The 72,089-nt window shown below is 40.3% G+C and overlaps 1 protein-coding gene across 4 annotated transcripts; it reads right to left on the bottom strand.

The window, feature by feature from the left end:
* Window positions 1-21,579: 21,579 nt before the first annotated feature.
* RNF145 (ring finger protein 145) lies at window positions 21,580-70,563 on the bottom strand. Of its 4 annotated transcripts, XM_070414502.1 has the most exons (12): window positions 70,120-70,405; window positions 68,787-68,943; window positions 62,250-62,452; window positions 55,861-55,969; window positions 48,963-49,054; window positions 41,026-41,261; window positions 37,645-37,820; window positions 33,840-33,980; window positions 28,906-29,088; window positions 27,003-27,150; window positions 25,794-26,150; window positions 21,580-23,371 (listed from the first exon to the last, which is right to left on the bottom strand). In XM_070414502.1, the coding sequence occupies exons 3-12, from the start codon at window positions 62,431-62,433 to the stop codon at window positions 22,871-22,873; spliced, it is 2,127 nt and encodes a 708-aa protein (XP_070270603.1). In that variant the 5' UTR covers window positions 62,434-62,452; window positions 68,787-68,943; window positions 70,120-70,405; the 3' UTR covers window positions 21,580-22,870. The 4 variants fall into 4 exon arrangements, with proteins under 4 accessions (XP_070270603.1, XP_070270605.1, XP_070270602.1 ...); XM_070414504.1 differs by lacking the exons at window positions 68,787-68,943; window positions 70,120-70,405 and adding an exon at window positions 70,545-70,563; XM_070414501.1 differs by lacking the exon at window positions 68,787-68,943.
* Between the last annotated feature and the right edge of the window lie 1,526 nt (window positions 70,564-72,089).

Genomic DNA, 72,089 nt, shown 5'->3' with positions numbered 1-72,089 from the left:
CAAAGATTTGAAGTTCGAAGAAGCAAAAAACACCCAACCGGAAAAGCAAAATGAAAAAAGAATCCGAAAATACGAAGATAGTGTAAAGAGCCTCTGGGACAGCTTCAAGCGCACCAATATCAGAATTATTGGGGTGCCAGAAGATGAGAGACAGCAAGATATTGAAAACCTATTTCAAGAAATAATGGCAGAAAACTTCCCCCATCTGGTGAAAGAAATGGACTTACAGGTCCAAGAAGCGAAGAGAACCCCAAACAAAAGGAATCCAAAGAGGACCACACCAAGACACATCATCATTAAAATGCCAAGAGCAAAAGACAAAGAGAGAATCTTAAAAGCAGCAAGAGAAAGAGACTCAATTACCTACAAGGGAATACCCATACGACTGTCAGCTGATTTCTCAACAGAAACTTTGCAGGCCAGAAGGGAATGGCAAGAAATATTCAAAGTGATGAATACCAAGAACCTACAACCAAGATTACTTTATCCAGCAAAGCTATCATTCAGAATTGAAGGTCAGATAAAGAGCTTCACAGATAAGGAAAAGCTAAAGGAGTTCATCACCACTAAACCAGTATTATACAAAATGCTGAACGGTATCCTTTAAGAAGAGGAAGAAGAAAAAGGTAAAGATACAAATTGTGAACAACAAACATGCATCTATCAATAAGTGAATCTAAGAATCAAGTGAATAAATAATCTGATGTACAGAATGAACTGGTGATTATAATGAATCAGGGACATAGAAAGGGAATGGACTGACTATTCTTGGGGGGGAAAGGGGAGTGGGAGATGCGGGAAGAGACTGGACAAAAATTGTGCACCTATGGATGAGGACAGTGGGTGAGGAGTGAGCGGAGGGTGGGGCGGGAACTGGGAGGAGGGGAGTTATGGGGGGGGGAAGAGGAACAAATGTAATCTGAACAATAAATATTTAATAATAAATAAATAAATAAATAAATAAAAATTGTGATGAAATATACACAACATAAGTATGTACAGTTCAGTTGTGTTAAATATATCCGTATTATTGTTGCAACCGATCTTTCATCTCCTAAAATGGAAACTCTCTGCCTATTAAAAGACAACAGTTAGTGGTATGCTTTTGGTAAATTTCCAGAGCACTGATATGGTTGTTTTTGATGTTTTGACCAACTTAAAGATAATATTTTTCAACCTTCTCACTCCATCATGCCAGAGTTAGAAGTCTAAACACATAACCTTGAGCAAAATAATCAAGGTGCAAAGGAGTCATCCAGTATCATTCCGTCTATATCTAGTTCTAAGTTCGGGCCAGACCAAAATACCTGGTCTAGGGATGAGTAATACATGAAGAAACACAAGTAAATGATCATCACATGAGAATAGTAGTTACCTCGTTGCGGAGAAAGGGGTTGTGGTTGGAAATGGATAAAATACAGGGATGATTTCTGGGGTGCCAATACTGTGCTATTTCTTCACCTGGGTGGTGGTTAACAAAAGTTCACTTTATAACCACTTCTTAAACAATCCATTATATGTGTGTGTTTATATAGGTGCATATATGTATATATACAATACAGATATATGTAGTCCCCCCCCCAAAAAAATGTGTACACACTTTGAGAAATTATTAGTTCCAATGGGTTAAATATGAAAAGAAAAAAACATCAATTGAGCTATCAGAAAAAAGTCTGTATACATTTTTGGAGGACACCCTGTATATATATGGTATCTATTATAGATATGGTTTCACAGGTACATATGTATTCAAAACTTGTCACATACTACACTTTAAATATATACAATTTATTACATATAAATTATACCATAATAAAGCTTTCTAAAATGGCTCAAGATTAAAAAAAACTATCCCACTCTCTTTTGAAAATAGGTTTGGCAGCCCTCCATTAACTCTACCATTGGTTCAAGTACCTCATCAAGAGCTACTTGAGGAGTCTGCATGGCCCGTGCCACCATAAGTGATTGTCACTCTAATCTTAGCAAGTTCAGTGAACGTGTGTTTTCTGGTCATTCCTCCTTTCTTGAAGAAGAGCCTCCTACCTTCCTCGTAGGAAATTATCTCTCCCCTATTGTGGCAGCCTTGACGTCACAATAACCCTGGACCAAGAGTGGTCACATCATGACTCAGAGCGAGCCAAGTGGGCTTCCTCCCTTGGAGCCCTCTTCTCCACAGCGGTTCCAGGATGGAGCCCGGGGAAATGCAAACCTAATGCCCCCTCGTGGTTGTTTCAGTAGCAGTCTTGTTATTTCTGTGTAGAAGGGAGAGAGAGGACTGGCTGGGATTCCATAGCAAAGCATTTTGAAAAAGGATAAGAAATCTCAACTGCCTGGACTAAGAATTGGGGTTTGTGGGGAGTTAAAAGCTCCCCCAAATATCCCCTTGAAGTCACCACTGGGTAACTCCTAAAGACGTTGCCCATTAGGGACTATTACCTAAAACCCAGTCGATGTGGTTTCTGACCCTGCAGAGCCTGGTTCTTGGGCTGTTTTTTTGTTTGTTTGTTTGTTTTCTTGTTCTATGCCATGAGCCACCCTTTATTAATAAAATAAATACTCTTTTTGGTTTAACTTGCCCAGCGTTGGTTTTTGTGACTTGCACCACAGGAGGCTGATTCAGTGGGGACTCGAGCACCAGATGGGAAGAGAGATCTTTAAGGCCTCTTTCGATGCTGTAGTCCTAAGATAAGCACAAATATAATTAGGCCTCCCTCTTAGGAATCAATAGTTATAGATGTGCTGGGAAGACAATACTTGGCTCAGTATCTCAAACAGACATGTTGGCTCTACACACTTTGAAACAATGAAATAAAGTATAATTTGCAGCCCTGGGGACATACTTGGGATATAGTTCCAGAAATGGGCTCACTGACTGGTGAGATTCAGCAAACCTTGGACGGAGGCTCTGCCAAACAACCATCCTTCATTAAGACCAATGTCAACACATAATAAAACAATTGAGTGAATGTTGGGGGCCTGGAATCTATAGACATAAAGTGAATAATGAAATCATAAACACTAAGCACCAGCAAAATAGGGCTAAAGGGAACCCAAAGAATTCTCTAGCAAACCTCAAATATGTCTCTCACACACACAAAAAAAAAAATTCCCGCAAAACAATCATGCTTTGTATTAGATTTTTATTACTGTATTTAGTGGATCTCATAAAATCTTTTATCTATTCACCCTGGTTTGAATCTCAGCATATTTATAGTGATGAACATTGAGAAAAGAAAACAAACAAACAAAGAAAGCAGGTGTTCTTACTCTGAATTGGGGTGGGTGAGTGGCAAGAGTATAGTTTTACAGAATTTGGTGTAGAGAAAAAAAGTTTCTTAGCTCAGTGGATAGAGCGTCGGCCTACAGACTGAAGGGTCATGAGTTTGATTCTGGTCACGAGCACCTACCTCAGTTGCAGGTTCCTCCTTGGCTTGGGCCTTGGTTGGGGCTTGTATAGGAGGCAACCAATCGATGTGTTTCTCTCACATCGACACTTCTTTCTGTCTTTCCCTCTCCCACTCTGTCTAAAAAAAAATCAATGGTGAGGGCATGAGTGGGGGTAGAGGGGGTAATGTGGGGATAAGGACACATATGTAATAACTTAATCAATAAAAAATTTTAAAAAATCAATGGAAAAATATCCTCAGGTGAGGATTAAAAAAAAGTTTCCATTGATTCATTATCAACCATGTCATGAAAATTTCTTTTGAAATCACTTTAGGTAGTTTTCTTGCAGATAGGAGCAGGGCGCCATGCAAAATGAAAAGCATTCTGTTTTGTTGACCAGTGAAACTGACCTCCCAGGTTTGGGGCTCCTAATGGCATATTAAATCCGTCTTACGGAGAAAAGGAAACTATAGAAAGAATAACTATAATGTAGAAAATAATTGGCATATTGATCTTTACACATTTCCTGATTTCCTTGCCTTGTAATGGTTGACCTAAATTGCAACACAGTCAGTAAGAAAACAAAACATGCTTGATGGAAATTCTTGGCCTTCCCCTTTTCAAATGATTTCGTAATATCGGGTCGCCAGTGTCTCGGCTCCTATAAAATCCCCTATGCTAATTGTGGCCAGCAAATTAGTAATTATAAAAAATTATACAAAGCAGGAAAAAGCTACACTAACATGAGGGAGTAAAGCCTGCAATTAGATGGCTCAGCCTCCGATGTCTTCACTCTGAATCTCTGTGAAGAATGAAGAAAAAAACCCCTCTGCACCAAAATTGAAGGGGACCAGTTTTCTGATTGTGTCCTGGGGGATTTGGATAAAGCTCAAGCAATTTGAAGCATCCCCTCAGGTTGTACTCAGCAGAATTCCTGACCTCTGCCACATCCTATCTATCACAAGCCTTTATCAGGAGAAGATGCCAAATCACAAGTCATTTGGTGGCATATAATTGCTTCGACGTTGACAGCACAGGGATATCTATCATCTCCTCTGTTTAAAAGGGAGTGAGCGGTTTAAATGGAAGAAGACTGAATATAAAAGCAGATTTAAATGAACACGAAAGGGACTTAAACCGACACTAAACTGAAAGGGATAGCAAAATAAAACGAAAGCTTACCTATAGTTTGAAGAAAAAGATTAATATGGTATGATTTCTACATTATTTCTGGTCTGTTAGGAATAGTGAAGAAGCAAGAGTTAGAAAACAGAAAAGAATGAAAGGAAGAAAGGGAGGGGGAGAGGGAATAATACAACTTAGAACAGCTTTTGAAAGCAGGGACTGGTTAGATGGTATACAAAGTATTGTGGTAGGTTTTTTGGATACAGATTTAAATATACTGAACCACACAGACAGAAAGGTCTTCTGCTCTCAGTCTCAATTCTTTTGCTTACATCAGGGGAAAAGTGGCAGAGTTAGTCTGTCTTCGACTTCTCTTTAACACTTCTCTTTAAACATAAAATAAAAAGTCAGGCCACGGGCTCTGAGCCTTTGGCAGACACTAGTATCTCGCTCCAATTTAATTATATTATGTTGTTTTTGTTACGTTTATTTTTGCGGTTACCTTCCATTTATGGCAAGTGGAACTGGTTTCCATTTGTTATCCACCTATAAATTTGTTTCTTTATTTCCTTTTTTTAAAAAACAGAGTTAACTTAAAGATAAACACTAGATAAATTAGAGTACTGGGTGAAAAAGCAAAAAAAAAAACAATAGTGGTTGGGCAAAAATCTTATAAAGGGCACTGAAATGATTTTAGTTAAGAAATATTATCAGCTTAAATCACAGATGGTCAAAGCGCAACTTGTAAAACCACAGTGACGTCTAGTGGTATTCCTCAATACTGCAACTTTTGATGCAACCCTTGATTTGAGCAAGTTTGTCATTTAAAAAGCAGGCACTGTCCCTCAGTTTGAATTTGTCTATTTCCTCATAAATATATTTATTGATTTATTGTGTGCTTGTTTGTTTGTTTGTTTTAATGCTCACCCCAGGATATTTTCCTATTGATTGTTTAGAAAGAGGGAGGGAGGGAAGGGGATAGGGAAGTTGGAGCGGGAGACACACACACACACACACACACACACACACACACACACACACACGGATTGGTTGCCTCCCGAATGTGGCCCGACTGAGGCAGGGATGAAACCTACAACCCAGGTACGAGCCCTTAACTGGGAGTCTAACTCCCCAACCCTTCAGTGTGGGAGCTGACACTCTAACCACTGAGAACACCGGCCAGGGCAATAGATTTATATTTTAAAATATATTTTTATTGAATTCAGAGTGGAAGGGAGAAGGAGAGAGAGATAGAAACATCAAGGATGAGAGAGAATCATTGATCGGCTGCCTTCTGTATGCCCCGCACTGGGGAACAAGTCTGCAACCGGGCATGTGCCCTTGACTGGAGTCAAACCTGGGATCCTTCATTCCACACGCTGATGCTCTATCCACTGAGCCAAACCATCTAGGGCAATAGATTTATTTTTTAACAGGAATTCCACCTAAGTGAAGTTGTGCATCATATCAAGAAGCAGGTGATAATGGCTTGTCGCATTATTGGTGTGTTAACTTTAACTATTTGGTTAACATGGTACCTGCCTGGTTTGCACTCTGTAAAGTTATTGTCCTTGCCTTTCTAATTCATCACATATTTGTGGGGCAATATTTTGAAGCTATATAAACCTCTTTTTCCTTTTAAACTTTTATTTGCTAATTTTACTATCCATTAATAACTCTTGCCTGGGGGGACATTTTGTAAAGTATAAGATTGTCTAATCATGAAGCTGTACACCTGAAACTATTTTGTATTTATAATACAAAGTAATATTTAAAAATTATAAACTGGAAAAATAATTCTTGACTGAATCAATTATTACTATAATGTTTGGAAAATTGTAATTCTCTAACTATGTTTATTTTTTTCTACATTTTTATCAGTTATCATTTTACTGAAAGAAGAGCTTTCCCTATTTCTTACTTGTGTTTGTATTTATTAATATGAACTCATGAATTCTTATATCATCTATAGCATACTATACATAATTATATTATTCATAATCCATAATCTTTTGCTATTTATTTCTCTTCAAAAATATATGCCATGAAAGTAAAAAAAGGAGAATCGAAGATGGCGGCATAGGTAAACACCGGAGATTGCCGCCGTAAACAACCACTTCAAAAATACAACTAAAAGTCGGAACGGACATCAACCAGAACCACAGGAAGGCTGGCTGAGGAGAGACTCTTCAACTAGAAGCAAAAACAACAGCATTCCGACGCTCAGAGGAGGCGTAGTGTGGAAAATTTAAAGGTACGGTGGTGCGGTGGTGCTCTCGCAAAGCGGGCTGGCGGCTGAGGGCGCGGTTGTCGTTTTCAATCAGGAGTGAGTCTCAGACTCTGGGCTACAGATCCGGGCGAGTCTCTAGGGACCCAGACTCAAACGGGAGAAGTGGGACTGTCTGGCTACGGCCCCTCCGAGGTGTGCAGCGGTTGCTGGGACAGAGAGGTGGAGCCCCTGGGGACGGACTGAGAGGGGCCATAGCGGCTCCCTCCCCCCGCCCTGTTGAGCCCGCCCCGCCCAGGCCCTGCGCAGAGCCATTTGCCGATCGCCTTAGGCAAAGGCTGGATTAGCGCCTCCCCAGAAGACAGACGTTTTCCGCTCAGCTAATTCCTACAGCCAGTCGGCCTGGTGGTCAAATCCCTCTAGTGTTAACTACAACAATTAAGGCTTGGCTAGAACAAGACTGCGCACAGAGACCACAAGGGGGTGCACCAAGAAAGCATAAAAGATGCGGAGACAAAAAAACATGACAGAAATGGAGGATATGGAGCTAAGAATCGCAATTTTGAGGGCTTGCCATAAATTTGTGCAGAGCCTCACGAAAACTAATGAGACCCTCGATGCTACGATAAAGAAATTAGAAAGTAAGCATACACGGACTGAAATAAAGAATATTATACCCAATAGCAGACCAGAGGAGCTCAAGAATCAAACCAAAGATCCGACAAAAAACACCCAATTGGAAAAGCAAAATGAAAAAAGAATCCGAAAATGTGAAGATAGTGTAAGGAGCCTCTGGGACAGCTTTAAGCGGACTAATATCAGAATTATTGGAGTGCCAGAAGATGAGAGACAGCAAGATATTGAAAACCTATTTCAAGAAATAATGGCAGAAAACTTCCCCCACCTGGAGAAAGAAATGGACTTACAGGTTCAAGAAGCGCAGAGAACCCCAAACAAAAGGAATCCAAAGAGGACCACACCAAGACACATCATCATTAAAATGCCAAGAGCAAAAGACAAAGAGAAAATCTTAAAAGCAGCAAGAGAAAGAGGCTCAATTACCTACAAGGGAATACCCATACGACTGTCAGCTGATTTCTCAACAGAAACTTTGCAGGCCAGAAGGGAATGGCAAGAAGTATTCAAAGTGCTGAATACCAAGAACCTACAACCAAGATTACTTTATCCAGCAAAGCTATCATTCAGAATTGAAGGTCAGATAAAGAGCTTCACAGATAAGGAAAAGCTAAAGGAGTTCACCAACGCCAAACCAGTATTATATGAAATGCTGAAAGGTATCCTTTAAGAAGAGGAAGAAGAAGAAAAAGGTAAAGATACAAATTATGAACAACAAATATGCATCTATCAACAAATGAATCTAAGAATCAAGTGAATAAATAACCTGATGTACAGAATGAACTGGTGATTATAATAGAATCAGGGACATAGAAAGGGAATGGACTGACTATTCTTGGGGGGAAAAGGGGTGTGGGAGACGCGGGAAGTGACTGGACAAAAATCATGCACCTATGGATGAACCCAGTGGGTGGGGAGTGAGGGTGGAGGGTGGGGTGGGAGCTGGAAGGAGGGGAGTTATGGGGGGAAAAAAGAGGAACAAATGTAATAATCTGAACAATAAAGATTTAAAAAAATATATATATATATATGCCATGAAAGTAAAAAAAAAAGAAAAGAAAAGAAATGAGGAATTGTTCCAGATTAAGGAGACTGAAGAGATTAACAACTCAATGTTATGCATCCTGGATTCGATTCTGCTTGGGATGTGGTGGAAGGAGTTGTAAACAACTAAAAAGGACATTATTGGGGTAATTGGTAAAATCTGAGTAATCTTTTGAATTAGATATTGTGGATTAAATAATGATACTGTCCCAGTATTAAATTTTCTGTTTTGATCAATTTATTGTATTATGTAAACTAAAAATATTCGCCCAGCTGGTGTGGCTGAGCGGTTAAGCATCGACCTATGAACCAGGAGGTCACAGTTCCACTTCTGGTCAGGTTACATGCCCAGGGCTCGATCCCCAGTAGGGGGCGAGCAGGAGCCAGCTAATCAAGGATTCCCCCTCATCATTGATGTTTCTCTCTCCCTCTCCCTTCCTCTCTGAAGTCAATAAAAATATTTTTTAAAGTATTAGAAAATACACACTAAAATATTTAGGGGTAAAGCAGCATTATGTCTGCAGCTTATTCTCAAGCTGTTCAAAAAGTGTGTGCATATCTGTGCATGCATGTGTGCATATGTGTGTGCATGTGTGTGTGTGTGTGTGTGTGTGTGTGTGTTGAAAGAAAATAAGCAAGTGTGGCAAATGTTAACAATTGGTGAGTCTAGGTAAAGTGTACACAGTGGTTCTTTGCAACTTTTCTGTAAATTTGAAATTATATCAAAATAGAAGTTACCAAAAAAGCAAAAATAAGGTTTTAAGCAATTTTTTAAAGTTTGATTTATTTTGAAAAACAAATGAAAAAAATGAGAAAAACAAACAGGTAAACTTACACCTAGAGGCTTGAGACTACTGAGCCTCAGAAAAGTCTCTTTTCACTGCTACACACAGTTTGCGATAAAGCCCCACTCTTTTCATTAGGAAATTACCATGCTAGTCAAGAAAATCTATTATAAATTACTAGTTTAAATTCCCCTGATGTCTGAAGAATCCCTCAAAGGCACACATATTTTCATAAAAGCTCACACATTTACTATCACATACAAAAGACTTTTATCTAGGTCGGGTTCTGGCATTGAACTCAACCAACCAGCTGTGATTATCCTTAATTTGGAATAGAATAAGCTGGCTCTGAGAGGGAAAAAAAGGCTCTAAAATATAATTCTCTTCATCTTATGGGGAACGGAACACAGAGTGCGGGTGAGATTGCAGTCAGAGGGAGTGACTGGCTGGGTGTGGGGGAAGTTGATGTGAGAAAAAACTGAAATAAAAGCCGAGCTCAGGTTTTGGAACTAATAGCCGAGGATTAGAAGCATCGTTCCGGAACTAACTGGCTGTGTGGTCTGTGAGGCTGGTGTATGTGACCACCATGGACCTCCGTGTCCTCGCCCGAGGAATCAGGCCTGCTTTGAGTGGGTGATCCTATGTCCCCACTGCAAGTGGTGACCGTACGCTTGTCCTGAGCCGAGTATGGTGGATGGTGGAGGACAGACAATGTGTAGCTGTTCGGTCATCTTCATCTCTCTCTTTTTTAAAAATTGAAGAGAGAAGAAGAAGAAGAAGAAGAAGAAGAAGAAGAAGAGGAGGAGGAGGAGGAGGAGGAGGAGGAGGAGGAGGAGGAGGAGGAGAGAGGAGGAGAGGGGAGGAGAGGAGGTCAGAAGAGAGGAGAGGAGAGGAGAGGAGAGGAGAGGAGAGGAGAGAGGAGAGGAGAGAGAGGAACATGGATTTGTTGTTCCTCTTATTTATGCATACATTGCTGATTCTCCTATGTGCCCTGACCAGATCAAACCCACAACCTTCATGTATTGGGATGACGCTCTCACCAACTGAGCTACCCGGCCAGGGCCACATCTTCACCCCTTACCCGGACGGGCACACCTCTTATCAGGTCCCTAGCCTCCACTCTGGTTCTCCTTCCAATGGCCGATGCGTTTTCCACACAGCACAGCAGCACAAGCTTCCTAAATGACAAACCTTTAGCTCCAAGTCCAAACTTCCCAATGTGCTGCACTGGCCCCTTTGGGACCTTGCAGCCTGGCCCCGAGTCTCTCTGTAGCCCCTCTCACGAGGCCCCATCCCCAGCTTTACTGCCCACACTCCCTGAGCTCTAGTACTTTCCAATAGACTTGTGCAAGAATGAACATGCTCAATACCTCCAAGGTCCCATATGCTAGTGACGAGCCATGCATGGCTATTGAGCACTTGAACTGTGGCTAATGTGACTGAGAAACTGAATGTTTAATGTTTGAAGTTTTATTTACATTTAATAGCCCTATGTGGCTAGTGGCTACTATTTGGACAGAGCAGACACATCAGATCTCTTTAGGTCCCCAGCCAACTGTGTCCTCTCTGGTCTTGGGGACCTTCCCTTGTTGCTCCTTCTCCTTTGAAGACCTTTTCTTCATCCATGATGTCTCAGGCTACACGACCCTTGTTATATGCTTTCCTAGGATAGGAGGTACATAAACTCTACCACTGATGAACTTTCTTTTTAAGTTTTTTTATTTACTTTAGAGACAGAGGAAGGGAACGAGAGAAATAAAAACATCAATGAGAAAAACATCACATGGATCAGCTGCCTCCTACATGCCCCCTACTGGGGATCGAGCCTGCAACCCCAGCATGTGCCCTGACCAGGAATGTAACTGTGACCTCTTGGTGCATGGGACGATGCTCAACCAACCCGAGCCACACTGGACCCACACTCACCTTTATCGGCAAGACTCAGCTAGACTTGTTTTGAGAGGGTGGTCACTAGCCACATGTGGCTATTTGAACTTAAAGTAATAAAAATTAAGTGAAATTTAAAATGTAGTTCCTCCATCTCAGCAGCCACACTTCACATGCTCACTAGCCACGAGTGGCTCGTGGTTCGTGGCTGCCATGTTGGACATAGCAGTGGGCTCCCTTGTCATCGTAGTGTCCTACAGCACCACCCTCTGGAGGGAAGCTGGGAGAGCTGCCTTCTGCAGATGCGAGTGCTCCTCAGGCTTTGTGCTCCCCAGGCAGCCCACTCCTGCCCTTGATATTACTGACCTGACCCCTGTAGGCATTTGAACTTGAGAACCTGGTCTGCCAAATACTTTTGGGTTTCTACTTAATTTTGCAATATTTTGAAAAACACCACTAATCCTATCCCATCAGGAAAGTGTGAAAGGAGAAGTGGACGTGATCTGAAAAGTGAATAAGAAAGTAGGGATCATGAACCTGGAAAGTGTGTGTGTGTGTGTGTGTGTGTGTGCATGAATTGTGCAAGCAGGAAGCAACCCATGGCTGGAAAAGTGCTATCTGTATGTGATCAATATTCAGCAAAAGGTGAGTAAATACAACTGTCACGTGACCTGCAGGGGTCATAGGTAACAAGAATGACGGAGTCTGGGTAGGGCCTGGTGCACTAAGTGGTTGGAGGTGGGGTAGATGCCAGTTTGAGGGGCAGGAGCCCCCGTTGAAGAACACAGTGAGAATGGGCTTAGAGCTCTGATTTTTTCAGAAAACTCAGAGTCCAGATTTTTAATATGAAATCTCTCCCTTTTAGCTCAAATGTTTTAGAAACACTGTCCAAGCAAAATAAAACCAGTTTGCCAGTTTATCAAGTCTGAGCCCATATCGACAGCAGAGATCAACTTGCCTGAAGCTGACTCAAGAGAAGATTGGGAGCTGGGAATATGAAGACTCAGGACGGGGAAACTGCTACAACTCAGGGACCCTGGTTGCCAAGGTCCCAGGCCCATCCGTTCTACCTACAGAGCATCAAAGTGACAGGGCTGAAGAGAGCAGATCCCTGGACACTCCGGTTCCCAGACTCTGGTCCATTCAGGAACCCCTTAGGGAGTTTTTCAAAATCCTGATGCGCAGGTTTCACCCAGCCCAGGGGATTCCAATGTGCAGCAAGTTAGACCACCATATGCTTCAGCCAGGGAACTCCTCTGATCTGAGACCCTGTCTCTGCATTGTTGATAAAGCTGGTTTGGGGTGGAAGCAATATGCCTCATAGAAAGCAAGAAGAGTTCTTCAATTTTAAATATGGAATGTGTTCTCATATTGGACAGAAAATTAATCCAGGGGTGACAAGCTTAAACCCCTTCTTACTCTCTTCGGACTTATGAACAATGGACTTCACAAAAGCACAGGTAGAGAAGTTGGGCTCCCTATCCTCACTCTTTATTCTTATTTTTTTTAAGTGGACATACTCTATTTTAAAATGTGTTTTTTTTAAAAAATATATTTTATTGATTTTTTTACAGAGAGGAAGGGAGAGGGATAGAGAGCTAGAAACATCAAATGAGAGAGAAACATCGATCCGCTGCCTCCTGCACACCCCCCACTGGGGATGTGCCTGCAACCCAGGTACATGCCCTTGACCGGAATCGAACCTGGGACCTTTCAGTCCGCAGGCCGACGCTCTATCCACTGAGCCAAACCGGTTTCGGCTAAAATGTGTTTTTATTGATTTTTAGAGAGAGAGGAAGGGAAAGGGATAGAGAGATAGAAACATTCATGAGAGAGAATCATCATCCATCAGCTGCCTCCTGCACACCCCCTACTGGGGATGGAGCCTGAAACCCAGGCAGGTGCCCTGATCAGGAATCAAATCAGTGACCTCTTGGCTCCTGGGTCAATGCTCAACCACTGAACCACACTGGCTGGGACACATGTTGGTCTTATTTAGTGTTGTGTCTTCTGAATGCTTGATGAGGGCTCTATGAGGGCAGGGGCTGTGCCTAACATGGAGCCCATGTCTGGTGTCTTAGAAGTAACTTCCAACATGTGTCTATTAGAGACCATGAGGACATAGGAAAGGCAGGCTAGCTGGGACAGGGAGGAGAAGGGATGGGACACTGGTCGAAGCTGTTTCTGTAACACTTGGCATAGAAAGGAGAAAACATCAGTTGTCCATGTCAGAGAATAGAGTTGGGGTCTGACAGAAATCATCTTTGGTGGCTACTGAATGAATGAAACCTGCCAAGTACCCAGCACATAGATGCCTACAGGAAGTAGTCCCTAAACTGTCTTTCCTACCACCTCCACAAATTTTAAGTATAAGAATAAAAAATTCTGAAAAACATGTGTCTGAGAATAGTTACACACTATAATGTGAAGATTGATTAAGTAGACTCTGAAGCCAAATTTCCTGGGTTCAAATACCACTCTGGACTTTGAGCAAGTCAGTGAGTGACTCTCTGCCTCAGTTGCCTCATCTGGAAAATGGAGGTGGTAATACATGAACAGGTTGAGTGTAGGGAGTTATTTTGTGTAAAGGGATTAAAAGAGTACCTGGCATAAGGCAAGTGTCCGCTAATATTTTGTTGAAGAATATTAGGGAAAAAGGATGTGATGCTACTTGTCGGGCGCATGAAAAACGTGGACCATGAACCCTGTTACCTTGGGATCAGACTGAAGGGAAAGGGAAGGCAGCTCCCCAGTTCTGACTCTGTTTAGCTTTTTAAATACATGGTGGTCGTCACTATAAGTACTGGGTGACACAGTGAGAACGATTATGCACACACTGACCCTTGACCCCCATGCCAGGGGTGGGGACCCTCAAAGTCCACATCTTACAATGGTGTGTTATTAATTGTGCCTTCATATTGGATTCTAAATGCATCACACTGCTAGATCTCCGAAGGCTGGTTTATTTCCAAAATCCTCTGGTTCTTTCATTCTGTATGTTTTGGGGGGGGCGGGGGGGAGGCACTGACAATGTTTTACTTTCAACTATAAATAGTTTCAGACATTTCTGGGTGGTTAATCAACCAAAATGTTTGGTCAACGAGGCCAGATCTCACGCGTGCACCTGCGCTGACGTGCCCGCCAGGCTTTGGTGCTTCACTGCAGAAGCCCTGTAAGCTGTGAGGTCTGCTGCCATCCTTAACCACAGACCTTCCTCAGAGGCAACCGTCTTCATGTGTATCTCCTCTCTAAGAATCTTCTTCCGTAAAAGCAGAAGTTCCCCAAATCAGGACCCTCCCCCACACCAAAAGAGCAAGAATATGTACTCTAGATCAAAGGTTCCCACGTTTCCACGGGATCAGGATCATCTGCAAAATGATGCGCAGTCTCCACCCCAAACCTGCCCCATCAGAACCGGTGAGGCTCGGCCCTGGCCTCTGTATGGTTGACAAGCTTCCCACCTGCTACCAACACCCATTAAAGGAGGAGAAACACTGGCCTAAGGTCTTGCCACAATTTGGCAACATCAGCGTGCAAAACTCAAACATAGACTCAAATTGAAAATAGATTCAAATGAAAGACTAGCTCACTTAGTATTTTTTTTAAAAACTGAACTACTGTAATGAGAGAACAATGAAAATATACAGACTCTATACTTTCCCACTGAACATTGGACTTATCCACGTTGCTTCTGGTTCTTTTTACATCTTTCTGGATCAGTACAGAATATTTGCATTACACAATTTCATTAAATGAGAAGCCAAACTCGCCCAGTAATCACAGCAACTCTTATGGGAACAGAAGAGTTTGATGATAACCATCTAATTTTCAAGAGCAGGTCGTGTTGGGGAGGGATCCAGGGCGAATTAGAAACTAGCCCACTCAACCCACCTCGCCTCCTGCCAACGGTTGCCAGGCAGGCATGAGTAACCTCATGCAGCCAGCTCTTCCAATTTTCTGAGAAGCTGGAAAATTCAAGTTTGTACTTATAGGCTTGCAATTTTTAAGTGGTTGGCAACTGATTCTAATGTTTTTGAACACGTCATTTTGACATGCATGACTGAGGCCAAACCATAGAACAAAGCAAAATTCATCAGCCCAGATTTCACCTGGATGCCCCAGATCAAAAACCACTCACAGAAATGACCTCATCCCGCTGGCACACAGTGTTATGCGCTCTGCCTCTAGAACTAGCAAAAGTCTCTGCCTTTTTTTAACTATAGGGTTTATACAAGGAGCCATAGACTCGGTTCATTTGTTCACTCAGCAGATACTCAGAGAGCTCCTGCCCTGTGTCAGGCACTGGGAACATAGAGTGAACCCAACCTTAGTTAAGTTTAATATTTGCATAGTACATACAAATATATGAGGTTCAACAAATATATAAGGCTCATCAGAGGTAAAAATTAATACAGGTGAGCAAAATCTTGAGCAGAATAAGACCTCAGAGATCATTTTTTTCAGATGAGACTGAAGCCCAGAAAAACAAAGGCTGGCCAAGGATCACATAACATGAAAGGGAGTAAAAAGTACAGCCCAGAGGTCCTGCCTTTAGTCAAGTCTCCTCCTTCCACCATCTAGTTCCCTAAACCCAAGGGGGGCTGATAAAGACTTGTCAAAGGAAACTTAGCAGGCCTAATGCCCCTCAGAGAAATCAGTTTGGCAAGTTCTCACCTGGAAAGCAATAGAATATTCCATCTAAAATTGGCTCAAGATTTCTTCTACATACATGGAGAATATTTCCTGCAAGTCAGAAGCCATACGTTAGAATCCTATATAATAAAAGCCTAATATGCATATTGTCCCCTTGACCAGTTCAACTGCTCACGATGACGTGTGCTGACCACCAGGGGGCAACGCAGAACATGGCAGGTGTCAGCGATGAGGCACTGGCAGCAGGCAGCAGTGGAGGTGCTGCTGGCCCCAATGGCCCCGAGGAGAGTAGGACCGCAGTGGGATGGTGGAGCAGTTGAGTAGGTGGCACCAAGCCAAGGCGAGTGCGAGTGGGGGCCTGATCACCCCGCCAATCGCCCTGCAGATGGTGGCCAGTGGTGGTAGCAGGGGCAGGATTACCATCCAGCTCCCAGGCGCTGAGGGAGCAGGGGGCGCGGGGGAGGGAAGGGGCCAGCTCCAATCAATCACCCCACAGATGGGGACCAGCGGCCAGCAGGCCCTGATCGCCCGATCTGGGCCAGGCCCCAGGATGGGATGGGGAACTGGGGGTGGGTGGCGGCAACCAACCTCCTGCAGCACACGGGCAGGGGGCTGTGACCCCGCTGGCTACCTGGGGACGGGGGTGACAGGGACGAAGGTGCAGTGGGAATGCGGGGTGTCCGCCGAGCTCTCTCTCACTCCCCCGGGATGCCAGGTCTTGTGCACCACGGGAGCCCCTGTGCTCAGGCGGCAGGTGCCCATGAGGAGCCTGCCCCACAGCCGCACAGCCTCTTCCCAGTGAGCCGAGCTGCAGCCGCCAGGACTGCAGGGGCCGGTCAGGCTCCCCATGGGTTTGCGCAGGAGCTGGTCTGTGAGGCCGGTCGTGAGAGAGCACTCTGCCTGCCCAGCTTCCGTGGAGCACCACTGGGCAGCCCAGAGGCCCATGCTGCACCCTGACCTGTGGTGTCAGGTCGCACTCACTGCATCTCTGAATGGGGACTCAGGTGCTATGACTCAGGTGGAGGGGGGCACGTGGGGGCCCAGGGGCCCAGGTGCTGCCCAGGGCCCAGAGGTCAGCTGGGACCTGCCCTTCAACACCAAATGCTCACGCTTGGATCCTCAGCCAGGCCTAGGGACCACACCCCTGCACAAATTTCATGCACCAGGCCTCTAGTATATAATAACAATAGGAAAGCAAAGGGTTGCTTATATCTATTAAGAATATATATATAAAAAAAATTAAGGGTCAAATAGTCAAAATTCATTTAAAAAAAGATTAGGAAAAGAACCCCAACATCAGAGTAGGTAAGAGCAAGGACAATAAAGAGGATGCCAGAAGCATAGCCAATAGCAAGGTTTTCTGTCTTCACTGTGAATGTCTTACCTTAACTCTCGATCTGTCAACACACTGCATGTGACTGCAGAATCCACTGGAGAAAAAGGAAGCATGTTTCTGAGTGGCCACAAAAATGACTAGCTCTGTAAGTGACTCCTAGTATTTTTTTTATTATTTTCTAAGCAAGTACTACCTATAAGATGTAACCCTATTTTTTAAAGTCATAGCATTCTCTGTCTGCAAAGGTGGGAGAAACAGGTGTGCCTCAACTGATGAATTGCTATATTGTTTGGAATGTATTTGAATTTCAGAAACCAAAAGATAGACAGTCAACTTTAAAAAGAGAAGTGGAAATGACTCTCTGAGGGTTATGCTTCTCCATGGTGGGGGGAGGGGTGTCTGCTATCATCAGATATAAAAATAACTTGAAAAGACTAATTCCAAAAGTGAAATTAGGTGAGATTTTTATTTTTAAAATACTTTTTCAGATTAAAAATGGCAGTGGAGTAAGTGGATGCTACATAGACACTCTACAGGACCAAACTGGAATTACAACTAAAATAAAAAAAAAAAAATCCTAAATAATCAACTGAAGACTCGCTGGAGAGAACCCTGATAATCAAGGACAGAAAGTGGAGACCACATAGAGACTGGTAGGAGGGGCAAAGGCATAAAAGGGCTGGCCGAGCCTCCACAGACAGCAGCTGAAGTTCCAGAGGGATATCTCAGCTGTAGGGGGTTGCCACTGAGAACTCTGGGGTCTAATCCCCAAGCTGGACCCCACCCACCCCAGCAGAGAGCACCAGAACTGAGAAGGGTACCACACGATATCTGGCTGTGAAAAGCAGCAGCTTGCTGTCTGCCAGGGAGAGACTGCTGGAAATACAGGCACCCTCTTAAAGGGTCATAGCACAAAATTTTGTGTACAGCCACTCACCTTGGGCTCCAGCAGAGGGAGTGCAGAATGGATTGGAGCTGAGTGAGCAGAAGCCAGGGTTGGGGGCTCTGGGGTTAGTGCTTGGAAGGCAGACACCCCAGTTTCCTGAGTCATTTCCTCATGCTGCAGAGGTCTTCTTTCTCGGCTGACCTTTGCTATCCAGGTGGTTTTTGCCTGGGGGGAAGACAGTTGACCCACCCTAATAGAAAACACCTTGCCCTAAGGTGCTGTGCAGTTTCTGAGGCCCATTAAGAAACTGAGAATAACGATTAGCCTCCAGGCAAAAACAATCCCCCCACCCAGTTGGAAAACCTCTCACCCCACCTGTGGACAATTGCAAGGTTACTCAAGGCTGAATCCAATCAGTCTGCAGGCAGAGGCAGGTCTCTGGAGGCTTTGCCTGATCTAATTCATTAGTCAGAAACAGTGTTTGGGTCCCAGCCGCAGACACTGCCTCAGATGGTGCAACAAGGCAAAAGCAAGGGGGACTCCAAGCACCTGCAGCTCACACCTGTGGGACCAGCTCCGTGGGGGAATGGAGTACAGCTCAGAACAGGGACAATCAAGGAGTGAGACTCATGACAGACTCAGCCTCTGGGCGAAGGAGTAGCCGACCACTGGACTACGAGGGGATTCAAGTGAGAGGCAACCAATCAGTGTGTCTCTCTTTCATTGTTATTTCTGCCCCCGCCCCCCCTTCCACTCTAAAAATCAATGGAAAAAAACATCCTCGGATGAGGATTAACAAAAAAAGAAAACCAGACCTCTATAAAGACATGCTGTGCAAATAGCATGATTTAGACCTCAACACAGCTTTCTAGCATGAGAAACAACACAAACTAGAAATATACACTGATAACTAGTATGAGAATTGAGATTGTTTAGTACTAACTTCGATGTCAAAGTTCATAAGGGAATAAAATTTCTAAGAGAAAAGTGATCATGGGTGAAAAGTACATACACACTGTCCGAGAAATTAAGTGGACAGGAAAAGTGGCCTAAAAAGGGCCCATCAGGAATGTGCTATTTTCTCACTTCATTTGATCAAGTATAAGGGAAATCTGATCTGATTTTCTTGTTTTCTCTTCTGTGGTACAAACTAGGTGGTTAAACGTTGTCTTCTCAGGTCCAAAGTCTGGCAGGGAGTTGGAAACATGGCTGGGAAACAGAAATGTGAATGATAGATGGCATTAGACAATGCTACCAACCGTCCTGGCATATTAGAACAAGCAGCAAGTTAGGTCAGAGGTTCTCAACCAACCAGTATATTTTGAAGAATTCACAGGTGTGCTCCCAAGTTTTTAATGAGTAAATAAAAGTACATGTTGCTTCAACAGAGGTGTGGTAGTCATCAGCACTGTTGTGTCCTCTTCCCAGACCACAGGAGGAAGACTGAACGTCCACACCCTCGTGTGCTGGTGCGACCACAGTTGCGGCCACGGGGTGATGAAGGGTGATGACCAGAAGGGACATGCACCCACCACTGGGAGGAGCATGTACTTGCTAAGCCTCCCAGAGCCCTTTCTCTGGGTCGTGACCATCAGAAGGCTCAAGACTGGCTGTTCCATGCAGCCTAGATCCCCGAGTGTCTGCTCCAAAGCAAACAGACACAAATGCGATGTGTGTGAGGCATAAGCCTTTGTTGTTTTAGGACCACTGAGACTGGGAGGGTTTTCGTCACTACAACACAAGATAACTCTCCTGACGGAAACAAAAGCATTAACAGGTAGACTGAGTAACGGAGAGGCTCCTGCAACTTGGCAAGTACAGCTGGGGTCTCCTTGCTATTAGGAGGTAAAAAAAAAAAAAAAAAGGTGCATTCTAATGTGAAACTTGGTGCCAAAGAAGCCCCTGCTTTTATTAAACATCTACTTTTCCTTAGGTGTGCGTGAGAGTTCTTTGGTCATAAGTGTAGATGGTGCTAAAGGCTGGACAAGGTCACCGTGACACAAATGATTTCAACTTCATCTGCAATTTTAATTCCTTCAAACGAGGCACCAAAAAGGTTAATATTTGAACACTTACCTTTTCCACAAGGGCCAAAAATCCATTTTAAATCAGAGATCGCTGCTAGGTCTTGCACAATAGCCTGACCACCACTAGAGGGAGCCATCTGCTCTTTTTGCTGCCTAACCTGGCTCACCAATAGGATGGTGGGAAACTTCCAGCTCCACCAGGGAGAAATTCATCCTAATCTAGCCACTTCTTTTCTAAACGTGCAACAGTGCTAGTGTCAGTCTTGGATAAAATCACCCAGGAGCTCTGAAGTGCACGCTCTCAGGCTCCCCCGAAGCTGATTCAATGGGTCTGAAGTGGTGTTAAAAAACGTGTACTTTTTTAAAAAAGTTCTCCAGATGCTCTAGTGCAGAGCTGAGTCTGCTATCACTGGTGTAGGAGATTTCAAAGAACTGGCCCTTTTTCAAGCAAAAAATTTTGTCATCTACACGTCATTTTAAACAGAGATCAGATTATAAACCCAGCTGGAGGGGGGGGGAAAAGTCTCCTAAAAACAAAACACTTTATAATAATAACTAGAGGCCCGGTGCACAAAAATTTGTGCACTGGGGGGGGGGGGGTGTCCCTCAGCCTGGCCTGTGCCCTCTCGAAGTCTGGGACCCCTCGGGAGATAATGACCTGCTGGCTTAGGCCTGCTCCCGGGTGGCAGAGGGCAGGCCCAATCCCTAGGTGCAGCGCCTGGTCGGGCTCAGAGCAGGGCCGATTGGGGAGTTGGGGCACCGCCCCGTCATGCACAGAGCAGGGCGGATGGGGAGGTTGCGATGCCACCCCTAGTCACGTTCAGGGTAGGGCCGATTGGGGGGTTGGGGCGCTGCCCCCTGTCACACACAGAGCTGCAGGGCAATCAGGGCGTTTGGGCATTGCCCCCTGTCACACTGATCCCGGTGCCGGGAGGCCTCGCGGTTCCGCTGATCCCGCCCGGCAGGGTCACAGATCCGGGTCCCAGGCCGCAGACAGCCTTGCCTGCTGCCGCCTGCCTTCAGTATGCAAATTAGCCGCCATCTTGTTGCTTCAGGGTGGGGGTCCCCACTGGGGTGCCTGGCCAGTCTGGGTGAGGGGCTGAGGACTGTTTTCAGGCTGGCGGGCAACTGAAGCTCCAAACCTCTCCTTTTTTTCTTTTTTTTTTTTATTCTGGCATTTATTTACCTCCTATGGCTGTCACTGGAGCTGAGAGCCGGCTTTCTCTCTGAGGCTCGGCTGAAAGCAGGTTTCGGGCCTTTGTTTTCTGTTTTCGAAACAATGTTGCGACTCTAGCTCTGAGATCCCGGCTGACTGACAGGAGCTTTCTGGGCTTTTGTTTATCTTCTATAAATGTTACTATGTTTCCAACTGAAGCTCAGAGGCCGGCGGGAACGTTGGAGTCCTCTGTCACTGAAGGAAGCAAGCCTCCCTGTTCGCATCAGCTGCCTGGCTGCCGGCCGCCATCTTGGCTGACAGTTACTTTGTATATACTCACTGATTAGCCAATGGGAAGGGTAGCGGTCGTACGCTAATTACCATGTTTCTCTTTTATTAGTGTAGATAATCACAGGGGGGAAAAACATAGTTATCTTCAAATTTAAATTTATTAAGACATTCAGCTATGTCTGTCAGTCTACATCCAAATTTGCTACTAAAAACGAAATAAAGTCACAACCCACATTAGGAGTATCAAGTCTGAAAAACATTCTGAACCAAGCCTATTGTATAAATAAATGACTAGTTTCTTTTCATATCAAAATTCCCATAAAAAATTGTATCCCCCCCCCCCCCAGGTCTACCTGTAGCCATGATGAATGTAAAAATTTAAATATGACACATCCTTATCAAAGAAAAGGTGCAAAGTCTATTAACAGCTTTAAAAGTGGCATTTGCAGTGTGATCATACAGTTATGTACTCATTCCCAAGTGCAAATATTGCCATAACTTAACACTGTTGATTCAGTTGCAAGAACTAAACATTATACAAGGATTGAAAAGTACACAAGGCCTATATCTGTGCCCTAAAGCCCTTCCCACTTCGGTCTCCCACACTAATGTGGACTCCAAAGTGTTCATTAGAGTTTTAGATTACTTCACACAGCCAACAGTGTACGATATATTAACAAAAGTTTCATATACACAAAATATTGAGGACTCCATCAGAAAGTTCAAGAGTCTCAGGTTACGTGAATGTACCTGAGGCCAAATGCCCACCCGCCCCTCCCCGAAAGCACATACAAAGTATGAGCATGTTTCAATCTCTGGATACAATTAATGCTTTTATATCTTTGATTTCAATCAGTGCTGTACAAAACTCAATAATTACCAGACTGAGTTCCAATTAGCTGAGGGAAAGGGGGGTGGAGAAAGGGGCTGGTCACTACTCATATTCTGTAACAAAAAGGATCCTGTCCCATAGAAAGTGAAATGTCAGTTCCACTCTGCCTGCCTCTTCCCAGACTGTCCTTATGTTGTCTTCTTTCTTTAGCCCCTTTCAAACACTCAAATCTGATTTTATTTATCCCTGACAAATCAGGGAGAGTTTCTGAAGTTGCTGAGGTTAAATTTCCTTGGCAAACCTCTACAAAACATCAGCATAGGATATATAAATACATTTTGATTAGCATACATTGCAAAATTTCTCCCACAATGTCAAGGGCATGAAAGCAGGTGGTCTCCACTGAGAGTGAGTACTTCCTGGATTAGATCCTTGGAATGTCAAATTTCCCACCTAATCACCCCATGTATTTGTTTCTCAAATCTGGGCACAAATTCCATCGGAGTTAGCCTCCCCGCCAGCATACACAGCGTTATTCCTGCTGCTTTTCTTCTGGGTTGACCTCAGCAGGACATGCTTCATCTTTTGCACCAAGAAGCTATTCCATGGGCTCACAAGTCCCTTCCTGGCTACCTGATCTGCTGGCAATGCACTCATTATTGTCTCTGGAACCTTCTTCCACTCCGGTCCCTCGAGGTTGCTCTTGGTCTGGAGGTGCAGTCCCTTCCTGATGCACTGGGTTTTCCTCGGCTCCAGCACGTGGTTGTGGAGCCGGCTGGGTCCCTTCCTGACGCACAGCGTTATCCTCGGCTCCAGCACGCGGCTGTGGAGCAGGCTGGGTCCCTTCCTGACGCACAGCGTTATCCTCGGCTCCAGCACGCGGTTGTGGAGCAGGCTGGGTCCCTTCCTGACGCACAGCGTTATCCTCGGCTCCAGCACGCGGTTGTGGAGCCGGCTCTGTCCCTGACCCTGGGAACTGGGAAGAGTTTTTGAGGTGGCAGTGGCACAGGGGGCAGGTCTCCTGGACATACAGCCACTTCTTCAGACAGCCTGCATGGAAGAAATGACTGCAAGGTGTGATCACAGCAGACTTCATATCCTAATGGGGAATAAAGATACTTCATAAGTGTTTATTATCTACAATCTTTGATGATATCCCCAAAAGTTATAGTTGCCATTTTCCCCCACAATTCCCCAAAGAAAATTTGTAACACAGATCTTAGGTTAAAACTCATTTTATATTTTAGTAATAATCCTCTTGCCATCAGAGAACCCCTTGCCCCCCGCCCCCACATTACAAATAATGCAAGAACCACTGGCTAAATAATTTTTAAAAATAAGTAAAAGCCAAAAACGAGGAAGAAGTGACCTCTTTACTGGTTTCTGCCTTGTATGAAATGCGAGGATTACAGAACTGTAGAAAGCAGAAGAATTACTGGGTCTCCATCAGGTATGGCACAAGTGTAATCAGAGCCTCAGAAAATGTGATGAAGACAGGGCTTTGCCACAGTTGAACAGATGAGATTATTGGCAAGGAGACAAAATCAGCCACAAAATACCAGGGTACTGGTGAGGAAATCATTTCAATTTCAATGTATATATCCAATTTTTAAGATACGGTTTGTATAAGCCGAGCCAGTGTTTCTCACCTTGCATCAGAACTGCCCAGAGCGCTGGTTAACCATGCATATGCGTGGGCCAGAAGTTGACAACTGAAGATGGCGTTCACAAATCTAGTTACAACAAGCCACCTGCATGACTTTTATGCATATTCAAGTTCAATAACCACTGGAATACGAAGTGGTAGACTTTGCATTAATATTCCTCGCTTAAGATATATTTGGGGAGGGAAGACTGAGGACATGAAGTTTAAATTTAAGATTATAATTTGGTGAACTGACAATTAGGGTTATTTATAGTCCCAAAACAAGGAATTTCTAGAAATCCCTTGTCAAGAGCTGGTAACACCTGGGAGTCAACTATTAAGCAGAAAGCCATCCAAGGAAATGCAGCCAGCTTGGAAGTTAAGCAATTTGACTTCCATTTTCTGTGTGGTATCAGCAGGTAGTTCAAGCACCTCAAAAAAAGTGATGTGACAAAGGAAATAGAAAGAGGACTCAAATCCCAGCACTGGCATAGTTGTACACAGGCTGGCCACTGGAGCTGCTGTGCCCTGAATCTGTCATTGCTGGGCTCTGTCCTGCACATGACAAGGTGCTGAGCACCAAGGAGCCAGAACTAAAACAGCGACCACTTAACTCGGGGAACCTAAACTATACGCCAAGTCCCCTAAAATGCAAAAACAACCCAAAAAACAGTATTTTGCCAGTACCCAGAAGTGTGTTCTAATAACAATAAAGCGTGGTACATAAATGCCTTTTACTCTTAAGAAAAAAATTCTATCTAGATGGTCTAGCAGCCATGGAGGGAGGACGTTTTCTGTGTCCTCACTGACACTCTGCGGCTTTATCACGGGCCACACTCACCACACTCCAAGAGTGACTTGAGAGCAGGGTGGGGGAGTCTTTTTCCTGCCAAGGGCCATTTGAATATTTATAACATTACCTGGGGGCCATACAAAATTATCAACTTAAAAATTAGCCTGCTATATTTGGTCAAACATTTAATTAACTCACCCTAAGGCCTTGGCAGGGCCAGACCAAATGATTTCACAGGCCTTATATGGCCTGAGGGCTGGACGTTCCCTACCCCTGCTTTACACGTACAGCTTCTGCTGCTGCCCATCATTGCTGTCCACACTCCCAACAGTACCGCTGAGCTGTAAAAGCTGCTACTCAATCACTTGCACAGGTGACTGGTGACTAAACTCTAGCCCTGTTTTTTTGTTATATTTTCAAGCTGATTTAAATAGCATTTTTAGATTTTTTAATAGAAGGTAATCATCAGCAATACATGGCACATGTGCCAAAAGTAAGCCAATGCAATGGGACACCAACTGGTTGCCTCTACCATTTGTGCCCACCCCACCCACACACACAGACTTGTAACCATCGCAGATATCCAGCACAGGTAGCACATACTCTCTCCACCCATGGAAAGTAAAGGAACACTTCTTCCCCACCCTGGGAATACCAGAAGAAAAAGAGTTGATTCTTGGCACACCACTTTTCAGAAGTTGCTGACTCCTGAGTTACCGTATATATTTGATAGTGCATATATGTGTGTGTGTGTGTGTGTGTGTGTGTGTGTGTGTGTAAATGAACTCAGGAGTAAAATATAAAATACACCTGACCTGTTTTTCCTTTATTTATGGGTGAGCAATAATGTTGAAAATAACAATATATTAGAATTTGAGGAACTAAATTAAAAATTTAAATTTAGAAATAAAATGGAAATATTTTATCAGGTCTAATCATTTCTGAGGCCCACGTTCTTTGTACCCAGGAAATAATTCTGCCTGGGAATTTAACTTGAATCTGGATAATGTAGTTAATGTCCCAAGGGAAACACCAAAGGATACAGTATGACCCACCCATATGGATTCTTACTGTGTGACTTACCTGATAACAAATGGCACAAATATCATTGTGTTTCTCAAGCTGCTCTTTCGTTGCGAGAGGTAATGATTTAATCTTATTCACAGCATCCCTGCGGAGAAGAAAGCTCTTCCACCCCAGCTGGGCCCGAAGCCACACATTGTAGTAAGAATGGATGAAGATGATCATTGAGCCCATTACTGTCCACTCTCCAAAGATGGTCTCCGAGACGCCATAGGCCACCACACAAAGCGCCACAAGAAACTCCAGCAGGCGGTAAGTGCCATTCACATAGTAGATGACATCATCCATATTTTCTACTGGCTCTTTTCTGAATTCCTCAACCATAAATAAGACATAAATAAAAAGTGTTCCCAGAACCTGAAAGAAAAAGCATGTACATTAAAACAGAATATGATCACTGTGAAAGGTTTTCCATAGACATTAAACATTAATAAATTCCTAATACTTTTGGATGCCATATTAATATCTAGAGGAGACAGTGGCATAATTAAAATGTGGGTGAGTGATCTCAGTAATCCAGGTATCAGATACCAAAAAGCCATACCCTGAGACACAACTTTCCTAAAACAGTTCTAATTAGTAATTAGTTTTCTCCAACTATTTCCTTCCTCCCTAGGTCACCAAAACCCATAAAAATTCTATCTAAATTTTCCTCAGTCATACATGTTCCTGCACTTTGAAAGAACTGTTACTTCTACAAGGAACAGTGAATAAATCTTTATTGCCAGTGCTACCTTTTCTTTTACTTCCTATAGATCAGGGAGCAAAGATCCACCTTTGAGTTACAATAAGCTTATCATTTTCAGGGCAATACTGTGTGTGTGTGTAATACACACGTCATGTATTTATAAACATCATGAAACTGGATATTTATTTCTGAATGGTATTTACTAAAAAAAAAAAAGTGCTCCAAACAAGTGCTAAAATCTTTTAATATTTTGTAATTACTTCAATTTATGATTTACATAACAGCTCTGTATCATACCATTTTGAAAAAGAGAAAGTACAAAGTTTAATTACCTTGATAAAATAGAATACAGTGACAAGACAGCCTAGTATTCTAATAAACTTACCTTCAACTCCTAAGCTCAAATAAATGTCACATATTTTAGTAAAGAAGGTGGGAAGTAATCACCTACATAAGCCACATATTATCATGAATCCTTAAAAAGTTTTAGTTATTATACAAAGTTAATAACTTTGGCTTACCTGAAGAGAGGTAAGAATGCTGCTAGAAATAATGATAAGAAGCCAAAAATCCATGTGGAAAAACTGGCAAATCATGTAGGCCATGTAAGCGGGGAATATCAGTAAAAATAAACAAAGGCTCACAGCACGGAAGTGTTTCCATAAACTCCTAGAGAAAAAAAGGTATTCTTTTAAAGTGCCTGTTACCTGGTAACACAACCATTACATTCCCAGCTAACAGATATTTGTCATGCTTCTCTTTACAAATACCGTCCTAAGCACCCTTCACCAGCCAGTCAGTGCACTAAAGGTCAGGGCAGGTCATGGCTTAGGCCCGGTGTGTCCACCTGACTCCTTTCTTTTCTCTTACTCTCCACACTCAGCCACTGCCAGGCATCATCAATTCTTTTTTTCCTCAACAGTTTGCTTTCAGTTTCACTCCCAGTCCTAGTTATTTGAAAGCAATTTCAGGCTTTCGTAGCATTAAACTTTAACAATTTTAACAGTAATTTGTGTTAAGTTATATGCCATCACCATCCCCGCTCTCCCAGCCCGCTCCACTGTGATGAAAATCTTGGCTCCCGTGAGTGCAGGGTTAGTGAGAGGAATGCTCTCTGATGACAGGTATATTAATCCTCACATGTGCTGAGGTTGGAGGAAAAACTGATGCAAGACCTACTAGCTGCTCTTCCTCCCCAGTGACCTATCTTGGACACCGCCAGCCAGACTAAGCTTCCTAAGGCTCTACTAGAATACATGCAAAGAGCTTTAAATTTTTATCTAATTTTTATGTTTATACATATATACACAAACATATTATCTCCTTATTTAAGCAGTTAAAATTCAATAAAAATCTTATGGCAGTGGAATTATGTGTTTTTTTCTTTCTCTTGCCCAAACTTTCTATAGGATTATCTTGATCTTATTGACATATGCTTCATTAATACTAAAGAATATTGCCAGACAAAATAGTACTTAAATCAAAAACAATCCAATTAAAGTGGCTATTAACTGAGTTCACTATTGAGTTCAACATCTTAAATGCTTCTAAGACACCTTAGAAGGGTTTCTTATCTGGGGATAAAAAGATAAACCTGATGAACTATAATTAAAATGCTAATTTGGAATGTTTTAAAAATCTGCTGTTGAAATTCTATCTCCCAAAACACTGCCTGCTCCCTTACTCATTAAACTCTACCAAATAAGCAATAAAAACAGGTATTTCAATAATCAATAATCAGTGTAGATAGATGCTGAAAAAAAAAAAGTGGCACTGAATTTTAAGCAATTCCTTATAGAATATCCTTGTATAAACTACAGTAAGTCAAAATAGTTTCTTAAAGAGCTATATTAATGACTTTTATTCCTTAAACTTTCTGTTATATGAGATGAACATGAATCCAGCCATCAATTTTATCTGGTACCATAAGATGTTGAGATTCCCCAATGCAACCTTAGTAAGTCGCAACTATCTAAAAGGCCATCAGATGAGGTTGTTACTCCATAAATGCCTGTCTCTGATTGCCTCCAGTCTTTTTCTTTCGTTTACATTTCTCTCAATGCTTTCTCTCCTTCAGCATTACACAGAATAAAATAATGTATTAATTGCTGTATTTACTAAAATAAATTTTATGCTCTATGTTCTTCATTTTAAAACTGGACAATTATAAAAAGTATTAAATTTCTCTGATGAAAAGTTTATTTGTAATAAATGGCCTTTGATATGACTTTTAATTTTAACTATAGGAATCTTGAGAGAGAAAGAAAATAAATAACAGAAAAGTCAGCCATATAAAAGAAATTAAAATATAAGTTTCTTAACTTAAATTAATACCAATTATTCATCCATTTTCTGCCTGTAAACATTACCCAAATCTTCAGACAACAAACTCACTACAAAAACTTCTCTTGGGAAGTTTCTTACTTGTCTCTAGATGCTCCCAGCGCCAAAACAATAGGATCTGCAATCTCCAGCATAGACTGTAGGATAGAAGCTACAACAATGAAAAGGATAATACTGAGCAGGAATGCCCGGTGCACCACTTGCAGCTCGATGAGACCCGTCTGCACCGCCAGGATTAACAGCGTAACTCCTTCTGTCATACCCCTAAAACGCATACAATTTCAGAAAAATAATCAGAATCTCATTTAATTCCAACAGAAAATAATCTAAAGGCTCCATCTATTGTTACAAATCTGTGATCGTAAGACAAAAAAGCAACAAACATAATCAGAATATTTACTTATCATGTAAAATCAATGTAATAATATACAGTCATAATGAATCAGTACAAAACATAATAGCTATTTCTTGAACATACAATCAAGAGAAAAAAAGCAACTTCTGAGATAAATAAGTGTTCTAACTAGAGTTTGGTAATGATCAAAATACATCTACCATTCTTAGATATCCACTGAATTACATATATTTACAGCATGAGACAAACAGATAAAACCTATCTGGAGAAAAATTTCCTAATAAATTTAAAATGAATATACCCTTCAACTCAATAAACTTACTGCAAATAATTTTTCCTACGAATGTACTACAAAAGTTATTTATCAAAGAAAATATAGTGAATGATGGAATATGTTATATGACATCATGGGAATACAATCAGCAAAATTGAGACTCTGAAAAATGAAGTAGGACTGCTGGTATCGTCAATAAATAAAATGAAAGAAAATAATACAGAGAGAGTAGGGACCTAAATAGTAAAAGACTTAAGAGACATATCAAACAATTGCAATATGGTCTTATTTGGATCTTGAGTTGACCAAACAAAATGTTTAAAACAGTTTAGATTATTAGGGAAATCTGAACACCAACTGGATATTTGATGTGAAGGATTCTTTGTTAGGAATAAACATTCTATTATAGTTATGTTTTTTTTAAAGCTTAATAGACAAAAATATTTATGGGTAAAAGTATATTACATCTGGGATTTACTCCATACAAATGCAGCCAGGGCTTTATGGAGAAGGGGACGGGGTGGGTGAAGCTGATAAGGACATGCGTGACACAAGACTGTACTTGAGTTTATTTCAACTCCTCTCTCAGCTTTGTTGGTTTGAAATTTGCCTAATTATGGGTTTAAAAACAAGAGAGACATATATAAAGATACTCATAACAGCATTACTCTTTAACAGCAAAAAAAATAAGATAGGGGAGAAACCAAGATGGTGGTATAGGTAAACACCGGAAATTGCTGCCTCACACAACCACTTCAAAAATACAACTAAAAGACAAAACGGACATCACCCAGAACCACAGGAAGGCTGGCTGAGTGGAAATTCTACAACTAGAAGGAAAGAGAAAAGCACACTGAGACTCAGAGGAGGTGCAGAAGTAAAGTGCAGAGGTACGGAGGCGCACACAGAAAGGGCTGGCAACTGAGGATGTGGTTGTCTTTTTCAATCGGGAGGGAGACACACACTCCTGACTGAACTGAACTTCAGTTCTGGGCGAGTCTCTGGGGACCCAGACTCATACAGGGAGAAACTGGACTGTCTGGCAGCGGGCAGAACTCGGAACTCGAGGGCGGCTTTCTCTCAGAGGTGCTTTCAGCGATTACCGGGACACTGAGACCCGGGGCCTCTTAGGGCAGGGCTGAGGATCAGCCATAGCTGTTTACTCTACCCTGTTGATTCCCTGAGACCCTGCCCCACCCAAGCTGTGTGCAGAGGCTTTTGCATATGAATGGCCTGGCCCTCTGCAATCTAAAATTACCTAACAAACTGCAGCTGGGTCAGAACATCCAAAAGAAGGCCCAAGGCCCCACAGCAGTTTGCATTGCTTCACAGCTGGGCCTCATGTGGGCACCCCCAAACCCCAAACAAGGAAAAGGAATCTGCAGATCTCTCCATAGCTCCTGCTGGCTAGCCTCAGGAAGAAGCTAAATTAGGACCTCCTTAGAGATCCAAATGCCGGTGTACCCAGTGGTCAGAGTGGGACCATCCAGATTACAACTCCTCAGATCCATAAGGGACACACTCAGGGGGCAGACTCAGTGAGCACCAAAGCCCCACTGAATCAAGTCTTGCCCCATAAGGGTGTCTCCAGCACAGAAGTTCTCCCACCGTAGACACAGCTGATTCTCACAGCCAACTGGCCTGGAGGTCAATTACTCCCAGCGATACCTACAACAATCAAGGCTTAACTACAACAAGACTATGCACAAAGCCCACAAAGGGGTGCACCAAGAGTGTCCACCTCAGGTAATTGGGGAGGCTGAGCCACTGGGCCCTATAGGACTCTTAGCACAGAAAGCCACTCTATCAACACAGGGAAGCAGCCAAAAAGTGGAGACAAAGAAACAGGTCACAAATGACAGAAATGGAGGAAAGCAAACTACTGGATATAGAATTCAAAACCACGGTTATAAGATTTTTCAAGAATTTTCTAGAAACCGCCGATAAATTTAGCGAGACCCTCAAGAAATCTAGTGAGACCCTCGAGGATATGAAAAAGGACCAACTAGAAATTAAGCATACACTGACTGAAATAAAGAATATTATACAGAGATCCAACAGCACACTAGAGGATTGCAAGAATCAAGTCAAAGATTTGAAATACGAAGAAGCAAAAAACACCCCACTGGAAAAGAAAAAAGAAAAAAGAATCCAAAAATATGAAGACAGTGTAAGGAGCCTCTGGAACAACTTCAAGTGTACCAACATCCGAATTATAGGGGTGCCAGAAGAAAAGAGAGAGCAAGATATTGAAAACGTATTTGAAGAAATAATAACAGAAAACTTTCCCTACCTGGTGAAAGAAATAGACTTATAAGTCCAGGAAGCACAGAGAACCCCAAACAAAAGAGGACCACACCAAGACACATCATAATTAAAATGCCAAGAGCAAAAGACAAAGAGAGAATCTTAAAAGCAGCAAGAGAAAAACAGTTACTTACAAGGGAGTACCCATAAGATTGTCAGCTGATTTCTCAATAGAAACTATGCAGGCCAGAAGGGAGTGGCAAGAAATATTCAAAGTGATGAATAGCAAGAACCTACAACCAAGATTACTTTACCCAGCAAGGCTATCATTCAGAATTGAAGGTCAGATAAAGAGCTTCACAGATAAGAAAAAGCTAAAGGAGTTCATCACCACCAAACCAATATTATATGAAATGCTGAAAGGTATCCTTTAAGAAGAGGAAGAAGAAGAAAAAGGTAAAGATAAAAATTATGAACAACAAATACATATCTATCAACAAGTGAATCTAAAATTCAAGTGAATAAAAAATCTGATGAACAGAATAAACTGGTGAATATAATAGAATCAGGGGCATAGAATGGGAGTGGACTGACAATTCTCGGGGGGAAAGGGGTATAGGGGTGTGGGAAGAGACTGGAAAAAAATCGTACACCTATGGATGAGGACAGTGGGGGGGGGGGGGGTAAGGGCAGAGGGTGGGGTGGGAACCGGGTGTAGGGGAGCTATGGGGGGAAAAAAGAGGAACAACTGTAATAATCTGAACAATAAATATTTAATTTAAAAAAATAATAAGATAAACTCATATTTGGAATACTATGCTTTCATCAAAAAGAATGAGATGTATTTACATGTGTTGACATAAAAACAACACTACTTGAAACATTAAGTGAAACAATAAGGTGCACAATAGTGTGTACAGCATGCAGAAATGAGCCTATATATATATATATATATATATATATATATATACACACACATACACACACACACACACACACATATATATATATATATATATATATATATATATATATAAAATACATATATATATGCACTTTTCCCTGTAAGTCAAGTTATAGATAAAATTTAAACTTATAATTGTCACAGGGAAGTAAAGTACAGGAGAGGAAATATAGTCAATAATATTGTAATAACTATTTATGGTGTCAGATGGGTACTAGATTTATTGGGGTGCTTCATAACACATATAAATGTCTAATCACTATGTTGTACACCTGAAATGAATATAATATTGTATGTCAACTGTAATTGGCAAATATATTTTTTAAAAAAGGGTAGAAGGGGAAAATATTTTTAAATAAGAAATTTTAAAGTAACCATCTATAGCTGTTATGCTTGGGGAGAGGAAATGGAAAGTAGGAGGAGGAAGGTATCACTTTCCATTTTGTACTTTTTGAACACTATAAATTGTCAATTTACACATGAGTTATTTTTCTTTCTTGTCCTCCCCCCTTTTTTCCCATCACAAAAGTGTTGGCTAGACCTGGCAGGAAGATTATGGAACACAGGTATTTAAATTTTCTGTAATAAAAACATAATATACACTCCCCCCAAAATTTCCCCCAATTTACAAGGTATTCACTATCTACTAATTCTAAAATAATCCATAAAAATTTAGAGTTTAAGAAGAGGTTATATAAACTTATATAAATGAAACCACGAAACTCCTATATTTAAATAGACATCATGACAAGTTCTAGAAACAGGGTTTCCCAATACCTGATCTCAGTAATTTAATAACCACTAGATTAACTATTATGCATTCTCATTAATGTAAACTTTGATTAGTATCAAAATTATGTTCAAACAGTAAAAAAACTTTAAGTATCAAATACAAGAATCTGATTTTAAAATAAGCTAGCAAAAACCTCTAAAACAAATTTAGAAAAGGAAGGTGTCCAATATGCATTATGTACATAGAATGAAAATCGCCCTTTACACATAGAAATTTAATTATTTTTTCATAGTATTTTAACCCAAATGTTGCAACCATTTAAAAAAAAACACCTCAAAATTCCATTTCCTCTATAATGCATCAACAAAAATAATTTATCATTACTTCTTCAAGTTATAGATAAGATTTAAATGACCAGAGATATTCAGAGTAGAGAACTTACCGATTCATGGCAGGATCATTCATGAAGGCTCGATAACCCTGCAAGTAAAACTTGCAGAGTGTCAGGACACCCAAGGCAACAAAAGAAACCGTGAAGACCAAACCCAAAAGAGAATAAGGAGTGCTGCAGCATTCAGCAATACTAGAAGAAAAGGGGAAATAGTGGAAGATAAAAATTTTCTATTTGGAATAAAAACATCTTAAACGTTTAAATAACCACCAAACTTGACCTAATCCTCACTAATTAAAACACTCCAAACTAAAATTTCAGCTGTCATCTCCTAAACACCTTATTAATAATTTAAATCCATTCTTATTATCCTAATCTACATTTTCTTACCCCTTTGGCAAATATTTAGTACACAGCACCATATCTGAAACAGAGTCTTAATTTTTATTTATCTAGGATCTCCTTCAAATGCATCATCTCCTAAATACTCCCAGGGCTTACAGCTTGTTCAAACTTTAAGAAACACATCACTGCCGAAACCGGTTTGGCTCAGTGGATAGAGCGTCGGCCTACGGACTGAAAGGTCCCAGGTTCGATTCCGGTCAAGGGCATGTACCTGGGTTGCGGGCACATCCCCAGTAGGAGATGTGCAGGAGGCGGCTGATCGATGTTTCTCTCTCATCGATGTTTCTAACTCTCTATCTCTCTCCCTTCCTCTCTGTAAAAAATCAATAAAATATATTTAAAAAAAAAAAAAAAGAAAGAAAAAGAAACACATCATTAACATATTGGTGATATTCAAAAGAAACATGTATAGTTGTCCACTGTTCTTCTGAAAAATGTTGGCTGTTCAAATTATTCTGACTGTACCGTGACTGTGGTTACTAGTCAAAACTCCTTATTTGGCCGAACTGCTACCGGGCAGGGTCTACTTTGGCTTTGACGTCCCTCACCTCACTTCAACGTTTTCCATACTGTCGGTGCTTTAAAATAAACTTATTCAGGCTTAGTTTAATTTAATTTAGGTTTAGATCAATTCATTTTATTTTGGGTTATTTTTAAAGCAAGTCCAATAATATAACTCAAGACCATTTAATATACTTTTAATATTGATATTTAACATTAAAGTTTGCTATGAATATCACTTACAAGGAAAACTGAAAAACCTTACAGTAAAGCTTGGAAACACTTTCATATTTTATGGAAATACACTCACTGCTTTCATTGAACATATTAGGTATTAACTTATAAGTATTTTGAAATATATGTATTATGTGCCAATAATTTGGATTTAGCATTTACACAGCATCTAAGAAATGTTTAAAGCCCTATATCTTCAGGTTTGCATTTCATTTGGATACATGAGGAGTTTATCCAGGAGAATCACATCAGTCCTTTATTAGGTAGCTCCATGCTTCTGCTACATAGGTATCCTTCCCACACTACTGCTTACTAGCTAGTTTTTATAGGAAATTATCTAATTTTATGCAGACCAATGTACCTTCTAATGAGAAAAAAATGTCTGGTTTTATGTTAGGAATAAAAATATCTATCAATTCTAGTAGCTGATAGCTAAAAGAATAAATGTTATATGGCATTCTTACAAATCTAATTTCTGAAATGTTTGACGTTTTTCTTAGAGAAATTATTATATAACACGTTTAAACAAATTGTCCAGTAATTTAAAACATAGGAAAATCATGGCTGAAAATAACACTAAAAATTTTATCTTATTCTCACTAGAAAATCTGAAAATTTTAATGAAGGTCCATATTATTCCTATATCTACATTTAGAGTAATCTTTTACACCCAAAGAAGGGTGATCTAATTACATTTTCAAGAGGAGCACATTTGTCTTCCCTTACTTTAGAAAAGAATGTGGTGCTATCTTTCAAAAGATACCAAAGAAAACAAGAGGTTTCAACCTTGCTTTGGGGAAGTGATAGAGTTTGGGAAATTTATAAAATTTTTTCTTCCCCTCTCTCTTCAATGAGACATTTTATTAATTTTAGTTTTTATTTTTCTAGCTGCAAAAGAAGCTTCTGTTTGTTTTTCAGTTTGTGTATGCTTTTTGGTTGGTTTGTTTAGTCCAGGTGTTCTGATAAAGTTGCAACCCTCCTTTTTGTAAGTAAGTTTTGTGGGGTTTTTTTGGCAAGGCAACACAAATATAACTTGGCACACAATAGCATCAAGAAGGCCAAAAAACAATGCTTGCAGATATATAAATTAAGCAAAGAACCATATGGGAACTTCTCTATTAAAAACGAAATTAAAGCATTCTTATTTTGAGGATCAATCTATCCTATGTATAAAAAAAAGAACAGAGAGAAAAATTAGTTTGGCAATATATCTAAACCTCATCTAAAATCTCAGTGTTATTTTCTGACTTTGTAATTAAGTCCAAACTCATTCACAGCTTACTGATTGTTGAGCCTATTTATTACACTATGCTATACTACATTTGATTGTGCTTCACAATGAACAGCAATCTAGTTTAAAACATAGTCATATTTAGGTTATTATTCTAACCACAGGATTTTTATCTCTCTTTCTCATTAAATTCAGTTACTTTTTACATTATTTTAAAATTCTGCATAAAATCTCCATTATTTACACTGAAGAAAACAGCAGTAAAACCTAGTTAATAATGGGCCATTAAAATGTGTTTGATACCAATTTATTGCATGTTTATAGAAGCCACTTATCAATTAAAAGTATTATTTTCAGAAAGTACAAAATCTGACTTAGTACCAGTAAGTTTACTTTCCTTTTTCTTAACATAGGTACTGCCCTATGACATTTTTATTAATACTTAACTTTGTGTAAAATGTTTGATCTTAACAAGTAACATGCTCCTTAAGGACCGTAAATTTGTCTTAAACTTCTCATTCCTTGTACCACTTAGTACATAGTGTTCCATCATTTTGGATGGCTAGGAAACAATGGTTCTATCAACTAAAACTCAAGACTTTTATCCACCTGTATTTACTTTCCAGAAGGACAGTTTCATTCTTGCCTTTTAAGGCGACAGTGAGCCATGGAACAAAGATGTGTACCCACGTGCTAGATTCTGAGGGCTCGAGATTCCAACTCCAAGTGGAAAAATGGCAAATGTGGATCTAGCATAAGCGCACAGCAAAGACTGTGAAGTGAGAAAAGACTCTAAGGACTTTTTTTTCATACTCAACCTTAAAAACCAAGTCTTAGTATTCCTTGGGGTTTAGTAGTAAAGTACTGTAATATACCCATTTCACTATTTGACTATCTCTCAATAATGAAGCAAAACATTAAAAATAATGAGGCATAGGGCCCTAGCTGGTTTGGATCAGTGGACAGAGCATCGGCCTGTGGACTGAAGGGTCCCAGGTTCGATTCCCAGTCAGGACACATGCCTAGGTTGCAGGCTCGATCCCCAGCAGGGGGCGTGCAGGAGGCAGCGGATCAATGATTCTCTCTCATCATTGATGTTTCTATCTCTCTCTCCCTCTCCCTACCTCTCTAAAATCAATACAGATATATTTAAAATGATAATAATAATAATAATGATAATGGGGCATAATGAAAGCGCATAGGTAAGCCACAGGGTTTGAAGTCAGATGGGGTTTCAGCGTCAGCACTGCTTCTTTCCGCAGTACCACCTGGGTGACTTGGTACAGTGTCCTCAGCAATAAAATGGTAATAATAACAAAGGCACCAGCATCACCAGACCTGGAAAGCCACTGAATGAAAATCCTATCTTAATTAAATATGAAGTACTATAATATGAATGATAAAGTTAATTTGCAAAACTTACTGTTCCTAGCTCAGTGTTTTCTTCCTAAGGTATGGGCAGTATCAGACGCTCATATTAGTTACCTTGTCAAGAAAAGGAAAAGAAGCCTTTCCCGCGACGCAGGCTGATCTCGAGTACTAAAGTAGGAGTAAATCTGAAGAGCAAACAAGACGAGCCAGAAAACCATGAAAAGTACAGGGACCACCAGTTGATTCCACAGAGACATTCCCAAGGCTAGAAGGCCATATACCTCCACAACCTGAAAAAGAAAATAAATAGGAAAACATCTCATCTTATATCACACACCAATAAACAATCCTATATAATAAAAGCCTAATATGCTGAGTGTCCGACCATTTGACCAGTCGCTATGACACACACTGACCACCATGGGGCAGACGCTCCGACTGGTAGGTTAGCTTGCTGCTGGGGTCCAGCTGACCCGAACTGGGCGAGACGGGCCGGACATGTCCTGGAGCCCTCCCTTGACCCATCCCCGGCCCTAACTGTGCCAGGCCGAGGGACCCCACTGGTGTATTAATCCATGCACCGGGCCTCTAGTTTTAAATGTAAGAGTTTATTCTAAAGTACTACAGATAAAAATTGAATCACTTTTATTGCAAGATTGTTTCAAATAAATTCCTTTAAAGTCACTCTACACATACAGTTAGCCAATAGCATGTTTTTAAAAATTTGTTGATTTCTGCATTATTAACACTTAACACACACTTATCAAATAGAAAAGTAAATTGCCCTGATAGTTCAGGGATAAAGTTATGTGCAGAGTAAAACTACATCAAGGGCAATACCAGGAGACTTGCTAAACTTACTCTTATCTAATCAAAATGATCAGGACTAGCACGATTAATGCAATATTGCTTGAAGGACTAGGGAAAAATGAAATATACAAGGAAGCATTTTTCAGGTTTTATTCAGGAATGTCAACAATGAGAAATAGTTCGATGGAAGACAGAATAATCACTGGAGAAGTTTACTTTATCGTGAAGCAAAGGTAATTAGTGAGTTTGTTCCCCCAGGAAATCAGCAAGTTTTTTCCTTTGCTCCTACTGTGTATTTATCAAGCAACATTTCTCAATTTGGTTTGTCAAGTACATTAACATCAAGAAACAAAGTATACCTAAAAAAAACAAAAAGAAAAAACCAAAACACCCAGGCAGGCTACATGCTCTAACCTAAGCAGTCAACTGTTCTTGCTGGAACTCTCAATGTGATTCTTCAATAAATTATAAAGATCTTAAAATACATGTGGTTGCAAGTTGTTCTGGTTTCTAATTAGTATCTCTCTAGGTAGGTAAAGATCTTTAAGTATTAAGTTAAAATACACTCACTTGCAGGGTATTCTAAAATTAAATTTTTTTTTCCATCTGTACTAGTAAATCAAATGTTTTTTCTAAAAACTAGTAAAAAATTAACCTCTCTTTCCCCAATTTGAAAATATTGGAGGGAGGTGGCGGGAGGAGGAAATTGTTCAACTAGCTGTAAAATTATTATTAGCAGCAAACTGATCACTGAGAGAGGTAGAGTAATTTTTCTCCTTTCCATTCAAGGAACAGATCACTAAAATACCTGCCAGTTTTCACTTCTTGCCCATCAAATTCTTTCTAGGTCAGCCCGGCTGGTGTAGTTCAGTGGTCGAGCTTTGACCCACAAACCAAGAGGTCCAGGCTCAATCCCCAGTAGGGGGGTGTACAGGAGGCAGTCGATCAATGATGTTTCTCTCTCACTGATGTTTCTCACTCTATCCCTCTCCCTCCCTCTCTCTCTAAAAATCAATAAAAACATATTTTTTTAAAAACCTTTAAAAAATTCCTTCCAGGTCATGAACTCCATACTTATAATGTGTTTTCAATTGCCACACTAAGTGATGCATGAATCTTATGGCAATCAACTCCTTGACACTGAAAATGTCATTGAAACATGACACTGAAAATGAAGACTTTGTCCTTATGGAGATTAATTAAACAGCGTCCATTAATACTTACTCAATATCTACTGTTTCTTACAAAATAAGACAGCTCCACGCGACTGAATTCAAAGAAGAAAATATAAAATTAAATTGGTCATTCTCTCTCTGAAGACAACGGCAACCCTTCCCCTTGAAGCAACTTTTCATGGAGAGACCAAAAATAACCTCATCTCTGGAATATCTACTTTCAGGAATCACCCAACATTGTGTAAGATGAAGAAAGAAGGAAGTTCAGGCTAAGGTCAAGAGCTTGGAAAATTTTTCTCTGGGAAATCTGCCCCTGGGCCACAACAACACAAAAGCCTGCTTCACTTAGTATGTTTGGACAACCTGAGAGCTTCCTGTACCTTAAGGTCATATACACACAGTCAAGAGAAGAGAATGCCCATTTCAACACTCTCTTTTTATACCAAGGTCAGTTTTAAGCTCTATTTTACATATATTGACTAGAGGCCCAGTGCACAAGTTCGTGCACCAGTGGGGTCCCTAGGCCTGGCTTGCGGGGATGGGGCCGAAACCAGCTCTCCGACATCCCCCGAGGAAGTCCCGGATTGTAAAAGGGTGGTTCTCGGGTGATGCACCCTGGAATCAGGCTCCCTCCTCTCTGGTTCCGGGTGTGTCACCGGAGAACCAGAGCTGCCAAGTCACCACAGCTCGGCAGCTCCTGCGTTGAGCGTCTGCCCCTTCGTGGTCAGTGTGCATCATAGCTACTAGTCAGAGCGTCTGCCCTCTGGTGGTCATTGCACATCATAGCTACTGGTTGAACGGTCAGACAGTTGCTTAGGCTTTTATATATATAGATACTGCAATTTCTCAGTGATATCAAATAGAAATATTTATCTCCTGCATATCTACTGTTTGTATCTAGGAATAATGTTTTTGAGCAAAGTCTGAAAAAAGTAGGAGACAGAAGCATGTTATATTAGCAAGTCAGTTCAAGTACTAAACGAAATCCATCATCATGTTATAGTCCAAAACTATTTAACTTCTCAGTTTAAGCAAATTAGGCAAACATACAGGGAAAACTGCAGTTACAGTAGGACTATAATCGGGGAAAAACAGGACTGACCTCCAGTATGTATTAACTGTCTTCATTACAACAAGTAATACATACTAAACATCACCTGCCTGGCACTGAACTCATTTGAATCTCATGGCAATCCTCTGAATTAAGTACAACTGCTATTATCAGCTCCATTTTACAGATAAGCAAAGTTAAGCGGCTATCCCCAGGTTACACAGCTAGTCAACAGCAGCACCAGAGTAAAAACCCAGAGAAATCACTCCCCTTTACTGCCTCTCAATGGCAGAGCCCAACAAAGAATCTCAGATGTTCCTAATTGGGTTGAAAATAATTGCTATCTTGAAACCATCAAACAGGTTACCATGATCAGGACTGTGAAAAAAAAGTGAACTAAATCTTTAATATATATAGTACTTATGTAGTTTTATCTACCTGTGTGGTTATCAGTCTTACCTGAACCAATTCTCTGTATGCAGACTTAGCAAGGTTATAAGGTACCAAAAGATTAGACCCAAGAAAATAGAGAACTTCTAATCCAGTAAAAATCATAGCGAATTTGTTGATGATAACAATGGTCTCCAGAGGAACCAGGCAGAGTCGTGCTAGCAGAGGAAGCATGTGGGCGGAAAAGAGCCAAATCTGCTTCGTTTTCATGACACAGGAGCATAAAGTACACACCACCAACTGACCTAAAGGGGGAGAAGGCATTTAATTTTGAGATTTGGTGTCCACAAAGTAAAAACAAAACCCCCTGTCCATAAGAACGATGACACAGCTTTTGAAGAAGTCTAATTAAGATCACTTAGACCAAGCATGTCAAACTCAAAGCCTAACACGGGCCAAATAAACAAGGTATGTGGCCTGCAGGTATGAGTTTGACATGCTTGACTTAGACCAATTTTAACTTCATCTGACCATAATTACATATTCACATGGTCCATGGATTTTGAGCAGCAATTCCCTAGGATTTGAAAAAAGCAGCACAAATATTCACTGGTCTTCATCCCATTCCAGATGGCATGTGTAATATGGAGAAAGTTTCTAAAATGTCTAATTCAATAGTATAATTCAGTTACTGCTATAATACATATAGCTCCTTTTACAAAGGTGCTCAATATTTAACTCTCCTGGTCTGCAGGGGAAAATATAAATCCAAGAGGAACAGTTACCTGTCCAAGATCATGCTGAGACAATATTTATTCTGAAGTTTTTTATCTTTAATTGCTTTTACAGGACCATAATAAAAGCCTTCTCAAATGACTCAATAATTAAAGTTAAAACTGAAAAGCTGAGGCAAGGAATTCTCAAAGAGGATTATGCATAATCATATAGAAAATTTAGGAAATATAGAGAAAAGGAAAAAAAATCCCAATCTCTTACAATTTTATCACCCAAAAGTAGCACAGCTAATGTCTTGGTTCCATTAAATGACGTACTACATATAAAGCCTTAGCATTGTATTTGAAAGCTAGTAAGTGCTCAACAAAAGTTAGTTATCTATATTATTTGTTACCTTTTCAGATTTATGCTATGCATATGAATATACATGGTTGTTTTATGTAAAGGAAATGTTTAGTGTACATAATCCTATATAATAAAGAGGTGATATGCAAATTAACCCTCACACCATCACAAGATGGCTGCACCCACAGCGGAGGCGGGGTTCCCATAATGAGCTGTAATGAGCGAGTGATCAGCAGGGACCTGAGACTGCATGGTGCCCGGCCAGGGTGGGAGACCTGAGGCTGCACCCCCACCACGGCACCGGGCCAGGGGACCTGAGGGTGCACTGGGGGACCTGAGGCTGTGCCCCCCACGGCCGGCACCGGGCCAGGGGACCTGAGGGTGCGCTGGGGGACCTGAGGTTGTACCCCCTGCCCAGCACTGGGCCAGGGGACCTGAGGCTGCGCCACCTGGTGGGGCTTGACGGGGGTGGGGCCAGCCAGGTCTGGGTCTCGCGTGATTTCGAGGCACGTGTGGGTGGGTGGGGACTTGACTCTGAGTCCCGTGGCGCACCCCAGACTGATAGGAGGAAGATTTTCATATACATTTTACTAATTTTCTTTCATCTCTGACATTTCTATTATTAAGGGCAAATAGCAATATTAAAATATTTCCTCTAATTAATTCCGTTAATGTGCATGAATTTCATGCACCGGGCCACTAGTATTTTATAATCAGCTCTTGTTATTTAATACATATTATTCATATATCTCTCCATACTAATAAAAATATATACCTTTTTTTGTTGTTGCTGTATGGTATATTGCACTGAATGTATATGACATAATATTAGCATTTGGCTGTTTTTAAATATTTCATAATTATAAAAAGCTTTGCGTATTCATGAGATACTTGGTGCACATTTCCTAATATTTTCTTAGACTCAATTTCTAAAAGTGGGATTACAGAGCTACAAGAAATATTAAGACTTTTGACATACACTACCCGATTGCCCTGCAAAAACAAAACACCCAGCATACAGAGTGCCCATTTTCCCACTGACTTGCCAAAGTGAAAGTAATTTAAGGAAGAGAAGAGCAAGGAATATTTTCTAAGGTTTTTTTACATTTCTATTTTGTTGATAACCAGTAGCATTGCCATTACCAATAAGTATATAAAAATTTGCAATTACTTGTTGAAATTCTTATTCATGCTTTCTGCCCATTCATCTACTTGAAGATGTAGTCTTCTATTGTTTGATTAAGATATTAATCTAGTTTGCCATATGAATGTATTTCCAAATGTGTCACCTGTCTATTTTAATAACATTTTGCTCCTATTAGTGTAAGTTTTTATTGTAAAGAGTCAAACCTATCAGTCTTTTCTTTAATAGTTTCCATCTTTGCTACCACGGTTAATTACATGGTTCCTCTTACTCAAGAGCATACAGAGCCCTAGCCAATGTGGCTCAGTTGGTTGGAGCATTATCCTGTACACCAAAAGGTTCAATTCCTGGTCAGGGCACATACCCAGGTTGTGCCCCGCCCCCCCTTCCAAAGCAATAAAAACATATCCTCAGGTGAGAATTTTTTTTTTAAAAGGTATCTAAAAGTCCCAGACCGCACCCCCTCCAAAAAAAGTATCACTTAATCAAATTATCTTCCTTCTTGCCAATGAAAAGCAAAACAATGCTCTGGGATTTTTGTTGTGTTCCATTCATATTACTGTTAGAAGAATACAAAAATGGCAAATTTTTACACAAAACCAAATGTTTATTATGAACCTACTTGCTATAAAACGTGATATTTTCTCCCACAAAGTATTAATTTTAGCCTTTAAAGAACTGATATTCATATAATGTGAAAAACATTCATAAAGGCATAAAAAAAAGAAGAAAACCCATAACAATAAAAAACCCAGAAGAGAGGCCACCAAGTGAGACAGGCCAACACTGTATTGGAGAGAAAACAGAGCTGAGGCAGCATGGTTTCAGCCAGGCCACTACACGTCCCCGCCCAGGAGGAAGGCTGAAGTTTGCTCTGGAGAGGCTGAACAGACTCCTAAACAACCCAGGGAATGTGAGGTGCCCAAAAGAAACGAGGGGATTAAAATAAAAATCTGCACCTCAAAAGATGATCTCTCTAGATCTCCAAACACTGCTACCATGTTTGCTGCCACCCAATTCTAGTCACAGAGGGGACAGAAAGACTCCCCTTTAGTGAAAATGACCAGACTTATGCCATGCATATGGATATACACAGGTGTTTTACATAAAAGAAATGTGTAGCATACATATTTTACAATCAGCTCTAAGTAAAAAGACCTACAAATACACTTAAAGTAGCCAGTCCCACTTGAACACCTACTGTGTTCACACTAACTGCTAAGCCCTAAAGCAAGCATGTCAAACTCTCAGCCGGCGGAGAGTTTAAGTCACCAACTTAATAACTCACTTTAAAACAAATGATCTGCCAAGAACTACAGGTATTTAAGTAAAAACGTATAGCTTAATTAGCCTCAGCTGGGACTTGGCATCAGTATTCATAATTAAAAAAAATAAATAACCAGGTGTTTCCAATCCAGGTTTGAGAAGCATTGATGTCTCGTGAAAGACAAAGACCAAACAAACAGAAAAAAAGATCTCAGAGGAAATGGAACAAAAGAAAGCTTCAAAGAGATACCACATTTAAGAAATAAAAAAAGACTGTCATACCCTAGTCCAATGGTCAGCAAACTGCGGCTTGCGAGCCACATGAGGCTCTTTGGCCCCTTGAGTGTGGCCATGAAGTTTCAATCGCACTGTACATGCGCGCCCGCACGTGGTATTTTGTGGAAGAGCCACACTCATGGGGCCACAGTTTGCCGACCACTGCCCTAGCCGGTTTGGCTCAGTGCATAGAGCGTTGGCCTGTGGACTGAAGGGTCCCAGGTTTGATTCCGGTCAAGGGCACATGCCCAGTTTTCGGGCTTGATCCCCAGTACCTCAATGATCCTCTCCTATCACTGATGTTTCCATCTCTCTCTCTCTCTCTCCCTTCCTCTCTGAAATCAATAAAAATATATATTTTTTTAAAAAAAAGACTGTCATAGTACAAAGAAGTATTCATTAAAAACAAGCTCCTAGATATAAAAAATATGTAACAAGAAAATGCAATAGAAGTGTTGGAAGGTAAATTGAGAAATTTCAGAAAGACAAAAAGAAAGGAAGACAAGAAAAACAGAACCATAAGAAAGTTAGGGGCTCAATGTAGGAGAAATCTTAGCCAATTAACAGAATTTCCAGAAAAGGATAAAAGAGAAAACAGTAGGAACAACACCTGAGTGGAGAGGAGAAGTACAGGACAGAGCTGATTTTCATCACAAAATTGTAGTATTTCTTCACTTTTAAGGAAATGGTTTAATACTAGGACAGATTAAGAATTCTCTTTCTGGCAAAGCTTACTTTCACTGTACTCATAGCTATGACCCTTAAATTTCCTTGTTCAGAATAACTTCCTCTAAGCTCTGAACATTCCCACAAGCCTACACCAGCACTCAGTGCTCGGCTCTGGACAACAGACTTCACTTATCTTCTTTCATAGAAGAATATGACTCATGTGCTATGATTCTAAGAGCAGACTCCTCCTTCTACTTAGATGGAAGAAGGAGTCAATTCTTGGAAATCTCTTCAGTAGCTCCAAAAGAACAGGAAGTTGTTTAACACTGATAAGATTGAATAAATCAAAATCTCAACATACTCTTTGGATTTCTGAATTCCACTATTAGAAATATCTCCAAGAAATCTGCAACCCTAATAAATGATAGCACATTCAAATTACTTAGTTTTTCATTAAAAGCTCATTAATTAAATGGAAGGAAAGAAGTAGAGTTACTTTAAAATCGAAGTCAGAAGAAAACATGCTACTTATTAATAGTGTATGGATTTTGTTTTATTTCTACTTAATTGAATCTTATTTGAGTATACTATTATAACCACTGAAAGGAACAATTTAAGAAAATATTTCAGATTTATACTAAATTGTAGCTATCACAGAATAAGAGAGAATAATTTACAAGCTTTCTAACCTACCAAATATCCTCACACTTGAATGTTACCCTTTACTGAATACACCAACTCAGGATATACTCATAAAGCAACATTATCTTTGTCTCCTACTGTCTTTTAAAACCCATTCTGAAGATTATTGTACTCCTATCCCTAAAGTAAGTCCCATAACTTTTTTATCTTAATTTTCGCAGTCTCAATCTGATAATAACTACAACGGAAACTGATTTAAAGTTGAGGCTTTCCCTTTACTCTGGCCCAGGCCTATGAGACTATGGATAGAAAAAACCTGCCTTGTGAGAAGGTCCACGATGGATCAGGTACGACAAGATTCTACCTCTTTCTTTGCCAGCACCATCTCCCTCTCTTCTGATTTACCCAGGACTGAAAAAGGTAGGGAAAGAGAGGGAGGGAAGTAGGAAATTCTTACTCAAGTGTACTGACAAACAATATGGTGCTGGTGCTCCCTGGAATTGGGGGAATTTAAAACTGATTTTTCTCCTGGACAATTACATGGGTTCTTTTGAGATTGTCCCCATCACTATGGATCTCATCTGCAGTACCCCTGAGGGTTGCTATGTACCTTCCTCTGGCTGTTTTTTGGTTCTTTCCTCAACTCCTGGGAATCTTGGAAGTTCAATCCCTATTGGGGGTCTTATCATCCTTCTAGAGGGCCCTCCTGGAAGGACTAAGAAAACCCCTCCACCCAGTCCATAGGAAGCTAGCATCCTTTGCCTAAACAGATTAGGAGGTGCAGAGAACCCCACAAGTCATTCTCACTCCACAGTCAGAAAACTCAACAGCCAGCCACTCCACTGTTGGCCTTTATATCAGATTAGAATTATAATATGAGGCACATATGTAATTTTTAATTTACATATGTGCCAACTCTATAGGGAATTTAAGCCTCATTTTAGAAAGTTAAAAATAACAGGCAAAATTAACAATATATTTTATTTAACACTAGTGGCCCAGTGCACGAAATTTGTGCGGGGGGGGGGGGGGGGTGTCCCTCAGCCCGGCCTGCACCCTCTCCAATCTGGAACCCCTTGGGGGGGGGGGGGAAATCAGGCCTAAACCAGCAGTCGGACATCCCCCTCGCAATCTGGGACCGCTGGCTCCTAACCGCTCACCTGCCTGCCTGCCTGATCGCCCCTAACCACTCTGCCTACCAGCCTGCTCTCCCCCAAATGCCCCCCCCAACGGCCTTCTCACCCCCAACTGCCCACCCTTGCTGGCCTGATTGCCCCCAACTGCCCCCACCGCCAGCCTGCTCGCCCCAAACTGCACCCCCCTGCTGGCCTGATCACCCCCAACTACCCTCCCTGACGGCCTGCTTGCCGCCTACTGCCCTCCCTGATGGCCTGCTCACCCCCTACTGCCCCCCCCCACCGGCCTGCTTGGCCCAAACTGACACCCCCCTGCTGGCCTGCTCACCCCCAACTGCCCCCCCTTGCTGGCCTGATTGCCCCCAACTGTCCCCCCCGCAGGCCTGCTCACCCCCAATTTCCCCCCTGCCGGCCTGCTCGCCCCCAACTGGTCCCCCCCGTTGGCCTGCTCAACCTTAACTGGCCACCCCTGCTGACCTGCTCACCCCCAACTTCCCCCACCACTGGCCTGATCACCTCCAACTGCCCTCCCCTCCTGGCCTGATCGCTCCTAGCCCCGCTCTCCGGCCAGGCTTGGCTTCCAGCCGGCTCTCTGGCTGGCTCCGTTGCTCCAGCCAGCACTGCCATCTTTGTCACATCAATTTGCATATTCCCTCCTTATTGGCTGTGGGCGCCACCATATTTATCACAATGTGATGGTTAATTTGCATATTACTCTTTTATCAGATAGGATAACATATCCCAAATATCATACAGATATTCAAATCTACATTAAAAAATTAAGGAGACATTTTATATCCTTTCTGTACAAGGTCTTCGAAACTGGATGTGTTTTACACTTGTATATCTGAATGTGCACTAGCCACATTTCAAGTGCTCAGTGGCCACACGCAGCTAGTTTTGGATGACGCAGCTTTAGATTTTGCAGACTTGGGTCAGACACCAGTCCATAGTATCACACCCCCCTCTCCCCCAAGCCACTGAAGGCATGTGACACTCTAAATCAGGGGTGGGGAACCTTTTCACTGCCAAGGGCCATTTGAATATTTATAACATCACTCTGGGGCCATACAAAATTATCAACTTAAAAATTAGCCTGCTTGCCCTAGCCGGTTTGGCGCAGGGGATAGAGAGTTGGCCTGCGAACTGAAGAGTCCTGGGTTCAATTCTAGTCAAGAGCACATGCCAGGGTTGCAGGCTCAATCCCCTGTAGGGGGTGTGCAGGAGGCAGCCAATCAATGATTCTCTCTCATCCTTGATGTTTCTATCTCTCTTTCCCTCTCCCTTCCTCTCACAATTCAATACAAATATATTAATAATAATAGTTAAAAAAAGAAACCCTCCTTCAATCTCCAACAATGGACCTTTTGACACTTGCATGGGTGAGGTTAAGAGCCACAAACAGGTTTTCTCTCACTTCTTTTTATGCAACTCTGGTTCCTCACTTTATACTGTATCTATATTGTTTTGGGGCCTTAGCCAATACTTCTACTTTTACATTTTGTTACCTGAATATTTCAATCATGTCTCAAGTTCTTAAAGTTTCTGGCAATTTATTTTTGGCTATAACTCGATGGCTTTCAACAGTAATAAATAACTTTTAACACGTTACACATTTCATTTTAATCTTACAAAGTCATAATTAGCTTTATTAATCTTCCCAAATACTCAAAATACCACTAAAAAGCACAAGCAACTATAGGCAATGTATGATTATAAACACATAAAATAAAAAGCACTGATGCAAGGGGAAAAGAGACTACCTACACTTTTCATTCTTTTATAGCACTTACCTATTAAGGCTGTGGTAAATCGATTCATGGAGAGAGGTTCTAAATACATCGGTCCTTCATAGGCAGACTCCAGTTCACTTCGAACATAGTCCCTATAAAAGTAAAATGGTAAGAATGGATTAGATACATCCCAAGTGCAGATGGTAGACAGAAGCAGCTAAAGCACAGAATTCTTATAAAAAGCATATTCTCCTCTTAATAACTCCTCTTTCCACTTTTAAGGAAAAAAATTAGGTATAATGACTTATACAGGAATGGCCTTCATCTCCTTCTTCCAACCACTGAAACAGAATTTACAGAAATGGGAGTTTACTATGCAGAGACGACAAGCGAAACTCCATTGTGTTTTCTTTCTTCCCATTACTTTATTAAATAATTTACACCCAGTAAAAAGCCAGCTGAGGCATCATTTCTCTACCCTACTACTTAATAATATCCAACAATATTACATTAACTATTTCCTTTTTTGGCTCTCTTCCTCCATCCACCCTGTCTTATTTTCCCCAAAGTTTTGTCCCCAGTTATACTTAATTAATCACAGGTAAATCCTCAAACTAGTTAGGAAACTGTCTCATAAGAGGATAACCCTTTAAAAAAATGCCACTTTCAACTCTCTAGGGAATTTAAGTAGTCTATACATTTATTTTGAAACAAATCTTAAACCAAATCAAATATCCCTTTTTAAATTTAATTCATTTAACACGTGATTACTAAGAAACAACACGATTTAAGTAGTAGCCAAGAAGCCTTTATACTCTGAGAAAACAACTCTTAGGGCATAGGTGGGAAGCACAGAAGGGGATAATTTAATTTATTAATCAGTAAGTTAAATGGTAACACTAGAAAGTGGTTGTTTAAGTTTTATGACATCAAAGTGGGGAAATTTGTTTAAATATCCTTCCTCTTTTCTTCAATTGTTGAACACTTTATTCACTGTGTTTCAAAACAATTTGAATGTGGCAGGTATTTCTGAACAAACTCATATGGCTGTATTTACTTTTTCCATGAAATTACTTCCTATTAGGCAATCATGTTGAATTCCTTTAGCATACCACGGCCAAACAAGAAATGATCCTTACATAATCAGCAAGGAGAGTATTGCCCAAAATCAAATTTAAAAACTCAAATGACATTGTTAAGAATAGGAGCAGTTTGGGGAACAATCCTAAGCTTCAATTCTCCTCTATCACTCTATGAAAACCACAGAACTGCCACCCACAGCAAAGAATGGCCCAGCTCAAAATGTTAATGGCCCCCAGATAGAGAAACCCTCTTCTACAGCTTAGAATTATATAAGCTTTCATAAGATGGAGAGGTAGCTGGTTACCTGTATTTTACACAGGTAACTCTTGGGAAATTTTTACATTTGAAACCATACTTATATACCCAAGACAGACCAGTATGAAAAAAGTATACTTTCATCTTTTAAAAGGACAGCCTCTTAATTCAGGCCATACATGAAAACTGGTATGTTTTTTCAAAAATCTAGCAATTAAGCAAGAAATTTTAAGAAAACTAGAATTTTAAAATTTTAGAAAAAAACAAAGAACTGTGGATCTGAACCATGAGCACACTGAATGGTGATGTCAACTGAAGTTTTCTTTTTCCCTTTTATTTCTGGATAGTCTCAATATTACAGAATTGTTACTTGAAAATACATTCCATACATCACTCAAAATTAAGAGTATAGTTTAGTGATTCTAAGAATTTTATCAAATTCTAATGAGTTCAATTAGAATATTAATATTAAATGTTTATACTATACCACCTGAGCCCCTGGATCTTCTAGTTTAAATTTTCTGAACTATAAGCCATATCCACTCCACAGACATATTCTAAACAGATTTTTTTATTCACTTAAGGATAATCAGCTTCATTATGTGAGTACATGTATTTAGGGAAAACAGAGATCCAGTTTCTCAAGAGTTTAGGAAATTTTCAATTTAAGAAATTAATATTTGCAAATGTCTTTATGTATAACCAGTTTTTGAAGTACCAAATTAATTATTTAAATTATTCAAGTAGTGTGACTCTTCTTCTCAGGAATATATTATACTCTACCTTGATATAAGTAGACTGGAGTAATGGTGGAAATATTTGTAAATCATATAATGAATAAGGAACTTGTATCTAGGACATGGGAAAATATCCTACAACTCAATTTTTGGACAAAAGGATATCAATAAACATTTTTCCAAAGAAGATTCACATAAAAAGATGCTAAACCCCTCACTGGACATCAAGAAAATGCAAATCAAAACCCCAATGAAATATCACTTCGTATTAACTACGATGTCTATACTAAAAAAAAAACAGCCACCAACAAGTGTTGGCAATGATATGGAGAAATTGGAATCCTCATACTAACTATGATGTCGACACTAAAAAAGACAGACATATCAACAAGTGTTGGCAAAGATATGAGAAACTGAAACCCTCATACACTGCTGGTGGAAACATAAAATAGTGCAGCCACTTCAGAAATAGTCTGACAGTTCCTCAAAAAGTTAAATTATCATATGATCTACAAAGTCCACTCCAAGGAAAAAAATTATCACCACACAAACACCACAAATGTTTACAGCATTAGTCATAATAGCCAAATATCCATCAATGAATGAGTGGACAAACAAAATGTGGTCTATTCACAAAATAGAATATGATTTGGACAGAAAAATAAAGTGATGCATGCTACACTATGGATGAACCTTGAAAATATGCTAAGTGCAAAAACCCAGGCACAAAGAACCATATATGTACAATTAAATATATACGAAACATCTAGAATTGGCCAATCCAAAGCGATAGAAAACAGACTTCACACAGTTGCCCTAGTGCTGGCAGGACGAGGGGGGTATGGGGAAGAGAATGAGAAGTGACTGCTGGGTACAGGGTTTCTTTCTGTAGTGATGAAAATGCTCTAAAATCAATTGTGGTGATGGTTTGCAATTCTGTGAATGTTCTAAAATCCATGAAACCGTCTACTTTAAATAGGTATGTGAATTACATTTCAATAAAGCTGTTATTTTTTTAAAGACACTTGGTTATAAAACTGCCACATGAAATCTGAACCAGTTTTTTAAACAAACTAAAAACTTCAGCCTTAATGATTTATACATGTGATACATTATAAATAAGAATAACACATCTTTGCAAATCTTTTGTGAGATAGCATCATGTAGGGTAAATTATACTGAGGATAAATACTAAAATATGTCATATCTTGAAATCTGTTAAGATCCAAACTAACTCTGTAAGATGGATGAGTCTTACTTTAGTTTCAAAGAAGCAACTTGCCAAGGTAACATAGTATTCACTCAGTAGTAAGACTATTTCATACCCAGTCTGATTCTAAAACTAATTTTCTTTCTACTAACTATCCTGTCTCCCTAAGAGAACTAAGAATCAGAAAACCTGAAGTCAAATTAAAGTCTGAATCGTCCCTTCAGGTTTTTTTTACCTGTAAATCTCAATGAATTATAATAAGGATCAAAATGAAATCAAGAACAGGAAATATTTTTGTATACTGTAAAATTATTTTATTGTTTAAAGTAAGTTTAAATTTTCTAATAATGAAAACAAACTTTAAACATCAGAAAAAAGCATTACTTCAGAAACTAAAACTAAAAAGTTGAAACTGCCACAAAAATAATTAGAAAAAGGCTTTTCTTACAGCTGACCCTTTTATCTTTACATAACAGAATTGTGACCTCTCTAAAAAAGCCAGGATGGCAATGCCGTAGATAAAAATAGAGCTACATGATTTCAGCAGCACTACACCACAAACCACATGAAAACTGAAAAACCATGAGAGAAAGGGCAGGTTCATTGTTTTTTTTTTTTACACAGAATTATAGCTAGCAAAGCAGTAACTTTTTTAATATATATTTTTATTGATTCAGAGAGGAACGGAGAAATAGAAACATCAATGATGAGAGAGAATCATTGATTGGCTGCCTCCTGCACACCCGACATATGCCCTGACTGGGATAGAACCGTGACCTCCTGGTTCATAGGTCAACGCTCAATCACTGAGCCATGCCAGCCAGGCCAAAGCAATAATTTTAATAGCTCTACCTTCAACTTTGAGATTCCTCTGATTAATCATCAAAATCCTATTAACTTTCTTGTTCAATCCCTCCACCCCCACCAATATTCCCCCTACCAGTGCTGTCTGCCTGTTTTTCTATCCATGAGTCTATCTCTATTTTGTTTCATAGCTCAGTTTGTTCGTTAAATTCCATGAGTGAAATCATATGGTACTCTATAAATGGTCCTGGAAAAAATAAAATAGAAAAGAAAAAGTCCTATTAACTTTTAAAAGCTATCATGCCCTGGTTGGTGTTCTCAGTGGTTAGAGCATCATCCTGTGCACCAAAGGGCCATAGGCTCGATTCCCAGTCAGGGCACATACTTAGGTTACAGGTTAGGTCCCTGGTTGGGGTTGGGGTTGGGGCACCTGGGTGAGGCAACCCATTGATATTTCTTTCTATCTCCCTCTCCCTTCTTCCTTTCTCTCTCTAGAATCAATGAAAAACATATCCTTGGGTGAAGATTTTTTTTTAAACATAAAAAGCTATCATTAGCTATAGTATGAAATATTCTGCCATTTCAAAATCATTTCTTAAGAACTAACAACATAGGAAAATGCTCATAAAACAATGCTGTCTAATAAAAATACTTAAGAATGTCAGGTAAAATTCACTAAGCACTTATTATATGTCAGAAACTGGGCTAAGAGTTTTACGTGCTTTATCTTACATAAACTTTACAATAGTTCTTAAGATATTATCACCATTTTACAAGTGAGGAAAACTGAGACCTATCTTTCTGTTAAGTGACACTAAGGTTACGGATTAGTAAATAAGGACCGTGAAATTTGAACCTATGAAATCACCTATCCATTTATCCAAAAGATGTGGTTCTCTTAGGTGCCCGGACACTCATTTATACCCTAAAAGGGTGACATACCGCATTTTACTCTACAGACACAATTGCTGTTTACTCTGAGTGTGAGCTGAGATTCTGGTGTCTGGGTAAGGCCATAGGAAGAAACTGTGTCCAGGTTTGGGGGCAGGTATTGGAATGGGAAGGCCAGCATATTGTGTGTGTCAGCACTGGCCCTTGGACCTATGGAGAAAACAATGCTACAAGAGAAGGCCCAAGTTATTCCCACAATGGAGCCTAAGACACAGGGACATACTTGTGTGACACCAAATTAGAAAAGTCATTGTCTCTACTTGCGAGTAAAACACAGCTTGACTTGAATCACTGTGAGGATGACAAGAAATGCAGCACTACTCTGGCAGCTCCAGATTTTGCAACTTTGACATGTGAGGACATACCCTGGGCAAGAAAAGAGTAATTCCCCACCCTCCAGGTACCTTTTGGAAGCAGAGGAAATCAATCAGACAGAAACAGAGAAGAGGAATGTGAGAAGACTGGTTTCTGGGAAACACTCTGGAGCCTCTGAGAATTAACTAGATGAAATATTAAGGAGGATGAAGCAGGACCTTTCCTGCTTCAACAAGAAGAGCCAAGAGTCAGTGACTTTTAATTATTTTCACTTTTTCCTATCCAATGCAGTGGTGAAAACTGACAGGTATTTAAAAAAATGGAAGGACATACCAGAATTTTAACAGGTCTATCTCTGGGTGGCATAATTTCAGGTGATTATTTACTGTCTTTAAATGTTCTGTTTCTCAAAAATTGTCTAAGGTGAGTAGTACTATGTTATTTTATAATCGGGGGGATTATAAAATAACATAGTACCATTAAGTCAACCATTCAATTCTAGTCATATAAAAATGCTATTTCCAACATTAAATTTCAAGCCTACACCAAAATCTGTCTCAGACCTCTAGGCAATTATATCTTGTTATATATGCAAAGTAGCTGTCACTCTATTTAGACTAGGGAGTATATTTTATACATTTCAATCAAAACAGAAAAAATAATACTCCAAAATGTATTCTACCCTATTACATTTACTGTGTGGATTTTGGTTCACCTGTATTTCAACATTCTGTTCCAAAGTAGGACACTCATATTTATTGGTCTTAAGTTTTAGGGCTAGTAGACCTAGGCAAACAGACACTCTTGCTAAAGAGGTAGAGTTCTGAGCTATACAATTAACCCCATCAAATAATTTATATCAATCATCCACTATGTACATGGTTGCATCTTATACTGATTCTCATGCAACATAAACTGACTTCCTAAAATAATAAAAGTAATGAAGTCTGTTAACTGTTAAAGTGGTCCTATAGCCTGTCTTTGGAAATTCTTTCCTCAGATAATACAGAAAGCTCATGGGTATCACTGTAAACATAAGCTTAAGGCCCATTTTATATAAGACGTAAGGCCCATTTTATATAAGACTTGAGGCCCGGTGCACGATATTCGTGCGGGGGGGGGGGGGGGGGGGGGGGCGGGGAGTATCCCTCAGCCTGGCCTCTGTGGAGCGGGCCTAAGCTGACAGTTGGACATCCCCCGAGGGGTCCTTAGCGCTGCTGCGGAGGCAGGAGAGGCTCCCGCCACCGCTGCTGCACTCGCCAGCCGTGAGCCCAGCTTCTGGCTGAGCAGTGCTCCCCCTATGGGAGCACACTGACCACCAGGGGGCAGCTCCTGCATTGAGCATCGTTCTGCCATTTGGTCGATTTGCCTATTAGCCTTTTATTATATAGGATTCTTTTTAAAAGCAAAAATAAAATTCGAGACATAACCCCAGCTATTAATCCTGTATGCTAATATTTATTTAGAAAACAAGTATAAAAAGAAACAGCTTTGGATACCTACCAAAGCCTCAGCTTCTTAACTATGTTCATGAAAATAATTTTTTGGTAAAGAAAAACTTGAAATTCAGTCATTCATTTCAAAAATGGGGTCACATTCTTACCTGGAGATTTGATGTCCAGCATAGAGGAGAAGGGCAGTCAAAAAATATAGGTAAAGCTGAACCAGGTATTGCCTGGGCAAGGTTAGTAGCACAACACTTAAGATATAACCTGTAGTAAAAATAAGAGAAATATAAATAAAATACGGTTCTAATTTAGTCTCCCAATTAATTACACCAATAAAGACAGATTGAAGTAAATTACTTTCCAATTAGGTTTCAACAACTTAAGGTTTTTTTTACTACACTACCAAAGTAAGTTCAGCACAGTAAAATCACTGCAGATTTTTTTGTTGAAGATGTAAAGCAATTTTCACTTCTTTTGTAGATGTTTGTACTTTATAACTGGACACATCACACAAAGGCACAGCAGACCCCTCTCATCATCCACCCTTCCTGACGTCCACTCACTGATTCTACACCAAGGCTCCCATTCTCTAGTCCCAGAGGAAGAACTGGGCACCTTCCTGTCCCTCAAAGGCTTCCCCTTCCATTCCACTTAAGATCTTATTTTTCCAACTCCTAAAGACCTCTACCTTCTTCATCTCTGATCATTCCCCTGATATCAGTCCTTACCTCTCTTTTCAAACAATGTGCAGGACTCTTTCCCAAGTCCTGAGGAAAATTTCTCTTCACACTAATTTCTCCTTTTTCTATTGCCTATTTTTCTCATTCCACTGACAAATGTTATAAACTATGTGTATCAGTGTCTCTATTTTCTCTTTTTTTTAATGTTTTTTATTAATTTTAGAGAAAGCAGAAGGGAGAGAAATAGAGAGATAGAAACATTGATGAGAGAGAAACATGGTCAGCTGCCTCCTACATGCCCCCTACTAGGGACCGAGCCCACCAACCGGGCATATGCCCTGACCTGGAATCCAACTGGGGACCGGTAGGTTCATGGGTTGATGCTAAACCACTGGGCCACACCAGCCGAGCAAGTGTCTCTATTTTCTAACCATCTATTATTCCCTCTTCATATTCAACAATCTACACATCCTCTACCAACCCCCACTTCCTCTCTAAAGAAGAAAACCTGTGTTATCTTTGTCCCAGCATCTAAGGTAACTACTCTCAAAATTGTTATTCTTTGACTCTGTGACATGAATTTCCTTTTACCCTCTAAATCCTCCCCTCCACTTTCTTTTCACCCTCTCAAATGAACATAGAAAATTTAGTCTCTGAACAACTGCTTTTCTCTGTATAAAACATGTAGCTCCAATAATCAATTTTGTTGCTTCAAATATACCATTCTAGATGTATGGTATCAATAGTTACTCGGAACCTATTATATAAGCAAAAAAACCTTAATCCTTTCTTTTCTAAGTAAAAAATTTAATCATTTCTTTTTTAAATGTATGTTTTATTGTTGATAGTATTACAGATATCTTCCATTTTCTCCCTCTTTACCCTCCTCCTCCAAAGCTTAATCATTTCTTATTCTAAGTAGACATCTCATAGCACATGATGGCTGGTCATATTCCAGTAAGATGTTCTCATATACAACAAGTACAAACTGAGCTCCTGACTCTTCCTCAACAAGCTAGCTCACCCTCTTTCCCTCTCCTAAATCCCATTCACGCTGACTCAAATCTGAGTCATCTTTTCTCCTGTTACCAAGTCCTGCTGAGTTTTTCTCAATAAGTCTGTCACATGTTATCCTTACTTTCCAGTCTGTATGTGTCCATCCTAATTCACTCTGTAATATATAAGTATACGAATTACTATTCTTCTTTCAGTCTCCTTTCATCTTCATATATCCTATATTTCATTATCAGGGTAATATTCTCAAAACCATCACTTTCATCTAGGCAACTCACTTGTTCTAAAACTTTAAAGTTCTAAACTTCTCAGTCTGATATTCTAGGTCTTGCAAAACCTGGTTAATCTACTCTCCTGTCACTATTTTCCACTTATTAATGAGTCTTTATTAGGGCACAAATATCCCTTCTTAGCACCTAATGCCTCTCTCAGGCTGACTCAACCACCATGCTTAAAGCAAGGAAAACAGGTGAGGTGTGCTAAGGGACTAAAGAGGTAGAATTCAGATTTCACATGCATCTTAGAGCAATCCAGCAGAAGCCAGAGACAAGTATTTCCATTCGCTTTTCATTTCTGAAAATAATTGCCCGAATTTATCTTATTAATCATTATCTCAAAGGACTTTAGAGTTATTTTAAAGGATATTTATTATATTTAACAAGAATTTTCAATATTTGTGGCTGAAGAATTTTTCTTATCAGTCTATGGCATAAAACTTCCCCTTAAATTCTTTTAATGAACTATCCTTTTCCTTTCCATATATTATCTTTCTCTTCCCCTGCGCATCTCATAAAATCAGCTGCCAAATCCTCTAGATTGAACATATTCATTTAATTCATTCTTTAAATTATCCAGTCACTCCACCAACATTATTACATGTAAAGTATGACCCATAAGTATTCCCAGACATGGAAGATCCAAAGGAGAATAAAATAATCAGTCTAATGAAATATAAACGTGGACAAAGGTATGATACAATATTGTTGCTGTAATGAGCAAACATTAGAAAGGCTATGGTTGATTAACTGATTAAGTTTGATCTGGACCTCAAATGGTGAATGAATCTTTCTATCAGGCGAAAGAAAGGAAAAATATTCTAGGAAAAGAGAATAGCCAGAATGAAAACGATAAAATCACAAAGAGTGTTTTCAGGAGACAGTCAATTCTGTAAGCTAGATTAAAATTTGGTGTTAATAGAAAGAACATTGGGAGAGTATTGGGGGATAGTGCTGACAGAACTGGTGGCGAAAGCCTCAATATAAAGCCTTGTATATGACAATAAGGAGTTTACACTGAACTAATGGTTCTCAAACCCTTTAGAGACCCATTAGGTTAGGCAAGAAAACAAACAAAACAAAAAAACAAAACAAAAAAAAACACAAACACCCCCATTTTAAAATTCCAGTGGAAAAATAACTCTGTGATAATAACATACTGCACAAGATTTTTGAGAGATTATGAATACTTTTGCAAAAATGAGAGTAGTATGAATAAAACTTTTGAACTAAGACTAGATAATTCTAAAGTTCATAAAGAAAACTAACAACAGAAAAACTCAGAGGGAGAAATAAAAAGCAATGAAGGGACTAACTCTATCAGACAATGAAATATAGTCTAAACCCTCAATAATGAGATAGACAAACTAAAAGGAGAGGCTCAGTTGGTTGGAGCTTTGTCCCATACACCAAAAGGTTTCGGGTTTGATTCCCCGTCAGTGCATACAAGAGACAACTGATGAATGTATATTTGTTTTTGTTTGTTTCTTTCTTTCCTCTCTCTTTCTCTCTCTCTCTCTCTCTCTCTCACTTTTTCCTTTCCTCTCTTTTTCTAAAATCAATAAACATATCCTTGGATGAGGCTTAAAAAGAAAAAAAAGACAGGAAAAAAGTTCAGAAACAGAACAAAATGTATGTGATAATATAGTATATTAGTATGCTATATAAGTATATATAATTTAGTATATAATAATCAGGAAAACTGTTTAATAAATACATGGAGCCTACCAGACAGTTATCTGGGGGAAAAATTATACCTGTAACACACTATGTATGCATATAAACTCGGAAAAGCTTTTCTAATTGATTCAAAATTGTAAAGTTACAAAAGAAGAAACAATAAATTCAATCACACTAAAAACAAATTCTGCATGCCAAAAAATATCAATCATAAATAAGAGAACTGAAACTAGGAAACATAATTTCAAAGGGCAAATTTCTCCCACAAATTGTTAAAAAAAAAAAAAAAAAAAAAAAGGCTAACAATATCATAGAAAAGTGGGCAAAGGACATTAACTGACAACTCTCCCAAGAGAAAATAACACTTTTTTCTTAAATGTAAATAAATTAAATCTCACTCATAATAAGAGAAAAATTAAAACTACGTTTAAAAACATCCCTTTTTTCACATACTGAAATAGCTAAATATGAAAGTTTGATAACAATGTTTTGAAAAGGATGTAGGACTGCAGGAACTCTCAACCATTGCTCCTGAAGGTACAAAATAGTAAAACGCTATGGAGAGTGCTATCGCTCAATATTACAAACATAATATTCCCGGTGAGTGCATACGGGAGACAAACGTATGCACTCTTTAATCCAGCAATTTCACTTCTAGTAATTTATCCCAACAATATATTTGTACCCGATGAAATTATGGTTATACCAAATTATTTAGTACAATACTTAATGGAATAGAAGACAGACTCTACCTAAAATGTCCACTAATAGAGCAGTTAGTTCAATAGATTATGGTATAGCCATATAAGGACACTATGCTAGTATGAAACAGTTATTCGATTGGGGCAAGAGCGAGGACTCAACATTATCTCAGAATCTTTTGATTTGGCAGAACAGAATACAAAGCTTTATTTCATGAATATCTAAAAGCAATAGTTATGGTTCTGATTTGTCATTAAGTTAAAACAAACAAAAGGTTCAGAATAGTGTGCAATATACTATCAGTACAAAAAAAAGGGAAATACATACACTTAAACTTTTATATTTACACTTATATATCAACACATTTTTATACATATATATATATATATATATATATATATATATATATACAAAAATATCTCTAGGATTATACACAAAGAAATAAAAATAGCTGCTTGTGCCCTAACCGGTTTGGCTCAGTGGATAGAGCATCGGCCTTCGGACTGAAGGATTCCAGGTTCGATTCCGGTCAAGGGCATGTACCTTGGTTACGGGCACATCCCCAGGAAGGGGTGTGCAGGAGGCAGCTGATCAATGTTTCTCTCTCATCGATGTTTCTAACTCTCTATCCCTCTCCATTCCTCTCTGTAAAAAATCAATAAAATATATATTTTTAAAAAAAATAGCTGCTTGTTCGGGCTCAGAGTGAGAACTTAATGAACGAGGAACAGATAAAGGGGGAGATACTTTTCACTGTATACTTTTTATGCTTGTTGATTTTTGAACATAAATACATTACAGTGTGTTTAAGGAGGAAATTTCTATAATCAAGAACATTACATAAGCACTACATAATACTTTGACACAGAGGTTTCTACAACCAAAAAACTATTCAAGCTGAAATGATCTACTATGTAATCACTGAGCTTACTCTACCACAGCATATGCTAAGTGTATTTAAGAAGGCTGAGTTACATTTCACAAAGTTATGTCAGTGGTCATGAATGGCAACTGTACTAGAACACATTCAATTTCTAAAATTAATGTTTCTGGTTACTAGGTGGCTATTTTTATAATAAATATTTAAATCTATTAAGAAATAATATACATGATAAGCACATTTTTTTAAACCACCCAGTAAATTATTTGCTGATTAAGCTAAACATCTAAGCCAAGTACTTAATTGTTCTACTGAAACAGACTGGAATTATTTTCCATAAATTGGCTAACCTACAAAGCCTTTAATAAAGGGCTGAGAATTATAGTGTTTTACAGCATAAAAGAATCTTCTCATGTCACAGACTTTCCCAATGTAGTGCTACCTAAGAGAGACAGTTTATTGTATTCAGATGTTCTGATTCCAGTACACACTGTCTTTTCTACTAGATCTTATTTCTTCCCACAATGACTTACTTGGTAATAATCTCTTAGAGCTGGAAGGGGTTCTCAGGGCTAGGCTTTGGAACCCAAGAAGTCTTTCAATAGATAAAAATAAATCTCATAGAGAAAGGACAATCCTTCACAATTTTATAAAAGATAAACTTGTTGATGGGCAATTCTAATAAAAAATGTTAATAAAACTACTATAGTACATCATTCAAACCATGTATTGAGTTATGCAATAGCAATGTTAAATAAAATATATTGTTGCTATCATTTCATGTAAACCAAAAATTAACCAAAAAATTGAGACTCATGACTTTTAATGTAGATGAATTTTATGTTTCCTGAAAGTATTTCTTGACTTTAATTTCTTTAACCCCCTCAACATTACTTTCATAACTAACTCCAAATCATATCAATTATATTTCAAGGAGTATTTTAAAAGAAAATATTATTATATCATTTCCCACCTTTCATTTAACTGAAATGAAGGCTTTAATTTTCAACTGATATTAATCTTTTGGAACAATAAAGAATGCATTTTAAGAAGCTTACTTTCTGAATTACTACCAAAACCACAAATAATCACAAATTAAAACAAGCTAAATGTCTAGAAAAGTATTCTTCATTATTTAATCATATTAAAATCTAAAATGTTTTCTTCTGCCTTCTACTTTCATCCAGTAAAATAAATGCAACTGTTTTCCTCTACCCCTAATAATCCATATGCAATAGTTGGACTATAAACAAGATTTATAAACGTTTATCATGGCTCACTAAAAGATGACAAAAGGTGATGCAGATACTTACCTACATAATGCATATTCAGAGCCAAATACTTATATTGGAAAAGAGGGTTGTTATTGAGGCTACTTCTTTGGATCTGCTGGAAGAAGGAGCTGACATCCCATCTGTACAGGACATCCAACAGCATGATGCTTGGCACCCTCAGGGCCACATTTAACACTGCCTCCATTTTCTCCTTTGCAGCCATGTTTTTTCTTGGAGCAGACCTAAAATTCAAGAGACACATTATATAAAAACAAGTCATCTCAAATAGCTTTTAGATATCTTCTTGTGACTCTAACGGATTTTCACTATATTGGAATATATGAAACTTCCTAGCCACATTAAGATTCTGATGAAATGTTCAGCAGGCCTCCACATTTATTTTTAAAAAGCCCCTAATTCCAAATCTAGGCACTTAGCAACAAAATACCCTACAAGAATATTGCAGCTTTTGTCCAATTAATTTGCGATGAAAAATTCACTCCTATGTAATTATTTGAGATGTATATAGCTCTTAAATGAGGAAAAACATTAAATATTAATAAATGTTAAAAACCTAAGCAGTTAAATAAAAATTTGATAATTATATAGTTTGCAGCATCTCATAGTCTATCCTTTTCCTTATCACTTACAATCAAAATAGAAGTACTAAATTTACATGCTATAGATAAAATCCAGAGAACTGGTGATATGTACTTGTAAAGGAACCATTGTTTGCAATACTTTTCCCTGAATTATTAGAGTTAAACTCTTAATCTGAAATTTCCATCACTTGCCTTCAAGGTAGGAAAATAATTTAGATTCTTCCTATGATACACAGACATGCTGGCACATGAAAGAAGTCAGGCACCGTGTGAGTCTGCAGCCCTGACTTGATTGAATTGTGATGAGTAGTAGAGTGAAGGGGAAAAAAAGAAGGAAATTAAGGATCTCCTGGACAAATCTATTTAAAAGGACAATTCAGTGGAATACTGCTTAATATAACTGAGCTGCAAATTAACCCAAGGAATTATAAGAAAGAGAATAGGACAAACAAAGGTGGGTAAAGGACAATTTTAAGATAATTCTGAATTGTTGGCTCTGACAATCCTTTTAAGAATTTTGCTGAGAAAGCTAAACACATGTCTAGCTTTGGCAGTGATTTCAGGCAAAGGAAAACATTTATTTCTGAAGAAAATTATAGTGACAGATTGCTATGCTATAGTTAAATATTTGTCAGTATTTCCATTTTACCCTCTAATTTTCATTGCTTCCAAGCTCAGATAGTTGTTTTTTGTGTTGTTTTGTTTTAAAAGGGGGGGCAGCTCAACTTGGCACACTGTTATTATAAGTTTTTCAAGCATGGAAAAACTGATAATTTTATTGATTGTTGACTGGTCACATATCATTCCTATTGCCCACATGTTATATATCAGTGATGGCGAACCTATGACATGCGTTTCAGAGGTGACATGCGAACTCATTTTTTTGGTTGATTTTTCTTTGTTAAATGGCATTTAAATATATAAAATAAATATCAAAAATATAAGTCTTTGTTTTACTATAGTTGCAAATATCAAAAAATTTCTATATGTGACACGGCACCAGAGTTAAGTTAGGGTTTTTCAAAATGCTGACACGCTGAGCTCAAAAGGTTCGCCATCACTGTTATATACATACATATATCCTATCAATAGTGCATAATTAACATTTTTATAAATACTGAAATTCTGATTACTTTAAATGAACAAGACTACTTTAATAATTTTCCTACATAAGAAAAAATAATGTAAGAGAATTCAAATCAAATAGGTGGGCCTAGGGGAAAAAAGCACTGAAAAATAAAATCTCAAATCAACGTTCATTGCAAATAACACCATTCAGGATCCTAAGTTTCTCAAAGCTCATATTTAATAAAGAAAAAAAAAGCCTGGGAAGAAATATACCAAAATATTCACATTAACATCCTTTCAACAGTGGGGCTGGGGTTATTTTTATTCTCTTCTTTCTACCTTTTCCTGTTTGTCAAATGTTTTAGACTATTCATGTGTTATTTGGAAGGTGAGGAGATGCACTTAAAAAAAGAACAATTCTTGGTAAAAAGTATAATGTGCTTGTGCCATCTACTTAAGAATATATACAGGAGCCCTGCCAGTGTGGCTCAGTTGGTTGGAGCGTGGTCCCAAGCACCCAAAGGGTCTTGGGTTTGATTCCCAGTCAGGGCACATACTGAGAGATCTGCCATGGTTGGGTAGGAGGTAACCCATCAATGTTTCTCTCTCTCTCTAAAATCAATGTAAGCCTATCCTCAGGTAAGAATTTCAAAACACACACACACACACACACACACACACACATACACACACAAACACACAGGAAATAACAGTTCATTCTGGTGATTAAACTGATAACTCAATGTGCTCTTGGGAGTTTAGCTTTTTTTCCATATTCTAAAATCCAATATAAATCACTACTCCTTTTTTAAGCAACAACAATATAAAAGAAAATATTTACTGAGTTAATATTTGTGGTCCATATTTACTTCATCTGATTTGGAGCCTTCCTCTTTTTAATGTTATTTTTAAATGCACCCACTTTCATCCTTCACTGTAGTTCTTACAGAGTAGAGAAAAAACTTGAAACAAATAACCAATCCTGCATTAGAAATCAAGATCTGAACTGTTTGGTGGGGAAAACCTCCCTAATTCTGACAAAGAATCATCTCTATTACAAAAGACTATTAGCACAATGGTACACGTTCCCTTGTATTTACCTCTACTCCTGTCTCACAAACAGAACAAGAATAAAAAGAAAATCGTGGATCCCTAAAGCTGTCAGTACAGAAGAATATTCAAGGCAGAGCCCTAAACTCTATATATAGTAAACTCAAGAGTCTAAATTAAGAAGGACCTTGGATAGAATGAAATATGTCCATTTAATAACAAATCTATTGCTTATTAAACTTTTCATTTATTTCTGTATGTGAATGCCATGTGTAGGGATGTGGAGGAAACAAAGTTAATACATGAAAAACCAAATCTAAAATGTTACCCACAAAAGATATGGGAGGGAAAAAAAACATTTTCTCTAAATATTAATAATTTCTAATTTTTATAATGTAGAAATGCCATATGATAAGAGCGGTGATCTGCACAAATAAATACCATACACTACACTATAGCACCATAAACTAAATCAACACCTAAACAAAATGTTGAAATATTGATTTGATTTGCAGATATCTGAAATCACTCACAACTGCCAAATCAGTGATTACAAGCATGCAGTAAAAATAGACCTTCTCTCCTAGAGTAAAGAGATTATTATACCTTTATGATGTTTGGTTCAAGCCTAATTTATCTTTTCCTTAGACTTGTCAGATAGATCTCATGAGCATATACTAAGTCAGAGTGCCTCAAAATTCTCTTAAAACCAAAACAAAACCAAATAATTCTCAAAAATAAGGAGGAAAACTAAAGGCAAAGAAAATTGAAAGGCTCAAGACTCCTAAAGCCAGACAGAATCGAAGATGGCGTCATAGGTAAACACCGGAGACTGCCGCCGTGGACAACCACTTCAAAAATACAACTAAAAGTCGGAGCGGACATCAACCAGAACCACGGGAAGGCTGGCTGAGGAGAGTCTCTTCAACTAGAAGCAAAAACAACAGCATTCCGACGCTCAGCGGAGGCGCAGTGTGGAAAATTTAAAGGTACGGTGGTGCGGTGGTGAGGGTGCGCGCGCAAAGCGGGCTGGCGGCTGAGGGCGCGATTGTCGTTTTCAATCAGGAGCGAGTCTCAGACTCTGGGCTACAGATCCGGGCGAGTCTCTAGGGACCCAGACTCAAACGGGAGAAGCGGGACTGTCTGGCTACGGCCCCTCCGAGGTTTGCAGCGATTGCTGGGACAGAGAGGCAGAGCCCCTGGGGACGGACTGAGAGCGGCCATAGCTGCTCCCTCCCCCCCGCCCTGTTGAGCCCGCCCCGCCCAAACCCTGCGCACAGCCATTTGCCGATCGCCTCAGGCAAGGGCTGGACTAGCGCCTCCCCTGAGGACTGAAGTTTTCCCACAGCTGATTTCCACCGCCAGTCGGCCTGGTGGTCAAATCCCTCTAGTGTTAACTACAACAATTAAGGCTTGGCTAGAACAAGACTGCGCACAGAGACCACAAGGGGGTGCACCAAGAAAGCATAAAAGATGCGAAGACAAAAAAACATGACAGAAATGGAGGATATGGAGCTAAGAATCGCAATTTTGAGGGCTTGCCATAAATTTGTGCACAGCCTCACGAAAACTAATGAGACCCTCGATGCTACGATAAAGAAATTAGAAAGTAAGCATACACGGACTGAAATAAAGAATATTATACCCAATAGCAGACCAGAGGAGCACAAGAACCAAACCAAAGATTCGACAAAAAACACCCAATTGGAAAAGCAAAATGAAAAAAGAATCCGAAAGTGTGAAGATAGTGTAAGGAGCCTCAGGGACAGCTTTAAGCGGACTAATATCAGAGTCATTGGAGTGCCAGAAGATGAGAGACAGCAAGATATTGAAAACCTATTTCAAGAAATAATGGCAGAAAACTTCCCCCACCTGGAGAAAGAAATGGACTTACAGGTCCAAGAAGCGCAGAGAACCCCAAACAAAAGGAATCCAAAGAGGACCACACCAAGACACATCATCATTAAAATGCCAAGAGCAAAAGACAAAGAGAAAATCTTAAAAGCAGCAAGAGAAAGAGGCTCAATTACCTACAAGGGAATACCCATACGACTGTCAGCTGATTTCTCAACAGAAACTTTGCAGGCCAGAAGGGAATGGCAAGAAATATTCAAAGTGCTGAATACCAAGAACCTACAACCAAGATTACTTTATCCAGCAAAGCTATCATTCAGAATTGAAGGTCAGATAAAGAGCTTCACAGATAAGGAAAAACTAAAGGAATTCATCACCACCAAACCAGTATTATATGAAATGCTGAAAGGTATCCTTTAAGAAGAGGAAGAAGAAGAAAAAGGTAAAGATACAAATTATGAACAACAAATATGCATCTATCAACAAATGAATCTAAGAATCAAGTGAATAAATAACCTGATGTACAGAATGAACTGGTGACTATAATGAATCAGGGACATAGAAAGGGAATGGACTGACTATTCTGGGGGGAAAAGGGGTGTGGGAGATGCAGGAAGTGACTGGACAAAAATCATGCACCTATGGATGAACTCAGTGGGTGGGGAGTGAGGGTGGAGGGTGGGATGGGAGCTGGAAGGAGGGGAGTTATGGGGGGAAAAAAGAGGAACAAATGTAATAATCTGAACAATAAAGATTTAAAAAAAAAAAAAAAAAAGGAAGAGGAAGGCAGTTAAGATTTGGTAAAAACAGGCAAAATCTCTTAAGGAAAAAAAAAAAAAAAAAAAAGACTCCTAAAGCCAAACATATAAGCTACTTCCAGCCCAGTTCAGTTACATACATTTTACTTTTAATGAAAGATTTTAAAATTTCCTCCTTGAACTATGAAAAGAATTGAAAAAGTAATACTCCAACACACTGTCTCAGCAAGTAACATAAACTAAATGTGACTAAAATTTAAAGATGCTTTACCCAGTGAAATAGCTTTAAACAAACAATTAAAAAAACAAAACAAAACAAAAAAACCTCTCTGTCCAATAATGGGGGGAAAAGGTTCAACAAATGTTAACCAAAAACAGGACCACAATGATTTCATTAAATGACTTTCCCAGGCTTGGAAGCAGTAATCACTACTTACAAACACAGTAATGTCTGCACAAGTATAACGTTGCATGGTTTGCCATTCATATTTGTGGGTTAGGAAACACAGGGAGCCTCATTCTACACTTTCCTGAAAACACGGCATTGGTTTTAATTATAAAGAAATCAAACAAATTATCATGAACAATATGATAAACATAAAATTTTAAAGTCATAGCTCATCTCATTTGAAGAATTGTGGTAAATAATAGAAACGGAAAATAATGTGTCACCAAAAAAAAATTAATAGTATTCACATCTCCTGGATAAGCTCCCTTTTAAAAAGACAAAGCAAAAGAATACTATATAAAATTATTCAGTACAATACTCAGGATAATTTAAGGCTGAAAGTTTCTACACCTTTTTTCCATCAAAAGAAGAAAAAAGAAAACTATCACTCATCATTAATCTCCTTTATCCCATTCAATTAAAAAATATTCTACCATCAGCTAAAACCAATCTTAAAACTGACAGATTTTCTAGCTGTCCATATGTTAGTATGATAAGCTCTAAAAAATGCAAAAGGATAAAACTAGAGCCTAAAACCATAAGTAAACTCTGCCAAAAACACCCGGGAGGAGAATTCACTTCTTACATAAGCATTGGCACATGTTTTAAATATAGCTGGTCCTCCCCACTCCCACTCATTGCTAGCTAACTTTGTATGTACCTGATTTCCACATAAACTACTAACAGTCCCGTAGTTTCTCAGCATCTCCAAATCGGCGAAGATACAGAGTCCACTCTGAATAGAAGGGCCATCTTTCAACTTAAGGAGCCAGACAGTGGAAATAAAAACTGCTACCTCTGCCATTCAGGCTCAACCGGGGTCACGACTGCAGCACGGACAGCTCATCCTTTGGGCGTGATTCAAGATTCAGAGCTGCACACTCCGTATTTTAAAACATAAAAGGACACAGTCCTCTCCTTTCCTTTCACACTAGTTTCCTGTTTCCTGTAAACTGCGATGCAAAGCCATCCATTAATCTTTGATGCCTTCACACTGCAAAGCCCCCTTCCTCGTCCCTGCATCTCCTCCCCCACCGCCACGCCTGCGGATCTCAGACGCGTTTGAACTATAGTAACCCCAACTAGCTCGCTGCAAAGCAGGCGGCAGCGCAAGCAGCAGCAGCAGCAGCAGCAGCAACAGCAGCGGGGCCGCTGCCGCCGGGGGGTAGGGGATTACGTTCACAAAAACTCTGCCAGGAGAGAGGCCCGTGCCAGGGGGGCTCCCCTCCTTGTCTAGCAAAGGGTGCTGGCTCCTCCGCGCCAAACACCAGAAAGGTTCCAAAGGAAGATGCGGGGGAGGTTCTTCATCCCCGAACTGGAAGGGGTCTCGTTCCTTAAGGAAGGGCCTGGGTCTCGGGGTCCCTGGGTGGGAAAAACAGAACTGCGCGGGGGTGGGGGTGGAGGAGTGCAGAAGGAATGGCAAGCGAGGAGGAGGAAGCGACAGGGACAAAAAGGAAGGGGTTGAGGAGTGCTCTTACTGGAAAAAAGACTCACAGACGGGATGCACAGCATATGGGTCCCCATTCGAAGAATGGCTTGGCAGGCCTTTCTGCAACCCCCAAACCACCTCGAAGCGCAAGAGAGAAGGAGGCTGTTTGGGGCTGCGTAGACCGGAGATGGGTAAGGCGAGAGGAAAGAGGGTGGCAAGCCTGGACGCAAAGTGGACAAAGACGCCAAAGAGGGAAAGTTGGAAGTAGGAACTAGAGAAAAGGAGCAAGTAGGAAAGGGGCTTACAAAAGGCCTTGAAACGGGATGCTGCGAAGGCGATGGGGGAAAGCGCAGAGTGAGGGTACCTTAGGAATGACGGGGGAGGCGAGGGATGGCTCCAGGAGGGCGGGGAGGTGGGGGGCGGCCGACCCGGCGCGGGAAGGGGCCCTGTGCGGGGCTCCGGGAGGGAAGGGCGGGTGAGGGGCCAGGAGGACCGCGGGAGGGGCTGGCGAGGGAGTAGGCGCCACCGATGAAGAAGGGACGCGGACGCCGCCGGAGAGGAGAGAGCAGAATGGGAGAAGGGGAGCAAGCAGAGAAAGGGCAGGCGCGGCGACGGAATGGGGGAAGGGAGAGAAGGGAAGGGAGGATGCCGGCAGCGGATGGGGGGCACCGGATGGGAAGGGGCCGGCCGGTGCGGTCACCTCGGGCTGCAGCGTCCCTGCCTGCGAGGCGGCGCCACCGAGGGCTGGAGGCTCCGCAAATGCCTGGCTCTCTCGCCCGCCCTCCCGTTCTCCTCGAGCGGCGGCGGCGGCGGGGGCCGGGGCGGCGGGGCTCACAGCGGCGGCTCCTCCGCGCCGGGCCTTGGTTGCTGTGTCTCGGGAGGCGGCGGCAGCGGCGGCGGCAGCGGCCCGACGCGTACGGTCACCATCGTCCGCGGCAGCGTGCGCTCGCGGGCAGAGCCCATCAGCAGCCGGCGGCGGCCATGGCCTCCAGTGCTCTCTCTGCTCCGCCCCCGGGCGCTCTGCGGCGGCCGCGGTCCGCTCTCGGCTCTGCGCCTGCGCGCGGCGCCGCCAGCGCGGCGCGCCCCTCCCCCTCTGCCCCTGCGCGCGCGCCCGCGCTCACTCACAATCGCGCGGGTCCGGGGGTTCCCGCGCCGCCTCCGGGACGTGGGTGGGAGAGACCAGCCCACTGCGGCCGGCACAGCCAGGCTCCGACGGTTATGGAAACGCGTACCACGCCGCCTCCTGCCCGCGCACTGTGACACGCGCCATTCTGACACACGTGCGCTCACACTCCCCACTCACGCGCTCACACCCACATTCACCTGCCGGGACCACGTGGGGAAGTTGGAGGGGGCCGGTCCTCACCGGGTGCAAACGCAGTAGCAATGATGCCAGAATGTGTTGTAAGTCCCTCAGTGACGGGACTAGACTGTCAACACCTTGGCGTTAGGGACCACGTCTGTGATGACTCGGCGGTGCCCAGCGCGGAACGGGTGTTTAAGAAACCTCTGTTGAATAAGTGAGTGGGTGAATGAATAAATGAATTGGAACTGTTCACGGAGTGAGTATCCTTAACTGAAAAATTCCGACCCCTCGATTTAAGGAATTTGCTCAATATTACCGTAGTATTAAATTAAGTGGTTATTTTGTGTGTTTGTTTTGTCTTTTGGGCTAAGGTTCAAAACAGATCGGAGTACAGACACACACACCCTCACCCTCCCCAAGGTCGAAGTTCTGTTGGAATCTCTAGCACTGACCAGCATTACTGCCCTAATTTAGATGTCAACACACTTTTTAGGGCACAAACTGTGCCCCACTTCCCCACAATACAAAGCCTGCAGCACGTTGTGTATGCACAGAATGCATCAAGGATGTCGCTAGTCTTCCCTGCTTTGGCAGGACTGTTAGGTTGCTATTAGAAACCAGTATAGCCTTTGATGTTGTCAGTGCCTATTACATAAATATGTATCCGTAGGTAAAATGTTGCAACTGTACTGGATCGTCCAGAAATTGTGAAGCCTCAACTTCTGCATGTTACAAGATAAGTTAATGTGTTTCAATCAAGATCTCTGTGTTGGGGGCCCTCAGAAATTCAGCTCTCTGGCCTCTGGGGGTTAAATGCTAAACCCCCAATTCTGAGCAATTTTTTTGTGTGTCATGCTAAAATTGTAAAAGGAAGCTCTACAACTTAAAAAATGTAATTACTAGAGGTATCAGTCAACCAAATTCAGAGGAACTTCCCCCTTCATTGAGTTTGATTTCTATAGAAATCAAGTTTTTAAATTTTCTGGGAATTGTGTTCATAACTACAGCCACCTTTCATCCGGGTGCCTTAAACTACTTTAGAATAATCATTAAGCCGGCTACATCCCAGGGAGGCTGTTTTATGAGTCTCTTTATATAGCCTGGTAAGTATGAAATTACAGAGACCACATGACGAATGCCTGGAATAGGAAACGGCCCAAGATAGCAAGGTCTTATCCCTTGGTTTCTTCCTCGTTTGAACAACTTTATTACTGACTCATTCAAGAAAATAAAAGACCACAGACATTACAAAAAAAGTCAAAATCTACATAATGCTAAATTCTAACTAGTTTTATTTACCCCTCTAGGGTGAATTGCAGAAATCTTGAAAATATTACCTTAGTTTTGTTACCAGGTGGTGTGTT

The sequence above is a fragment of the Myotis yumanensis genome, unplaced genomic scaffold (genome assembly GCF_028538775.1).
Source record: "Myotis yumanensis isolate MYYU_CA2020_CCGP unplaced genomic scaffold, mMyoYum1.0.hap1 SCAF_5, whole genome shotgun sequence".
In the NCBI taxonomy this organism is placed as follows: Eukaryota; Metazoa; Chordata; class Mammalia; order Chiroptera; family Vespertilionidae; genus Myotis; species Myotis yumanensis.
This window is presented reverse-complemented; position numbering and strand designations above follow the sequence as displayed.

Bases quoted from the DNA above. Each gene is read 5' to 3' on its own strand.
- RNF145 (XM_070414504.1), bottom strand. From the start codon at position 62,433: ATGGCTGCAAAGGAGAAAATGGAGGCAGTGTTAAATGTGGCCCTGAGG. The intron at 41,262-48,962 runs GTAAGTGCTATA...CTCCCCCTTTAG, and splicing joins ATTTACCACAGCCTTAATAG to GTCAGTTGGTGGTGTGTACT. The intron at 33,981-37,644 runs GTAACTAATATG...CTTTTCTTCTAG, and splicing joins CTTTTCCTTTTCTTGACAAG to TATTGCTGAATGCTGCAGCA.